Raw genomic sequence first — 72,089 nt, forward strand, 5'->3', positions numbered from 1 at the left:
ATTTGAGTCCCTGGCGGCGTAGTGTGTTACTGATGGTAGGCTTTGTTACTTTGGTCCCAGCTCTCTGCAGGTCATTCACTAGGTCCCCCCGTGTGGTTCTGGGATTTTTGCTCACCGTTCTTGTGATCATTTTGACCCCACGGGTTGAGATCTTGCGTGGAGCCCCAGATCGAGGGAGATTATCAGTGGTCTTGTTTGTCTTCCATTTCCTAATAATTGCTCCCACAGTTGATTTCTTCAAACCAAGCTGCTTACCTATTGCAGATTGTCTTCCCAGCCTGGTGCAGGTCTACAATTTTGTTTCTGGTGTCCTTTGACAGCTCTTTGGTCTTGGCCATAGTGGAGTTTGGAGTGCGACTGTTTGAGGTTGTGGACAGGTGTCTTTTATACTGATAACAAGTTCAAACAGGTGCCATTAATACAGGTAATGAGTGGAGGACAGAGGAGCCTCTTAAAGAAGTTACAGGTCTGTGAGAGCCAGAAATCTTGCTTGTTTGTAGGTGACCAAATACTTATTTTCCACCATAATTTGCAAATAAATTCATAAAAAATCCCACAATGTGATTTTCTGTTTTTCTTTCTTCTAATTTTGTCTGTCATAGTTGAAGTGTACCTATGATGAAAATTACAAGCCTCTCTCATCTTTTTAAGTGGGAGGACTTGCATAATTGGTGGCTGACTAAATACTTTTTTGCCCCACTGTACCTGCTGGATCTTTTCATCTTGGCCACCTCAGCAGATGGCCAAGGTGAAAGGTTATTAGGTTACTGTAGAAGACGTTTAACCCCAGATATCTCTGAAAGGGGGTTAGTCATCTGCTGCTGTTATTTTCACCGAGGTCAGGACGTCAGGGGGTGCAACCATGTGGGACGTACAGCCGGGAACCTACCAACCATGTCAACAAAGACGGGAAACACCGAGCATATGGGACCTCTGATGGCAAGAGGATTTGGGGACTGAGGAGCTCTGCTGTTGGCTCTGGCCTTCATTAATTTGGGATGCGTCCTAAATGGCACCCTATTCCCTATACAGTGCACTATTGACCAGAGCCCTATGTGCCCTGGTCAAAAGTAGTGCACTATCAAGGGAATAGGGTGCCATTTAGAATACACACCTGGAGGGCGTCTGCTGAAATCTGTTGGCTGAGGGAGAGGTTCATCCCCAGGTAATTAGCAGGGTCCCTGCTGGGGCCAAGCAGGATTACAGGTCATTGCCTGTATAAGAATGCTACTCATTTCATTAGATGGTGCGTCAGTGGGGGTCGCTTGCTGAAAGGAAGTGTTCATTAAGAGGATTTTGTACAGTAAATTGTAGCCTATGTTTAAAAGAATAGTAGCACAATTTAACTGTTTAATTTTCAAATGACTTGTGGCGCCTTGTCTGCATCAATGATGTTGATTTGTTTGATAAGTATTCATTTGACTTGAGCTGCTGTTATTTAGTATTAATGACAGCATTGTTATGATGAGCATGCCTCACACTCTCAACTGTGTCCTTGCTTACTGTGGGTCACCATAGTTACAGACTGAATGAAATGAAGGTTGGGTCTGGGGCCAAAAGCCACAGGTAGGATTGGGCGTATTTCCGTTAATAACTGTTGACGTGTAGTAGTCCAGTTCTCTGGGCTTGGCCTTGTCTGTCTGTTTGCATTCCAAATGGCACCCTATTCCCTATATACTACACTACTTTTGACCAGAGCACTATATTTGGAATAGGGTGCCATTTGGGATGCGTACTCTGTCTTGTAGACAGTAGGCTAGGCCATGATGAGGTAACTGTGCACCACTAGGGGCCACAGGACAGCTAATCTGAGCCGGACTGCTGGATTAGACAGATTTAGCTAGTTCTTTGGACACGATGTCTCTCTAGAGCCCCCCTGCCCCTCCTGTTCTTCTGTAGTCTCTTCATAGAAAACCAGCTTCCAATCCCAGCATTTCTGCAGGGGTCCAGACTTGTAGACCTTAGGCAACTTTATCATTCCCCAGGCTACGTTACAGTATTTGTCAAAGGCTGCTGGTAATACATTATTCACATGGTGATAGACTTTATGATTAGGTCCACCCTGTCCATTCATTATAATCTACAAGGCAAAACTGATCCTAGATCAGCACTCCAATAATATGTGCCATGGTGTGTTGTAATCCTGTATGTTTATGTTTGACTCTGTCCTTACATGTCCTTATTGGTTTCCATTAACTCATTGACCGGTGTGAATATCTCATTGTGAGGTTAGTATTACAGGTCTAATCAGAGGGTGTTGTTTTTCTTTGCCTTGCAGGACAGTGGTATCATCTTGATACCTGGACAGGAGCCCAGACCTAACGAAGACACTGGCCCATCTGCTGATCACATTATCCAATAAACCATGTTACCATTGTTGATTCACCGTTGCCGTAACGTCACCGTCATCAGCTGAGTGAGTGTCCAACTAGTCTGGCAAGAGACTAATGGCAAGACAACGAAAAGCAACAGATTATTTAATTATAGCATATATTCTGTGTATACTGTTCAAGTATAATTAGTTTGTTGGCTACCTACCTACCTCTGTTTTTAATTGTATTTCCTATTCCCGGATCTGTTGATAATATGTCGCCTGACTATAATGTGAAAACAACAAAGTTAGCCATTTGACACAGAGAGATCTCAACTGTATAAAGGTACTTGGAGAAAGCTAAGTCAATTCAAAAACAGTGATTCATTTCAATATCTGAAATCTATTGAGTTGAGATTGAATTGACCCCAAGCCCTATTATAGACAACTGAATCAGTAAAAATGACTAAAGCTGGCAACATAAGCAGCCCAGAGAGTTTTGGGGTGAGAGTGAGTAGATGGTGAGGTCATAAAGGCAGCCCTCTGAGCCTTTGTCCTTTTAAGACTCCACCTACCCTTCTAGGGCTAACTTCCAAACAAGCCTCAGTCTGTCAATCAGGCCTCACCAGAGAGAGAGACCACCTGGCTGCCTTGCCCTAGTCTCAGCCATCTCACCTCAGAAACCACCTACTCTGCTCTCTGAGAAGGCATGCAAGGCAGTTATCCACTAATGACCGGACGTGTTGCAGGTCTCGACCCGATCCTAAGCCCAGCGACATGCACATCCTTACTGACCTGTTCTCCAGATGTGCTACCTGTCCCAGACCTGATGTTTTCAACTCTCTAGAGACAGCAGGAGAGGTAGAGATACTCTGAATTGGCTATGAAAAGCTAACTGACATTTACTCCTGAGGTGCTGACCTGTTGCACCCTCGACAACCACTGTGATTATTATTGTTTGACGCTGCTGGTCATTTTCTGTTATAATCTCCACCCAGCACAGCCAGAAGAGGACTGGCCACCCCTCATAGCCTGGTTCCTCTCTAGGTTTCTTCCTAGGTTCTGGCCTTTCTAGGGAGTTTTTCCTAGCCACCGTGCTTCAACACCTGCATTGCTTGCTGTTTGGGGTTTTAGGTTGGTATCTGTACAGCACTTTGTGACATCAGCTGATGTGTCACGATCGTCATAAGGAGTGGACCAAAATGCAGCGTGGTATGTTTCCATCCTTTTTATTAGGAAGAGAAAACTCAAATAACAAAAACAATAACGAGAACAAACGAAACGTGAAGCTCAGAGTAGTGCTCACAGGCAACTATACCTAGACAAGATCCCACAAAGCACAATGGGAAAATGGCTACCTAAATATGATCCCCAATCAGAGACAACGATAAACAGCTTGTGATTGGGAACCATACTAGGCCAACATAGAAATACAATTCACCCTTAAAATCACACTTAAATCACACCCCGACCTAAACAACATAGAGAATAAAAGCTCTCTCTGGTCAGGGCGTGACAATACTCCACCCCCCAAAGGTGCGGACGCCGCAAAATCTGACTCAATTAGGGGAGGGTCCGGGTGGGCATCTACCGTTGGGGGCGTCTCCGGTGCGGGGCGAAGTACCCACTCTGTTCGTGGACACGTCATCGGAGGAACCAGACCGTGGCTCGTTGCCGGAAGAACCGGACCATGGGTCATCACCGGATGCTCCTGACCGTGGATCGTCGCCGGGGGCTCTGGGCTGTAGATCGTCGCCGAGTAACCGGACCGGGAATCGTCGCCAGAGGCTCCGGACCGTGGATCGTCGCCGGAGGCTCCGGACTGGGAACCTCACAGGAGGCTCCGGACTGAGAACCCCCGCTGGAGGCTCTGGACCGCAGACCGTCGCTGGAGGCTCTGGACCGCAGACCGTCGCTGGAGGCTCTGGAACGCAGACTGTCCCTGGAGGCTCTGGACTGTGGAGGCGCACTGGAGGCCTAATGCGTGGGACCGGTGCAGGTGGTACCGGGCTGATGACACGCACCTCTGGGCGAGTGCGGGGAAGAGGCACAGGACGTACTGGACTGTGGTGGCGCACTTGAGGCCTGATGCTTGGGACCGGTACAGGTGGCACCGGGCTGATGACACGCACCTCAGAGCGAGAGCGAGGAGCAGGCAAGGACGTACTGGGCTGTGGAGGCACACTGGAGGTCTGGAGCGTAGAGCTGGCACAACATGTCCTGGACAGATGACAACCCTCGCACAGCAAGTGCGGGGAGCTAGCACAGGATGCACTGGACTGTGAAGGCGCACTGGGTACACAGTGCGTAGAACTGGCACAGGATGTAATGGACCCTGGGGGCGCACTGTAGACCAGGAGCTCTGGGCCGGCACAACCCGTCCTGGACAGATACCCACTTTAGCGCGACAAGTGCGAGGAGCTGACACAGGACGTACTGGGCTGTGAAGGCGCACTGGAGACCTGGTGCGTATAGTCGGCATCAATTGTACCGGAACTTTAACACACTTCTCAGAACAAGTGCGAGGAACTGGCACAGGTGGCATCGGACTGCTAACATGCTCTTCAGGACGAATGCCGTGCATACTACGCCAAACCAACAGCGCTCTCTCTTCACTCTCCTCCAATTTGTCCAACAACTCCTCTAAGGTCTCTAACTCTCCCCTCTGTTCACTCTCCTCCAATTTGTCCAACAACTCCTTGACAGTCTCTGACTCACCCCTCAACTTCGCCGACCACTCTGTGTGTGTCCCCCCAAAAAATGTTTTGGGGCTGTCTTTTGGGCTTGCGTCGTGGCCGCGAACCCTGGCCTCATCGCTGTCCTACCCTCGCTGTGTCCGCCTGCTTCCATGGCAGGCTTTTGTCTCCTGCCATTATCTCCTCCCATGTCCAGGATGTCTTCTCCTCCTGCCCACACTGCTTGGTCTGTTTGTGGTGGGATCTTCTGTCACGATCGTCATAAGGAGTGGACCAAAATGCAGCGTGGTATGTTTCCATCCTTTTTATTAGGAAGAGAAAACTCAAATAACAAAAACAATAACGCGAACAAACGTAACGTGAAGCTCAGAGTAGTGCTCACATGCAATTATACCTAGACATGATCCACAAAGCACAATGGGAAAATGGCTACCTAAATATGATCCCCAATCAGAGACAACGATACAGCTGCCTCTGATTGGGAACCATACTAGGCCAACATAGAAATACAATTCACCTAGATAACCCACCCTTAAATCACACCCGGATCTAACCAACATAGAGAATAAAAGCTCTCTCTGGTCAGGGTGTGACATGATGTAAGAAGCGCTTTAAAAATACATTTGATTGATACTGGGATGAATCCAATGCTCTATTCCAAACACTTGCCCTTATTTGAAGTCCTAATTACAGATGTCAATTGTCTGCCACAACAATGTTACACATTGTGAATACAATAGACAGACGGACAATTCCGTTTGCTGTTCTGTTCTGATTTCCTCTGTCCTGAAGGGAATAAGCACCTTTCCTGTCAGAAAGGATAATTAGCATCTAGTCACCTGGGTCTACCCCCTTGAGCTGCACTGTCCTGCTACAGGTCAGACGAGCTTATTGGCAGCAATGTTCATTACTCACCACCAAATCAGCCTCCCGGGAAGATTGCATGTCTGTGTTGTGGTACAGCAGGTTCCACAAACACGGACCTCTACTGACTCACCTACAGATACAGATGTAATATATTAATTTGAGCCAGTTTACTACAGCAGGAAAATAATCCTGGAGAAACAGGACATTTTAATTATGTGGATTATAATGAATGGACATTTCTTGTAGAGTTTGATACATTTTAAAGTGGAAATTACGAGCTTTAGAAGCCTTTTTAAAACTTGAATACACTACAAGTTTGCATTCCCTGCCGTGTGGGAAAATTCTCAGCAACAAAAGAGTGATCAAATTAAGATCCTACATCTTTACTCACCTGAATTTATACTGACCTACCTATACTTACTGCTGTGTGTCATGGCATTGGGCAGAGAGGTTTCAAGATTGCCCTGAAAGACAGAGACAAAGGACACATTCACAGACTCTCTCTAGCTTAAATGAAGGCCACAATCAATTTGTGGTGATTTTGAATGCATTTCACATTTGTTGATAATGTCACCGTGAGAATCACATTTCACATTGTGAATCTCTGCAATACTGTAAATATAAAAGGAATGAGTAAGTAATGAATTAATGTATGCAGACCAAGCCAATAGAATAAGTAGGTTAAGTTGTTATTGCATGTTTTGCAGTTGTGAAAATATGCAATTATGTAAAACATAAAATGACCATCACTATCCCTATTCCCCACATTGGCCAACACAGATTATTTACAAGTTAAACAACCATGCACGGTTAGACTAAAGTCTTGCAGAGGCACCACTAAAGCTTATCAAATAGGATTAGGAAGCAGAAAGAAATCTCCTGCCAAAGTCCCATCTGCTTACCTGAGTAAGGCTGGGGAGCTGTCTTCAGCACTGTAACCACATCCCGTTACACTGGGGGGATAGCCTAGCCCACGAGGACTAACCAGAGGAATTGCCCTATTTTTACACAATGCTTTCAAGTGGATGGACAGTAAACAAAACCCTATTGTTGATGAACTGAGAAGGATTGAGAAGATTTACTCTAGACTGGGGCTGCATCTTGGATCTTGGCTCTTTGAGAAATGCCGGGGCTAACGAGGAACTGTGTTTTTTGGGTTGTGTCTGCCATCCTTCTGACAGGATGCTTTGACACGGGTAGGTACAGTAGAGGATTTAATGATGACTGTTTGACTTCTGGTCACATGTATAACTGTCTCATGTACTTTTACAGATGCTTCGCATGGGGTTGCTATGGATAGAGGTTTGGTAGTGAAACACTTGAAATCTCAAGACCCCTCTGGGATTTCAAGACAACTGGAGTCAGATGAAGGTCTGGAGGCCTTGACCCACAAGACATACAAAGGAAAGGGTGCTATTTCTAGACGAAAGCGGAATATTCTTTTTCCCAGTGGAGTGAAGCTTTGTTCTCAAGAGACTGTAGACCAAGCGATAGAAAACCATCTGAAGTACTTTCACCAGCGAGGTAAGCTTTTTCACTACTGTATCTCATGGGCCCTGGGGATTCATTATGACCTGGAGTCTATTCATCTACAATCTTTGTTGTTCAGCCAGATGAATTGAATTCCTGTGGTGCATGCACTCTTATGCAAAAGGTTTTCAAAAGGGTTCTTCGGCTGTCCCCATAGAATAACCCTTTTGGTTCCAGGTAAAACCCTTTTGTGTTCCATGTAGAACCCTCTGTGGAAACGGTTTTACGTGGAACCCAAAAGGGTTCTACCCGGAAACAAAAGGGGTCTACCTGGAACCAAGAAGGGTTCCTCAAAAGGTTCTCCTATGGGGAGAGCCGAAGAACCCTTTTAGCTTCTAGATAGCGCCTTTTTTTCTAAGAGTGTATGTGACTGAAGGCTAATCTCACTCCTTTTATCATATGGCCGTCTATGACTTATTACGGATTTAATATGCTTTTATTGAAATAACACAACCATTATATACCATCAACATGAGTACAACTTTCTGTGATGATCTTATATTTAATTGGGAATGGACAGGTGGGGAAGATAAATAGATGTTTGTCATGTAAATGCATGCTCTTTAATCACCTCCAACATGAACCATGCAGTAACCAGTACTTTTCCAGCCTCTTTATTAAAGCCCTATGGTCATCCACGTGCATGACTTCAGCTGTTGAAATACAGCCCGGTGTTACCATTCTCTATCAGTCTTTTGTTTGGAACAATGGTTCAGAACCTTGTTGGAACTCAAGGGAAATTACTAGAAGTCAATCAACGACAGTAACTAATCTATCATGATTCAAGGGCTATAGTTATGGTAGTCAGTCATGGAGGCTGAGAAACGCTCCACGTTTAAGGTCAAACGTCCAACCTCATTTTGGTACAGACTGATTGATACGGGTAAGGGCCAAATTTCAGGTGAGGCCAGGCAGAGAGCCTGGCACCAGACAGCCTTGCACCAGGGTGCCCTTCTGTCAGTTCAACCCGAACACGTGGTGCTCCACCTGGGGAAGCTTAGAGAGAAAGCCCCAGTCCTCGGTCTGAACCCTGCCTCGCTACCGAAATAGTAGTCCTCTAGACATTGATCAGATGAGCCATGCTGCCAGGAAAATATGAGAGCCCTCAGGCCTGCTCCCGCTAGCTCCTCTACCAAGGCCTTTCTGGTTGTCCTCAGCCTCCAAACCTGAAATGTAGCCTACAGACGTGGCCGCAGATTGAGAGAAAAAGAAAGGGGGTTAATGTTTTTTGCCAGCTTTTTTTGTTCCAAAGCAGAGGTACTGGTACATTGTGAAAACCACATGTCTTGAGCTGAGAAGTAATTTCAATGTCAGCAGTGGTGGTGAAATGGTGATGCTGTCTGGAACCTGGGAGTATATGTGTGTATGGATCAAAAAATGACCTCACATTTCCCTGATTGCCTTCATTTTTCATAGCTGTCCATTGGAGAGATTTTTCCTGTCAGGATCGCTGGCTAAATGTCAGCTAAATGTCAATGTTTGTTTTGGTTTCCATGTTCTTGTACTACACAGTGTTATTTAAATCTAGATTGAATATTCATATACGTAAAGCGGGTCTTCTTCTACATCCATCTGTGTCACCGAGTGTGACCTCTGTGTCACATGTCTCTGTGTCAATCAGGGTTGGGGTCAATTCCATTTCAATTCTGTCCAATCAGGAAGTACACAAAAAATTCTGGGTGTGAAAGCTAGTCTCTGACCCAGTCCTGTGTCTGTGTGCTGCCCAGTGTGTCAGGAGACGGTGTGGGAGGCGTTCAAGATCTTCTGGGACCGTCTACCTGAGAGAGATGAGTACCAGGCCTGGGTTAACTTATGTCAGGATGGAACTGTCAGCGTGATGGAGATTGGCAGCAACTTCAGCCGATCAGAGGAGCACGTCTCTCTTGTTAGGGCTGTGAGTGAGAATTTTGTAAAATTTGATACGTAAAACATTATGGATATTGATGTGTGTGTGTGTCCAAGTGTGTGTAGTTTATTGGTATGTGATTGAGGAGCTTTATTTATCAATGGATTCTGTTTTTATTTCAGAGAGTGGTGATGACTGCTGCTCCGAATAGGTGAGTTCCAAACGTTCCAATGTCTCTGTGAGATACCAGCACTTGCATTCTGTCACAAGGAAAAATACAGTGGGGAGAACAAGTATTTGATACACTGTTGATTTTGCAGGTTTTCCTACTTACAAAGCATGTAGAGGTCTGTAATTTTTTATCATAGGTACACTTCAACTGTGATAGACGGAATCTAAAAGAAAAATCCAGAAAATCACATTGTATGATTTTTAAGTAATTAATTAGCATTTTATTGCATGACATAAGTATTTGATCACCTACCAACCAGTAAGAATTCCAGCTCTCACAGACCTGTTAATTTTTCTTTAAGAAGCCCCCCTGTTCTCCACTCATTACCTGTATTAACTGTACCTGTTTTAACTCGTTACCTGTATAAAAGACACCTGTCCACACACTCAATCAAACAGACTCCAACCTCTCCACAATGGCCAAGACCAGAGAGCTGTGTAAGGACATCAGGGATAAAATTGTAGACCTGCACAAGGCTGGGATGGGCTACAGGACAATAGGCAAGCAGCTTGGTGAGAAGGCAACAACTGTTGGCGCAATTATTCGAAAATGGAAGAAGTTCACGAGGGCTCCAAGTCCACGAAGGCTCCATGCAAGATCTCACCTCGTGGGGCATCAATGATCATGAGGAAGGTGAGGGATCAGCCCAGAACTACACGGCAGGACCTGATCAATGACCTGAAGAGAGCTGACACCACAGTCTCAAAGAAAACCATTAGTAACACACTACGCCGTCATATATTAAAATCCTGCAGTGCACACAAGGTCCCCCTGCTCAAGCCAGCGCATGTCCATGCCCGTCTGAAGTTTGCATCATTCTTTGGGGATGCTTTTCTGCAAAGGGGACAGGACGACTGCACCGTATTGAGGGGAGGATGGATGGGGCCATGTATCACGAGATCTTGGCCAACAACCTCCTTCCCTCAGTAAGAGCATTGAAGATGGGTCGTGGCTGGGTCTTCCAGCATGACAACGACCCGAAACACACAGCCAGGGCAACTAAGGAGTGGCTCCGTAAGAAGCATCTCAAAGTCCTGGAGTGGCCTAGCCAGTCTCCAGACCTGAATCCAGTAGAACATCTTTGGAGGGGGCTGAAAGTCCGTATTGTCCAGCGACAGCCCTGAAACCTGAAGGATCTGTAGAAGGTCTGTATGGAGGAGTGAGCCAAAATCCCAGCTGCAGTGTGTGCAAACCTGGTCCAGAACTACAGGAAACGTATGATCTCTGTAATTGCAAACAAAGGTTTCTGTACCAAATATTAAGTTCTGCTTTTCTGATGTATCAAATACTTATGTCATGCAATAAAATACATTGCCTTGCGAAAGTATTCGGCCCCCTTGAACTTTGCGACCTTTTGCCACATTTCAGGCTTCAAACATAAAGATATAAAACTGTATTTTTTTGTGAAGAATCAACAACAAGTGGGACACAATCATGAAGTGGAACGACATTTATTGGATATTTCAAACTTTTTTAACAAATCAAAAACTGAAAAATTGGGCGTGCAAAATTATTCAGCCCCTTTACTTTCAGTGCAGCAAACTCTCTCCAGAAGTTCAGTGAGGATCTCTGAATGATCCAATGTTGACCTAAATGACTAATGATGATAAATACAATCCACCTGTGTGTAATCAAGGCTCCGTATAAATGCACCTGCACTGTGATAGTCTCAGAGGTCCGTCAAAAGCGCAGAGAGCATCATGAAGAACAAGGAACACACCAGGCAGGTCCGAGATACTGTTGTGAAAATGTTTAAAGCCGGATTTGGATACAAAAAGATTGACCAAGCTTAAAACATCCCAAGGAGCACTGTGCAAGCGATAATATTGAAATGGAAGGAGTATCAGACCACTGCAAATTTACCAAGACCTGGCCGTCCCTCTAAACTTTCAGCTCATACAAGGAGAAGACTGATCAGAGATGCAGCCAAGAGGCCCATGATCACTCTGGATGAACTGCAGAGATCTACAGCTGAGGTGGGAGACTCTGTCCATAGGACAACAATCAGTCGTATATTGCACAAATCTGGCCTTTATGGAAGAGTGGCAAGAAGAAAGCCATTTCTTAAAGATATCCATAAAAAGTGTCGTTTAAAGTTTGCCACAAGCCACCTGGGAGACACACCAAACATGTGGAAGAAGGTGCTCTGGTCAGATGAAACCAAAATTGAACTTTTTGGCAACAATGCAAAACGTTATGTTTGGCGTAAAAGCAACACAGCTCATCACCCTGACCCCACCATCCCCACTGTCAAACATGGTGGTGGCAGCATCATGGTTTGGGCCTGCTTTTCTTCAGCAGGGACAGGGAAGATGGTTAAAATTGATGGGAAGATGGATGGAGCCAAATACAGGACCATTCTTGAAGAAAACCTGATGGAGTCTGCAAAAGACCTGAGACTGGGACGGAGATTTGTCTTCCAACAAGACAATGATCCAAAACATAAAGCAAAATCTACAATGGAATGGTTCAAAAATAAACATATCCAGGTGTTAGAATGGCCAAGTCAAAGTCCAGACCTGAATCCAATCGAGAATCTGTGGAAAGAACTGAAAACTGCTGTTCACAAATGCTCTCCATCCAACCTCACTGAGCTCGAGCTGTTTTGCAAGGAGGAATGGGAAAAAATGTCAGTCTCTCGATGTGCAAAACTGATAGAGACATACCCCAAGCGACTTACAGCTGTAATCGCAGCAAAAGGTGGCGCTACAAAGTATTAACTTAAGGGGGCTGAATAATTGTGCACGCCCAATTTTTCAGTTTTTGATTTGTTAAAAAAGTTTGAAATATCCAATAAATGTCGTTCCACTTCATGATTGTGTCCCACTTGTTGTTGATTCTTCACAAAAAAATACAGTTTTATATCTTTATGTTTGAAGCCTGAAATGTGGCAAAAGGTCGAAAAGTTCAAGGGGGCCGAATACTTTCGCAAGGCACTGTACAAATGAATTACTTAAAAATCATACAATGTCATTTTCTGGATTTTTTGTGTTAGATACCGTCTCTCACAGTTGAAGTGTGCCTATGATAAAAATTACAGACCTCTGCATGCTTTGTAAGTAGGAAAACCTGCAAAATCGGCAGTGTATCAAATACTTGTTCTCCCCACTGTAAGTACATGCCTGGGTCACGTTTAGCAGGTTGCAACGTTACAGAACGTTCAGGTCACTTAGAGCAGACATTCTGTACGAACGTTGCATCCCGCTGAACGTCACACACGTTACTCAACCTCAACCCCTCATCAACCACATTGTATTTACACCACTTCCATGTTCTCCTCATCCCCGTCCCATCCACGTCAGCGAGCCCACAAGCTCAGGATACAAAGTGTGCAGGTAGGCCTGTTCCCAACACTAAAGCCTGCTGTCTTGGTGCCCACACAGCTCTATAGAAACACTGCTGTGTTGTATGCTATCCATAACAGTGATGCAGTCCCGTGTAGCTCAGTTGGTAGAGCATGGCGCTTGTAACACCAGGGTTGTGGGTTCGATTCCTATGAGGACTAGTAAAAAAAAAAGTATGAAAATGTATATAAGTCGCTCTGGATAAGAGTCTGCTAAATGATGAAAATGTAACATGTAAATGTGCCGTCACGGCAGCCTCCGTGCACCACACAGCTCTGCAGCCTGCTCAACCTTTCCCCCCTCGCTTCAACCAGATTCATACAACTACTACAAACAACTACTGTATGGAACTACTACAGGGCTACAGTGTAACAACATGTAATACCTGGTAGTTACATACAGGGCTACAGTGTAATACCTGGTAGTTACATACAGGGCTACAGTGTAATACCTGGTAGTTACATACAGGGCTACAGTGTAACAACATGTAATACCTGGTCATTACATACAGGGCTACAGTGTAACAACATGTAATACCTGGTCATTACATACAGGGCTACAGTGTAACAACATGTAATACCTGGTAGTTCCATACAGGGCTACAGTGTAATACCTGGTAGTTACATACAGGGCTACAGTGTAACAACATGTAATACCTGGTAGTTACATACAGGGCTACAGTGTAATACCTGGTAGTTCCATACAGGGCTACAGTGTAATACCTGGTAGTTACGTACAGGGCTACAGTGTAACAACATGTAATACCTGGTTTTGATTTACAAAATGTTAAAGATTTGCAAATGACATCACAATAGCATGAAAGCCATTTGAACAGGTATACCAGTTTGAAGTACCATGTAATTATTGTAATGACGCTGTACATTCCTGCGTAACTGCCATTTTATTACACAGGTATGAGGGGTACTTATTGTAAAGTGGGAGCTTTACAACCTAGAATCTTTTGTATCACATGTGGAAGTTACTGATTGATTGTCTCTCTTTCACACAGTCCAACATGTTGAAGTTACTGATTGATTGTCTCTCTTTCACACAGTCCAACATGTTGAAGTTACTGATTGATTGTCTCTCTTTCACACAGTCCAACCGCGGCAACTCCACCAGAATTGGCCACCACCCAAAAAGGTTGACCTCTTAACCTCAATTCAGTGTCTGGGCAAAATTCATCTGTCTTTTATGCCATCTGTTGATCAGTGACAGTATAGCTAGACTATTAGCCCCTGTCTGTAGTGTAGTACTGTCTTGAGGTTATTGTGGGTGCTGCATAGGACTACTGTAGCCTGATCAAGACACGCGTTGCTCCCAGAATAGGCCTTTAATCCTTCTTAATGACACACCACGTTGTCAATGGACAATGGATAGAGGGACCGCTAGACTTTCCTAAGAGATTGTCTGAACCGCTTGTCGGAGCACACTACTTTTCAATTTCAGTGCCAGACATGTTCAGTAGCAATTCATTGATGTCATGTAGAATGTTTTCTTATATAATTGTATTCTGTGTCACGTATAATACACCCTCTTTTTATTCATACTTTTATATTCTTTGTTTCTGGGTCCCTTCTTGTTTTCTTCTGTAGATAATGAAGTCATTGTCATACAGCCAGACACCTTCCCAACCTTGCGAGGAGATGTTGACATCATTCCTGTCATTACTGCAGAGCCAGTTGAGGAGGTCACAGAGATGGTCCCGCCAGAAACTACTGACTCTGTGACTGAAGATGCTGACATCGACGTCACCTCAGAGACCGACGAGACAATACAGGAGATAGGAGAGGACGCCACTACCAAAGCTGCCTTTGACGTCAACTCCGAAAAAGCAGTTGAAGTCATTGCTGAGACTAGTGATGAGGTTAATATGGCTGCTGCTGAGGAATCATCCGATGCTACCTCAGATGACACTGTGGAGATCACATCTGAATCTATTGTCACTGTCATCCACAAGCCCATTAATGAGGTAATTGGGAAAATGGATGAGGAAGTTATCTCAGATACCACACACAATACAGTGGAGGAGGCAGAAGAGGCCGCTGCAGAGGTCCCACCAGAAGCTGCCATTGAGATCCCTGCAGAGGTCCCTTCAGAAGCTGCTATCGATATGCCTGTTGGGTCCATAGACAAGGATATCCCAGAACCTGAAATAACATTTATTCCAGAAACTTCTTTGGAGGCCATTTCTGAAACCCCTTCTGAAGCGCCTTCGGAGGCTGCCACAGAAATCACTTCAGATACCATAGACAAGGAGATCACAGAGGGTGCCACAGAAATCACTTCAGATACCATAGACAAGGAGATCACAGAGGGTGCCACAGAAATCACTTCAGATACAATAGACAAGGAGACCACAGAGGGTACTACAGAAATCACTTCAGATATCATAGACAAGGAGATCACAGAGGGTGCTATAGAAATCACATCAGATACCATAGACAAGGAGATCACAGAGGGCGCTACAGAAATCACATCAGATACCATAGACAAGGAGATCACAGAGGGTGCCACAGAAATCACATCAGAAACCATAGACAAGGAGATCACAGAGGGTGCCACAGAAATCACATCAGAAACCATAGACAAGGAGATCACAGAGGGTGCCACAGAAACAACTTCAGACACCATAGATGAGAAGATTAAAGAGGCTGCCATAGAGGTCACTTCAGATACCACAGATGAGGAGATCACAGAAGCTGCGGTAGAAGAAAACGTCACTTTGGAGACCACTTCAGACATTGCTACCAAGGCAACGTCAGAAGATACTACAGATGAGGATATTCCAGAGGATGCAGCAGAATTAACTCCAGAAGTTTCTCCAGGGGACACTTCAGTGCCTGAAGCTGCCATGGAAATCCCTTCAGAGGGTTCAGATGGAGATGTTCAGGAGCTCCCCATGGAGACCACCTCAGAGGCTACAGTAAATGTTGCCCCAGAAGACACTGAAGATGAGACCCCTGAGATTTTAGAGGAAGTTATCTCAGTCGCCACAACGCATTTGATACTCGAGGCTATGGAGGAGATCACTCCAGAGAGTGTACTAGAGGATACTGTAGCCACTACTACTAATGAAGTGGTAATAGAAATTGGTCCTGAGGAAGAAGTCACTCCAGAAACTTCAGTAAAGGCCATTCCAGAGGATGTAACAGGGACCACTGAAGAAGCAACAATAAAGGCTGAAGTCACTCCTGAGGCTGAAGTAGAGATGAAGGAAGTTATGGTGGAGGTCACCTCAGAAGCCACTTTGGAGGTCACTCCTGAGGTGGAAGTAGAGGTATCTCCAGAATATGTAGTGGAGGAACCTCCAGAGGCTGAGGAGATTACAGAAGAAACTGCAGTAGAGGACAATCCCGAGGTGGAGATAGAGGTAACTCCAGAGTCTACTGAAGAAGTTCCTGAGGAAGCAGAAGAGGTCCTTTTGGAGACTGCAGTGGAAGACACTCCAGAGGCTGTAGAAGAAATCCCCCCAGATACTGTAGAGATAACTCTGGAAGCTGCTGAAGAGGACTCAACAGAAACTGTAGAAGAAATAGTTTCAGTGACTCCAGAAGAGATAACACCAGAACCTTCAGAGGAGGAAATTCCAGAACCTTCAGAGGAGGAAATTCCAGAAACTTCAGAGGAGGAAATTCCAGAACCTTCAGAGGAGGAAACTCCAGAGGCTTCAGAAGAGGTCCCATCTGAGGCAGTAGACAAGATCATTCCAGAAGCTACAGAAGAGGCTTCCAAAAAGACAATTACTGAAACTACAGAAGAGGCTTCCGAAGAGATCATTCTAGAGCCTTCAGAAGCTGCAGCGGAGATAACCACAGAGGCTGCAGGTGAGTCCACTCCAGAGGCGACACAGGAGGCTGCTGTGGAGATTACTCATGAGGTTACCACTGAAACTGGAATTTTGACGGACACAGAGGAGAACAATAATGGCGATCGTTATAAGGATGCAGAGGAGAACAATAACGGTGATCGTTATAGGGTCACAGAAGAAACAAATGATGACTTCCTAGGGATCCAAGATATCATAACAGAGGTGGAAAACACGGTAAGGAAATGACGAGGTTATTATTATTGCAATCAATGAAATACAGAATCAATAATCAAATTGTTACTTCATAAAGGATAGAAGCCTTCTTAAACACACAATAAGAGAGGTGCATCAGCTATAGATTAAAGACCCTGTCTACTGAAATGAATGAGAGTGAGGTGATATTGTAATGATGTGATCTGTTTTTGTGTCCTGTGTTTAGCTGGGCAATGAGATCGAGGACATCATGGCGAGGCCGTCCACACCCATGAAGGAGCAGGTGGTAGAACTCAGCATCCAGCTGAAGGGAGAGAACTACAACGACGCCCTGAGAGACCCCTCTAGCTTCTACTACCAACGCGTGGCCAAACATTTCACCCATAAGGTACAGTAGAGTTGGTATACTGCTGTCCCCATGCAGGCTCTTGGTAAAAACAATTGTTTGGTCCCGTCCTTTTTGACACCCGCTTTTGTTTTTGTTTCCTTCTTTTCACATACAGGATGTACACTGAGTGTACAAAACATTAGGAACACCTTCCTAATATTGAGTTGCACCTCCGTTTGCCCTCAGAACAGCCTCAATTCGCCAGGGCATGGACTCTCCAAGGTGTCGAAAGCGTTCCACAGGGATGCTGGCCCATGTTGACTCCAATACTTTCCGGTTGTGTCAAGTTGGCTGGATGTCCTTTGGGTGATGGACAATTCTAGATACACACTGGAAACTGTTGCGTTGCAGTTTTTGAAACACTCAAACCGGTGTGCCTGGCACCTGCTATCATACCCCGTTCAAAGACACTCAAATCATTTGTCTTGCGCATTCACCTTCTGAATGGCACAAATACCCACTCCATGTCTCAATTGTCTCTGGGCTTAAAAATCCTTCTTTAACCCGTCTTCTCCCCTTCATCTACACTGTCTGAAGTGGATTTAACAGGTGACATCAATATGGGATCCATCTGTCATGGAAAGCAGGTGTTCCTAATGTTTTGGACAGTGTATTTTACATGATTAACTCTTGCGTGTACAGAGTAGAAACAGAAAGTTCGGAAGAGGTTGAAAGATATCGATATATATTCTACTGTATCTATTTACTGTAAACAGCTTTCAAATGTTGTACTGGTTGTCCGGGCTTGCCAGCTATATACTGTATTCACTGAAGAACAGGAAGAAATCTGCCTGGAAAAATCAGAGGTCCACCAGTCAGTGTGACAGCTCTGGAAACATGTCCTCTGCTGGGAACCCACAGTGACGGACGGTGTATTCCCATCGCCGGATGTTGCCACCTCACATTTTGTCCTTTTCTCCGGCAGAGCCAGAGTTTGTCAGAGCAGAGGCCATTAGTTATAGACGTGTCCCAAATGGCCTCCTATTTCCCAATATAGTGCAGTGCTTTTGACCAGGGCCTGATCAGAGCCCCATGGGGCTCGGGTCAAAAGTAGTGCACTAAATAGGGAATAGGGTGCCATTTGAGATGCAGACATACAGAGAGGATGAATAAGTAAACAACAGGACAGAGCCTTACTGCTCCTGGCCAAGAGGGGAAAGAAGCGAGGTGGCACAGATCCTAGAGGACAGCTTTAGCACACAGACAGCCACTACACAGACTTGGAAAGGGGACTGACTTGATTTTTGTCTATACTGCAATAACTGATCATACTATGTGGTCCTGGACTGAGAATGATATCGCTAACTGGTGGCGTAAAGGATTCACAGTACTGGTGTAGACGCAGGCATGTCTGGCGAACAGGGTGGATCTTTTTCATTCTCCTGAGAAAAACTCCAACTTGACGTGGTAATTAACTAAGTGTGTTTTCTTTTCATCGTTCTCATCTAGATTGAAGATGCGTTTGAAAGGTTACCAGGATTCAAGAAGGTCTTTGTAGTTGAATTCAGGTAAGCGTCATTAACAGCTATAAATCCATTGATCCACTACCTATAAAGCATCATATTTAATTGAACAGGCAATATGCTATTTCAATATCAAGTTCTAATATTTCTTTGTCTTTTCCAAATGTGTCCAGGCCTCAGAAGGACCTCCAAAGGTAAGCATGTTTTCTTTCTTCTGACCCAAATAACTGTCTCACAAGGTTTACATCCAATTGGCTACAGATGTTCATGTGAATATTCTAAAATCTGCATAAAAACCACATGCTTGTTGCGGATAAAACGGTGTGCGTGATGATGTAGTGCACATGGAAATAACTTTTGCAGTTAAATTCCCATGTACTGAATAATACATCCAAGATAAATGGGTTTCCCTCACAACTCTAATGATGTTTTTTTCACCACAAATGTAGCATTATGTAGTGAATGTGCCCCCTATGACTTTGGCATATGCACGCTAGCCAACAGATAGCATATACAGCAGGCTACTTTAATCAAATCAAATCAAATGTATTTATATAGCACTTCGTTCATCAGCTGATATCTCAAAGTGCTGAACAGAAACCCAGCATAAAACCCCAAACAGCAAGCAATGCAGGTGTAGAAGCACGGTGGCTAGGAAAAACTCCCTAGAAAGGCCAAAACCTAGAAAGAAACCTAGAGAGGAACCAGGCTATGAGGGGTGGCCAGTCCTCTTTTCGCTGTGCCGGGTGAAGATTATAACAGAACATGGCCAAGATGTTCAAATGTTCATAAATGACCAGCATGGTCAAATAATAGGTCTGGGACAGGTAGCACGTCCGGTGAACAGGTCAGGATTCCATAGCCGCAGGTAGTACAGTTGAAACTGGATCAGCAGCACAGCCAGGTGGACTGGAGACAGCAAGGAGTCATCATGCCAGGTAGTCCTGTGACACTGTGGCCCCATCCGATGATACCCCCGGACAGGGCCAAATAGGAAGGACATAACCCCACCCACTTTGCCAAAGCACAGCCCCCACACCACTAGAGGGATATCTTCAACCACCAACTTACCATCCTGAGACAAGGCCGAGTATAGCCCACAAAGATCTCCGCCACGGCACAACCCAAGGGGGAGCGCCAACCCAGACAGGAAGATCACATCAGTTATTGTTATGGATAATCATTTTTATTTGTCAAATGGCAGCCAGCCAAGCATCGATCATCATGTCACCAGAATAAGACCCTCAATATTTATCAATGTATGCACATAGAGGCGTTTCCACCGCCATATCTCGCATAATTAACTCCCACCTTGTCTAGCGGATTTGTTTTGTCGACAGATTTACCGACAGATTTGCTGTTCCCATCAGGCCTGTCGTGACATTTTTTATCCAACGTGTACTTTACTTTACATAAAAAGGATGGCTGGAAACCTGGTTACTGTTAATGGATTCACATGTCAGGATTTATGGCTCCTAAATCCATGACAACGACCACTGACACGCACATTACAGTTGATGACGTCCTAGAGAGTGCTGTAATAACAGGCTAGATACCTGTGTGAAAGTGCACTGGAGCGTGATAAATCCATCTCATTGCAATGCTATCACTCCCAGTTCAACCATCATGACTGCACAGTTGAGCTAACCCAAATCCCACTGAGTCTATCTCACATGTATATCTACTAATGGGATATGCATGTGCATCTGTGTCTGGCTGAGCCAAAGAACCAAGCCTTTACCGTACCTACTGCATGGTTAGATGTTTTCTGCTTACTTGCCACAGTCTTCAGATCAGTTGTTCCACACTATGTTTACCAGCATTACAAGCATACTTCCAATGCCTGTCAATCATTATAGCTCAGTGCATCGGCACCATTGCAGACACGAAAAGCACAAAAAACGAAGCTAAAACGTGTGATTCCTTTTGGCTACATGTCACATTGGACTTCTATGTGTTTTCTGTTAGTTGGCGTCTTTATATTACACGAGTTCTGCAATGCTCCAGTTTACAGTTAATGGCCTTGCAATGGTCAATCACCCCCTAAGTGGGGTAAGCCCCATTGCTCACCCCGCTGGCCCCCTGCCAGTCATGATGATGAGATTAAAGGCAGAGATTTATGACAAGATCACTTTTCTCCTGACTGTCAACCAGTACGGAGGCTCCAGGCCAGATTCCCCCACGGGTTTAGCCCCTCACTGGTTTCCCCTACAAACTGGCATCGTGGAAAACTAAACGTTGCGAGCACAGTGAGGCCTTTAAACCACCTTCGGCTCTTCACAGTTTGTTCTGCAGGTCATATAAATCCCTGTTAGCATGCAACCTTTAAACGAAGCTGCCAGGGTATTAGAGCTGAAGGAGAATTGGGCTGTCTGGGGGGGGAAAGGGAAGATGGTCATAAACTGACCAGGATCACAGTATCTAGATTAGGATATAGCTTCTCCAAGCTGGGACCACTTTAAAGGTCCAATGCAGCCATTTTTATCTCAATATCAAATCATTTCTGGGTAACAATTAAGTATCTTACTGTCATTGTTTTCAGTTAAAATAGTCAAAAAGAAACAGAAATATCTTCTTAGCAATGAACACTTTCTCAAGCGAGAATTTCCCTCGGACTGTCTGGGAGTGGTCTGTGTTAGGAGGGGAAAACTGAAAAGTAGCTGGTATTGGCAGAGAGGTTTGAAACTCTCTTTCTAATTGTTGTATTAAATAACTGACCGCATGGTGATGAAAAGGTATAAGCTCCATACCACCAAAACAGACAGAAATTTCAGGCTGTCTTTTTAAACAGCTCTTTTACTTAAAGGGGATTATCATAGTTTTCACAATTTCACAGTAAAGTTCCAACCTCATTGTGTGGAAATATCTATAAAACACAGGAAAATCACGTTTTTGACTGCACTGTGCCTAAACTAGGACCTCTTTAAGCTAGGACCTCTGTAATAATTAAGCTAGGACCTCTTTAAGCTAGGACCTCTGTAATAATTAAGCTAGGACCTCTTTAGGCTAGGACCTCTGTAATAATTAAGCTAGGACCTCTGTCTCTCTCTGTTCCTCAATGTATCTCTCTGTTCCTCAATCAATATGTCTCTCTGTCCCTCAATCAATATGTCTCTCTGTTCCTCAATGTGTCTCTCTGTTCCTCAATGTGTCTCTCTCTGTTCCTCAATGTATCTCTCTGTTCCTCAATGTGTCTCTCTGTTCCTCAATATGTCTCTCTGTTCCTTAATGTGTCTCTCTGTTCCTCAATGTGTCTCTCTGTTCCTCAATGTGTCTCTCTGTTACTCAATGTGTCTCTCTCTGTTCCTCAATATGTCTCTCTGTTCCTCAATATGTCTCTCTGTTCCTCAATGTCTCTCTCTCTCTGTTCCTCAATATGTCTCTGTTCCTCAATGTGTCTCTCTGTTCCTCAATGTGTCTCTCTGTTCCTCAATGTGTCTCTCTGTTCCTCAATGTGTCTCTCTGTTCCTCAATGTGTCTCTCTGTTACTCAATGTGTCTCTCTCTGTTCCTCAATGTGTGTCTCTGTTCCTCAATATGTCTCTCTGTTCCTCAGTATGTCTCTCTGTTACTCAATGTGTCTCTCTCTGTTCCTCAATGTGTGTCTCTGTTCCTCAATATGTCTCTCTGTTCCTCAATTTGTCTCTCTCTGTTCCTCAATGTGTCTCTCTGTTACTCGATTTGTCTCTCTGTCCCTCAATGTGTCTCTCTGTTCCTCAATGTGTCTCTCTGTTCCTCAATATGTCTCTCTCTCTCTATCAAATGAATATTGCTCCTCTAGGGGTATCTTGTCTGTGGTAGTCCACTACGCAGTGACTCTGGAAGTGGACGGGGCAGGCATCAGTAACGAGACCATGGACTACATCGACCTCCAGTCCAACGTGGTGGAGAAGTCTTACCGTGACGCCGTTGAACGCCCCACTGTGGTCTACACCATAACAGACTTCCGAAACTACATCACTGAAGCCCTGCACAAGGAGAACTTCATGAGCAACACCACTCTGGATGTAGACCCTGACTCACTGCAGCTAGAGCGAGGTACACTGCCTTGCGAAAGTATTTGGCCGCCTTGAACTTTGCGACCTTTTGCCACATTTCAGGCTTCAAACATAAAGATATAAAACTGTATTTTTTTTGTGAAGAATCAACAACAAGTGGGACACAATCATGAAGTGGAACGACATTTATTGGATATTTCAAACTTTTTTAACAAATCAAAAACTGAAAAATTGGGCGTGCAAAATTATTCAGCCCCTTTACTTTCAGTGCAGCAAACTCTCTCCAGAGGTTCAGTGAGGATCTCTGAATGATCCAATGTTGACCTAAATGACTAATGATGATAAATACAATCCACCTGTGTGTAATCAAGTCTCCGTATAAATGCACCTGCACTGTGATAGTCTCAGAGGTCCGTTAAAAGCGCAGAGAGCATCATGAAGAACAAGGAACACACCAGGCAGGTCCGAGATACTGTTGTGAAGAAGTTTAATGCCGGATTTGGATACAAAAAAAAATCCCAAGCTTTAAACATCCCAAGGAGCACTGCGCAAGCGATAATATTGAAATGGAAGGAGTATCAGACCACTGCAAATCTACCAAGATCTGGACGTCCCTCTAAACTTTCAGCTCATACAAGGAGAAGACTGATCAGAGATGCAGCCAAGAGGCCCATGATCACTCTGGATGAACTGCAGAGATCTACAGCTGAGGTGGGAGACTCTGTCCATAGGACAACAATCAGTCGTATATTGCACAAATCTGGCCTTTATGGAAGAGTGGCAAGAAGAAAGCCATTTCTTAAAGATATCCATAAAAAGTGTCGTTTAAAGTTTGCCACAAGCCACCTGGGAGACACACCACACATGTGGAAGAAGGTGCTCTGGTCAGATGAAACCAAAATTGAACTTTTTGGCAACAATGCAAAACGTTATGTTTGGCGTAAAAGCAACACAGCTCATCACCCTGAACACACCATCCCCACTGTCAAACATGGTGGTGGCAGCATCATGGTTTGGGCCTGCTTTTCTTCAGTAGGTACAGGGAAGATGGTTAAAATTGATGGGAAGATGGATGGAGCCAAATACAGGACCATTCTGGAAGAAAACCTGATGGAGTCTGCAAAAGACCTGAGACTGGGACGGAGATTTGTCTTCCAACAAGACAATGATCCAAAACATAAAGCAAAATCTACAATGGAATGGTTCAAAAATAAACATATCCAGGTGTTAGAATGGCCAAGTCAAAGTCCAGACCTGAATCCAATCGAGAATCTGTGGAAAGAACTGAAAACTGCTGTTCACAAATGCTCTCCATCCAACCTCACTGAGCTCAAGCTGTTTTGCAAGGAGGAATGGGAAAAAATTTCAGTCTCTCGATGTGCAAAACTGATAGAGACATACCCCAAGCGACTTACAGCTGTAATCGCAGCAAAAGGTGGCGCTACAAAGTATTAACTTAAGGGGGCTGAATAATTTTGCACGCCCAATTTTTCAGTTTTTGATTTGTTAAAAAAGTTTGAAATATCCAATAAATGTCGTTCCACTTCATGATTGTGTTCCACTTGTTGTTGATTCTTCACAAAAAAATACAGTTTTATATCTTTATGTTTGAAGCCTGAAATGTGGCAAAAGGTCGCAAAGTTCAAGGGGGCCGAATACTTTCGCAAGGCACTGTAGGTCTACAGACCGGCTAAACTGTACAACAGGTGGTCATGAACTCTGGTCCTAGAGAGCTACATTATGAGAAAGCTTTTATTCCAGCCCAGAACTAACACACCTAACCAGACTAATAATAGTATTGAGGATTAGTTGATCTAGTACAATTAAGTGTGTTAGTGCTGAAACAAAAGCTTTCTCAGAGATCAGTCCTCCAGGAACAGGGTTGGCGACCACTGCTAAATAAGGGTTTAGACCTGGGATTTGTGTGAAAAGGTAAAAGTGTTCTCCAGTTTATTTGTGTACGACTGTTTTATTTTCCAGTTGATAACTTGTTTCTGGGAGGGAGACCCACCACCAAACCAGAAGAGTCCAATGACATGATGGTGAGTGAGTGTCAGTTCACTGCTCCACATTGTCCTGAGGAACATTGTGTATTGCATCCTTTTAACAATATAGTCAACTGAATATGTAGTTGATGACATTGCTAGTTCAATGTGTGTTGTTGTGTAGGCTACACTAAAATGATTGCAATGAAAGTCATTTGTTGCTAAAGTTGCTTTGGAAAATGGAATTCATACCCAGCTGTCTCAGTTCAGTAAAAGTCTGTAAAAATAGTCAAGTCCATTTTCCACAAAACTATTCTCAAGACGCAAGTCAGCATGCCATATTAAGCAAACAGTTGTGTTCAATCACTAAGAAATATAGAAAGAAATCTGGTTTGAGTGGAAATATGACATGAATTTATTACGCCGAATGATTCGCTTTTCTCATAGACGGCACTGTAATTAGAAAGACACATTTGACTGGGAACAAACTTAATAATCTCAGAATTTACTCCCGCAATTTTTTCCTATTTTTTCTCATCCCTTTATTAAGCTGATTTAGAATCTTGTTTTGGCTGAATGGCGTTGTCCAATTTGTCTTGACTACCATGTGTTCTCTCTCATTCTCTCAGGTAATGGCAAGCTTCCTAGGGTCTAACACAGGCACAAGGCAGTTACTGGTAGTTAAAGATAAGCACATCTGAAGTCCATTCGTTATTAAATGGGTCCACTTTGACCAAACAGAACTTTATTGTTGTCCTTAGGGCATAACACAACTTTTTGTTTATCCTGTGGTGAAAGACAATGACGCTCAGCTCATTTGTGTGAACACAACCTGGTTTGACGGTCTCTCTGAGTCACATGGCTGTTTGCAGGAAGCCCATTTTCATTGTGGAAGATGAAGTGTGTGTGTGTGTGTGTGTGTGTGTTTCTCTGTCCCTTGAGCAGGACATACTAATACAGAACATATGTTGAGGTTAAAAGGCCCGTGTTGTTGCATTCATTCATATAGGGCATCCGTTGCTGGGATGTATATGTGAATTTCACTCAGATTTAGTTTATCGTGAGGTATTTTGTGTTTCTGAATATTTACTTTGTGAAGCACACATATCAAGGGCTACATCTGTATCTGTTACAACTCAACCCTGTGAGAGGGAAACACTGCTACAACACAACCTTGTGAGAGGGAAACACTCTGCTACAACTCAACCTTGTGAGGGGGAAACACTGCTACAACTCAACCTTGTGAGGGGGAAACACTGCTACAACTCAACCTTGTGAGAGGGAAACACTCTGCTACAACTCAACCTTGTGAGAGGGAAACACTCTGCTACAACTCAACCTTGTGAGAGAGAAACACTCTGCTACAACTCAACCTTGTGAGGGGGAAACACTCTGCTACAACTCAACCTTGTGAGAGAGAAACACTGCTACAACTCAACCTTGTGAGAGAGAAACACTCTGCTACAACTCAACCTTGTGAGAGAGAAACACTCTGCTACAACTCAACCTTGTGAGAGAGAAACACACTGCTACAACTCAACCTTGTGAGAGAGAAACACTCTGCTACAACTCAACCTTGTGAGAGAGAAACACTCTGCTACAACTCAACCTTGTGAGAGAGAAACACTCTGCTACAACTCAACCTTGTGAGAGAGAAACACTCTGCTACAACTCAACCTTGTGAGGGAGAAACACTCTGCTACAACTCAACATTGTGAGGGGGAAACACTCTGCTACAACTCAACCTTGTGAGGGGGAAACACTCTGCTACAACTCAACCTTGTGAGAGAGAAACACTCTGCTACAACTCAACCTTGTGAGAGAGAAACACTGCTACAACTCAACCTTGTGAGAGAGAAACACTGCTACAACTCAACCTTGTGAGGGGGAAACACTGCTACAACTCAACCTTGTGAGAGAGAAACACTCTGCTACAACTCAACCTTGTGAGAGAGAAACACTGCTACAACTCAACCTTGTGAGGGGGAAACACTGCTACAACTCAACCTTGTGAGAGAGAAACACTCTGCTACAACTCAACCTTGTGAGGGGGAAACACTGCTACAACTCAACCTTGTGAGAGAGAAACACTCTGCTACAACTCAACCTTGTGAGAGAGAAACACTCTGCTACAACTCAACCTTGTGAGAGAGAAACACTCTGTTACAACTCAACCTTGTGAGGGGGAAACACTGCTACAACTCAACCTTGTGAGAGGGAAACACTCTGCTACAACTCAACCTTGTGAGAGGGAAACACTCTGCTACAACACAACCTTGTGAGAGAGAAACACTCTGCTACAACTCAACCTTGTAAGAGAGAAACACTCTGCTACAACTCAACCTTGTGAGAGAGAAACACTCTGCTACAACTCAACCTTGTGAGAGAGAAACACTCTGCTACAACTCAACCTTGTGAGAGGGAAACACTCTGCTACAACTCAACCTTGTGAGAGGGAAACACTCTGCTACAACACAACCTTGTGAGAGAGAAACACTCTGCTACAACTCAACCTTGTGAGAGAGAAACACTGCTACAACTCAACCTTGTGAGAGAGAAACACTCTGCTACAACTCAACCTTGTGAGAGAGAAACACTGCTACAACTCAACCTTGTGAGAGAGAAACACTCTGCTACAACTCAACCTTGTGAGAGAGAAACACTCTGCTACAACTCAACCTTGTGAGAGAGAAACACTCTGCTACAACTCAACCTTGTGAGAGAGAAACACTGCTACAACTCAACCTTGTGAGAGAGAAACACTGCTACAACTCAACCTTGTGAGAGAGAAACACTGCTACAACTCAACCTTGTGAGGGGGAAACACTGCTACAACTCAACCTTGTGAGAGAGAAACACTCTGCTACAACTCAACCTTGTGAGAGAGAAACACTCTGTTACAACTCAACCTTGTGAGGGGTAAACACTGCTACAACTCAACCTTGTGAGAGAGAAACACTCTGCTGCAACTCAACCTTGTGAGAGAGAAACACTCTGCTACAACTCAACCTTGTGAGAGAGAAACACTCTGCTACAACTCAACCTTGTGAGAGAGAAACACTCTGCTACAACTCAACCTTGTGAGAGAGAAACACTGCTACAACTCAACCTTGTGAGAGAGAAACACTCTGCTACAACTCAACCTTGTGAGAGATAAACACTGCTACAACTCAACCTTGTGAGGGGGAAACACTGCTACAACTCAACCTTGTGAGAGAGAAACACTCTGCTACAACTCAACCTTGTGAGAGGGAAACACTCTGCTACAGCTCAACCTTGTGAGAGGGAAACACTCTGCTACAACTCAACCCTGTGAGAGAGAAACACTCTGCTACAACTCAACCTTGTGAGAGGGAAACACTGTTACAACTCAACCTTGTGAGAGAGAAACACTCTGCTACAACTCAACCTTGTGAGAGAGAAACACTGCTACAACTCAACCTTGTGAAAGAGAAACACTCTGCTACAACTCAACCTTGTGAGAGAGAAACACTCTGCTACAACTCAACCTTGTGAGAGGGAAACACTCTGCTACAACTCAACCTTGTGAGGGGGAAACACTCTGCTACAACTCAACCTTGTGAGAGAGAAACACTCTGCTACAACTCAACCTTGTGAGAGAGAAACACTCTGCTACAACTCAACCTTGTGAGGGGGAAACACTCTGCTACAACTCAACCTTGTGAGGGGGAAACACTCTGCTACAACACAACCTTGTGAGAGAGAAACACTCTGCTACAACACAACCTTGTGAGAGGGAAACACTCTGCTACAACTCAACCTTGTGAGAGAGAAACACTGCTACAACTCAACCTTGTGAGGGGGAAACACTCTGTTACAACTCAACCTTGTGAGAGAGAAACACTGCTACAACTCAACCTTGTGAGGGGGAAACACTCTGTTACAACTCAACCTTGTGAGGGGGAAACACTCTGCTACAACTCAACCTTGTGAGAGGGAAACACTCTGCTACAACTCAACCTTGTGAGAGGGAAACACTCTGCTACAACACAACCTTGTGAGAGAGAAACACTCTGCTACAACTCAACCTTGTGAGAGAGAAACACTGCTACAACTCAACCTTGTGAGAGAGAAACACTCTGCTACAACTCAACCTTGTGAGAGAGAAACACTCTGCTACAACTCAACCTTGTGAGAGAGAAACACTCTGCTACAACTCAACCTTGTAAGAGAGAAACACTCTGCTACAACTCAACCTTGTGAGAGAGAAACACTCTGCTACAACTCAACCTTGTGAGAGAGAAACACTCTGCTACAACTCAACCTTGTGAGAGGGAAACACTCTGCTACAACTCAACCTTGTGAGAGGGAAACACTCTGCTACAACACAACCTTGTGAGAGAGAAACACTCTGCTACAACTCAACCTTGTGAGAGAGAAACACTGCTACAACTCAACCTTGTGAGAGAGAAACACTCTGCTACAACTCAACCTTGTGAGAGAGAAACACTGCTACAACTCAACCTTGTGAGAGAGAAACACTCTGCTACAACTCAACCTTGTGAGAGAGAAACACTCTGCTACAACTCAACCTTGTGAGAGAGAAACACTCTGCTACAACTCAACCTTGTGAGAGGGAAACACTCTGCTACAACTCAACCTTGTGAGGGGGAAACACTCTGCTACAACTCAACCTTGTGAGAGAGAAACACTCTGCTACAACTCAACCTTGTGAGAGAGAAACACTCTGCTACAACTCAACCTTGTGAGGGGGAAACACTCTGCTACAACTCAACCTTGTGAGGGGGAAACACTCTGCTACAACACAACCTTGTGAGAGAGAAACACTCTGCTACAACACAACCTTGTGAGAGGGAAACACTCTGCTACAACTCAACCTTGTGAGAGAGAAACACTGCTACAACTCAACCTTGTGAGGGGGAAACACTCTGTTACAACTCAACCTTGTGAGAGAGAAACACTGCTACAACTCAACCTTGTGAGGGGGAAACACTCTGTTACAACTCAACCTTGTGAGGGGGAAACACTCTGCTACAACTCAACCTTGTGAGAGGGAAACACTCTGCTACAACTCAACCTTGTGAGAGGGAAACACTCTGCTACAACACAACCTTGTGAGAGAGAAACACTCTGCTACAACTCAACCTTGTGAGAGAGAAACACTGCTACAACTCAACCTTGTGAGAGAGAAACACTCTGCTACAACTCAACCTTGTGAGAGAGAAACACTCTGCTACAACTCAACCTTGTGAGAGAGAAACACTCTGCTACAACTCAACCTTGTAAGAGAGAAACACTCTGCTACAACTCAACCTTGTGAGAGAGAAACACTCTGCTACAACTCAACCTTGTGAGAGAGAAACACTCTGCTACAACTCAACCTTGTGAGAGGGAAACACTCTGCTACAACTCAACCTTGTGAGAGGGAAACACTCTGCTACAACACAACCTTGTGAGAGAGAAACACTCTGCTACAACTCAACCTTGTGAGAGAGAAACACTGCTACAACTCAACCTTGTGAGAGAGAAACACTCTGCTACAACTCAACCTTGTGAGAGAGAAACACTGCTACAACTCAACCTTGTGAGAGAGAAACACTCTGCTACAACTCAACCTTGTGAGAGAGAAACACTCTGCTACAACTCAACCTTGTGAGAGAGAAACACTCTGCTACAACTCAACCTTGTGAGAGAGAAACACTGCTACAACTCAACCTTGTGAGAGAGAAACACTGCTACAACTCAACCTTGTGAGAGAGAAACACTGCTACAACTCAACCTTGTGAGGGGGAAACACTGCTACAACTCAACCTTGTGAGAGAGAAACACTCTGCTACAACTCAACCTTGTGAGAGAGAAACACTCTGTTACAACTCAACCTTGTGAGGGGTAAACACTGCTACAACTCAACCTTGTGAGAGAGAAACACTCTGCTGCAACTCAACCTTGTGAGAGAGAAACACTCTGCTACAACTCAACCTTGTGAGAGAGAAACACTCTGCTACAACTCAACCTTGTGAGAGAGAAACACTCTGCTACAACTCAACCTTGTGAGAGAGAAACACTGCTACAACTCAACCTTGTGAGAGAGAAACACTCTGCTACAACTCAACCTTGTGAGAGAGAAACACTGCTACAACTCAACCTTGTGAGGGGGAAACACTGCTACAACTCAACCTTGTGAGAGAGAAACACTCTGCTACAACTCAACCTTGTGAGAGGGAAACACTCTGCTACAACTCAACCTTGTGAGAGGGAAACACTCTGCTACAACTCAACCCTGTGAGAGAGAAACACTCTGCTACAACTCAACCTTGTGAGAGGGAAACACTGTTACAACTCAACCTTGTGAGAGAGAAACACTCTGCTACAACTCAACCTTGTGAGAGAGAAACACTGCTACAACTCAACCTTGTGAAAGAGAAACACTCTGCTACAACTCAACCTTGTGAGAGAGAAACACTCTGCTACAACTCAACCTTGTGAGAGGGAAACACTCTGCTACAACTCAACCTTGTGAGGGGGAAACACTCTGCTACAACTCAACCTTGTGAGAGAGAAACACTCTGCTACAACTCAACCTTGTGAGAGAGAAACACTCTGCTACAACTCAACCTTGTGAGGGGGAAACACTCTGCTACAACTCAACCTTGTGAGGGGGAAACACTCTGCTACAACACAACCTTGTGAGAGAGAAACACTCTGCTACAACACAACCTTGTGAGAGGGAAACACTCTGCTACAACTCAACCTTGTGAGAGAGAAACACTGCTACAACTCAACCTTGTGAGGGGGAAACACTCTGTTACAACTCAACCTTGTGAGAGAGAAACACTGCTACAACTCAACCTTGTGAGGGGGAAACACTCTGTTTCAACTCAACCTTGTGAGGGGGAAACACTCTGTTACAACTCAACCTTGTGAGGGGGAAACACTCTGTTACAACTCAACCTTGTGAGAGAGAAAAACACAACTAATCTGCAGCTGCAGCTAGGGAGGCACAGAGGGCCGGCTTTTGTGTCCAAATGTATCTTCTGCGTGCCAGTGCAATTTCTTTCCACTGAAGTTAGTCTGGATAGAAGGATGAATTTCCACTGTAATTCATTGAAGATGTTGAGGATTGTTTTTTTCCCTCCACTTTGACTTCTATAAGGGCTGTTGAATGTATACGTGATCATATCTGTCATCCTATGCATGTGCTTTTTGATCTGTGCATGGGGAAATGTAGGTATTTTTGCATTTATGTATGCATGGGTGGTGTAGGTTTATGTAAGTCTATGTAGTTGTAAGTCTATGTACTTCTGTAGTTGCTTGTGTCCATCCTTGGGGCATGGCCAGCCCAGGTGTATCGTCTGGGCAATTCCCGTATAGATAGAGGATTTAGGATTATCTTTCCTCTAGCCAGCCTAATCTAGGTATATTGTTGGCATTTTCTATGTCTGCCAACCTCCCCTTTGGGCTACAGGTAGACAACAATACACACGGACGTTCATTTAAGTGTGAGTTACTAGACGTACATTTCTCTAACGTTAGTAGAATGTAAGAATAATGTCAGTGCACTTTTATCGACCTTTGTCTTTTCTTCCTGGTGTGTCAGGACAATGTTCTGGCTGCTGAGAAACCACCAGATGCTCCTGGCCAAGACTTGGATGTCAGCGACATCTTCCTGAAGAAGGATGATTTCCTGTTTCCTGTGGACCCTTTGAAAGGCTCCGGGAGCGTTGTGGCCAGTGAAAATGATGTGTTTGTTCTGGATGCAACCACCTTGCCACCCAGCACCACGGCTGTCCCTGCAGAGAGTGAGCACTCCTGTTTCTACTTCCTAAATCACGAGACCACATTCACATCACCTTGTATACTGTCAACCACACAGTAACACACAACACAAAAAAACACATTCAAATCTGATTTAATAGAGTTTTGAAACCATTTATCCATTGTTAATATCATGGATTGTCCTCTATTCTGTTTTCACTCTGTTTCCCTTCACTGAAGAGAAGGGAGATTCCGTGTTCCAGTAACAAAGCATGTGTTTTCCTGTTTTTCTAGATAATGGAAATATTGAAGAAGAGGGATTTCTTCTCAGCAACACTCAGCAAGACTCTGATACTCCCGGTGGGGATGGTGTGGTCGGTGCTGGAGGCTCCTCTACCTCCTCCCCTTCACAACCACAGACCACAGAGGCCCCGGTCCCGGCACCTCCCAGAGTAAACCCAGATTTGGATGTTGGCTCTGGCTCCGGCTTCTCTGGGGATGACCAAGGGGCTGACGTCCTCCCATGGTTTCCCGTGACAACTGAGGAGACAGACTACATAGAGGAGGAGGAGGAGGATTCTGTGGTGGGGGAGGTGCATTTTCCAGATCCAGAAGAGGAACCAAAGGAGGAAGAGAAGAAGGATGAGGAGAAGGGGGAAGAGATCACCGAATCTGTCCTGACTGAATCTCCAGAGGATATGGGTCCTTTTGAGTCCCATCCAGAATCTGCCCCAGTTGAAGAAGAGCCACAATGGCCTTTCTTGGACAGGCTGCCTGTGACCCAAGACATTAGTACCCGACCTGACTACACGACCACCGCTGAAGTCCCTGTGTTCTGGACCGCAGAGACCCTGACAGTGGAGCTCTCCATACAGACGCTGGAGGCCTCTGGGATTTATGCCGATTATTACCCAAGCGAACCATTCACCATCATAGCACCAGTCACTGATTATCCCTATCCTCAGTTTTACACCACTGAGGCCCTGGTGTTGGAAGGGCCAGCAGCTGAGACCCATGGTTCTATTGAGTCACCTACCTTCATAGACATGGAGCTGTTCACAGTCAAGGAGTCCATCTTCGATATGATCACCTCTGAACCACCAGAGATCGAAGCCTTCACCGACAGACCTTTACTCTTGGTGCCCGATCCTGAAGATGAAGATGGAGAGGAGGAGATCTTGGAGGAACAGGGGGCGGAGGTCGCAGGGCCATTGGCCACACTACTCCCAGGCCTTGACATCTCAGAGGAGGACCTTGCTGAAGATCAAATCTTTGTTGTGGCTGCAGGTACAGCAGCCCCGGAAGTCATAGAGTCTCATAGCATCTTATCCCCCGAGAAGGAATCTCCCTTCTCTCGTATATCTGACTCTGTACCAGAAGAGGAGGAAGCCACACACCATCCAGCCACCACAGAAATAGCACCACATGGTGACATTGAAATCTCTGAGACACCTGAAATTGCCCCAATAATCCTACCTCCATTCTTCCAGCCCACATTCAGACCCACAGAAAACCTGCCTGAGGCAGCAGAAGAGTCAGATGTTAGCATTGAAGAAGGAGATGTTAGCATGGCGCTAGCACCCCCTTCCCCAGCTCACGACACATACGAACTAGAAGTCGGCACTTCAATCCAAGCGGTTGGAGACTACGCACCAGACTCACCCATGTCGGAAATTGACCTCACCTTCAACGTGTATGACGGAACGAGTCACATGGACGGGGACAGCAGCGGGTACTCCAGCATCGCCCACGGATCAGACGTGGGCAGCATCGCCATGGCGAAAAGCCCTGGCAAGGATCTGATGGTGTTCTTCAGCCTGAGGGTGACCAACATGATGTTCTCTGAGGATCTCTTCAACAAGAGTTCCACAGAGTACAAAGCCCTGGAACAGAGGTTCCTCGAACTGGTAAAGGATATATGGGATTATCTGCAAAAACATTGGGGTATGGGGGCCATAAATGAATGTTCAGTATGCGTAGAGACGCCCTTCTCAAGTTCATTTTACCTTTTTCATTGCTGTGAATGTTGTAATATGTTGCATATAATGGATTCTGTAGTAGAACTTTCAAATTAACTGTTTCCATGGTTATTGGATTTGTCACAAGTCATACAGTACCTGTGGAATACAGTATATCTTGGTGTTTTGGGAAGCATAAAGTAACAATGTCTCTTTCTCGTCTGTAGCTCATCCCTTACCTGCAGTCTAACCTCAGCAACTTCCAGAACCTGGAGATCCTGAATTTCCGTAACGGCAGCATCGTGGTGAACAGCAGGATGAAGTTTGGGAAGCCCGTCTCTCTGGGGGTCACCAATACTGTGTACCTTATCCTAGAGGACTTTGCTAACTCAGCCTTCCAAACCATGAACCTCGCCATAGACAAATACTCACTGGATGTGGAATCAGGTAAACCTCAGCTGCAAACAAGTGATACTTGAGTCTTGAGTGATGTTATTCTGCAGTGAGAGTAGGAAATGTATGAAATCATGTCAACAAGTACTCATTGTTGTGAAGCATTTCCTGACAGTAATGTCCGTTTGGTGGATGATCTTCTGTAGCTGAGGTTTCATTATTGGATCTTGAAAGATGTGAAAGTCGACAACAGAAGCAATGGCATGCTGACCTAACCCAAACTTCTCACATTAACACATCAGCAGGAGATTGCTGTATTGAGTCATTGAAGTGAGATGACTCTCTAGTTATGAATCAAGTTGTTTTCTCAACACTTTGTAACTCAAAGAGCCCATGAAAATAACATAACGATCTCAATGTGTCAATGGCTTTGATACTGTGGCCCCGGGATGGTGATCTCATGTGGTTGACACTTCTGTTTGGGCTAGGGTTGCAAAATTCCGGGAACTTTCAATAAATTCCCTGGATTTACCAAAATCCCGGTTGGAGGATTCCAGGAATCAGGAGGGACTAAGCAGGAAATCCAGAATCCTCCAACAGGGTCTTCTGGAAAACCTGGGAATATTTCAACCCTCGTCTGGGCAGATGTACAATGTGATCAGCAACAGTACTGTACAGTATGTGTCATAATGAGGATGAGTCACCATGGTGTTATTCTATAAGGCCGGCTGGGTCGTTACATTATAATCTGTGTTGTAATCTGTCTGAGCCAATCATAATCATCTACTGTAACACTGATGCTTAATCATGTCACATCATGTAAGGTCTCCACAGGGCATCGGATTAGAAAAAGACAAAGGTATATGTTAAGGGTTAAGGTTAGAGGTAGAGAGTTAAGGTTGGAGTCAGAGTTAGAATACTTCGCTCTTTTCTAGAATGTTCCGAAAGTGACAACTAAAGTCCTCTGGGCACGTCATCATCAGCCAATTTACGACTAAAGTCTGAAACATTCTAACATATATTTTCTGTGGTGTATTTATGTGTTATTTTAGAATTAGTGACCACCATCACCAGGACAGTCAAACCCCCATCCCTGAGTCACCAGGTTCTCAGATGGTAGAACTGAGGTCACACAAAACACATTTCTTTATGTTTTCTTTGTCGTTGCCAGGCAACCAGGCAAACCCCTGCAAGTTCCAAGCGTGTAATGAGTATTCGATGTGCACGGTGAACCGCTGGTCCGGGGAGGCGGAGTGTGTGTGTGACGCGGGTTACTTCAGCGTGGACGGACTGCCGTGCCAGAGTATCTGTGACCTGCAGGAGGACTTCTGTCTCAACGATGGGAAGTGTGATGTCATCCCTGGCAAGGGAGCCATCTGCAGGTGGGTGGGAGTTTAGTTAAGGACACTGACATGATGAATTCACTATATAGTTGTGTATGTGTATGTGTGTGTTTGAGATGCATGTGGTTCTAATGCTGTTCTGTGTGGTTCTAGATGTCGTGTTGGAGAGAATTGGTGGTACCGCGGGGAACACTGTGAGGAGTATGTGTCAGAACCTCTGGTGGTGGGCATCGCCATAGCGTCGGTGGCTGGCTTCCTATTGGTGGCCTCAGGGGCAATCTTCTTCCTGGCCAGGACTCTGAGGGACGGTTATGACAAAGAGGATTCAGAGGATCCCCTACGGTAAGCAGCAGACTCATAAACCCAGAGGGAGAAGGAGTAAATCAGATTATTTACCTGTCACGTGTAATGGTTATTTAAGATATCACTGCAATGTTGCTTGTAGAGTAATGTCATCTGATAATATTTTGGCTTATCTTGCATAATAACTGCAGTACCAGTCAAAAGTTTGGACACACCTACTTAGTGTTTTTCTTTATTTTTATTATTTTCTACATTGAAGAAGAGTAGTGAAGATATCAACACTATGAAATAACACGTATGGAATCATGTAGTAACCAAAAAAGTGTTAAACAAATCAAAATATATTTTATATTTGAGATTCTTCAAATAGCCACCCTTTGACTTGATGACAGCTTTGCACACTCTTGGCATTCTCTCAACCAGCTTCACCTAGAATGCTTTTCCAACAGTCTTGAAGGAGTTCACCACATGTGCTGTGCACTTGTTGGCTGCTTTTCCTTCACTCTGCGGTCCAACTCATCCCAAACCATCTCAATTGGGTTGAGGTTGGGTGATTGTGGAGGCCAGGTCATCTGATGCTGCACTCCATCACTCTCCTTCTGGTCAAATAGCCTTTACACAGCCTGTCGATGTGTTGGGTCATTGTCCTGTTGAAAAACAAATGATAGACCCACTAAGCGCAAACCAAATGGGATGGCGTATCACTGCAGAATGCTGTGGTAGCCGGTTAAGTCTGCCTTGAATTCTAAATAAATCACTGACAGTGTCACCAGCAAAGCACCCCCACACCATCACACCTCCTCCTCCATGCTTCACGGTGGGAACCACACATGCGGAGATCATCCGTTCACCTACTCTGCGTCTCACGAAGACACGGCGGTTGGAACCAAAAATCTAAAATTTGGACTCATCAGACCTAAGGACAGGTTTCCACCGGTCTAATGTTCATTGCTCGTGTCTCTTCTTATTATTGGTGTCTTTAGTAGTGGTTTCTTTGCAGCAATTCGACCATGAAGGCCTTATTCAGATAGTCTCCTCTGAACAGTTGACGTTGAACGTTGAACAGTTGACGTTGTGTCTGTTACTTGAAATCTGTGAAGCATTTATTTGGGCTGTAATTTCTGAGGCTGGTAACTCTAATGAACTTATCCTCTGCAGCAGAGGTAACTCTGGGTCTTCCTTTCCTGTGGCGGTCATCATGAGAACCAGTTTCATCATAGCGCTTGATGGTTTTTGCGACTGCACTTTAAGAAACTTTCAAAGTTCTTGAAATGTTGCATTTTGACTGACCTTCATGTCTTATAGTAATGATGGACTGTTGTTTATCATTGCTTATTTGAGCTGTTCTTGCCATAATATGGACTTGGACTTTTACCAAATAGGGCTGTCCTCTGTATACTAACCCTACCTTGTCACAATACAACTGATTGTCTCAAACGCATGAAGAAGGAAAGAAATTCCACAAATTAACTTTTAAGAAGGCACACCTGTTAATTGAAATGCATTCCAGGTGACTATGTCATGAAGCTGGTTGAGAGAATCCTAAGAGTGTGAAAAGCTATCATCAATTCAAAGGGTGGCTACTTTGAAGAACCTCAAATATAAAATATATTTTGTTTTATTTAAAACGTTTTTTTGGTTACTACATATTCCCATATGTTTTTTTTCATAGTTTTGATGTCTTCACTATTTTTCTACAATGTTGAAAATAGTACAAATAAAGAAAAACCCTTGAATGAGTAGGTGTGTCCAAGCTTTAGTACTGTATGTAGTAGGACAGTTAAGAAGGTTAAGAAATACTATACTGGTGTGTAGACAGACAATAAATGTAGATGGTTGTCCTAAAATGTTTTGGTTAAGTGAAGCTTTGTGCATTGTTAACGGGGTGCTTGACCGAGAATCTGTCCGAGAGAAAGAACTATGAGAGCGTGATTAGCGTCTCAGACTTCCTTGGCAGCCATGTTGTTTTTGATTAACCAATCAGGACATGTTTATTGAGAAGTATCAAAACAGTGCTGATTGTATTTAGAAGCCCAGAGTTGCAGGATCAACAGTATATGTGTGTGTGTGTGTGTGCGTGCATGTGTGCATGCATCCATGTGTAGGCGTGTGTGAATGTGTGTGTGATTGTTTTATGAATCAGTGTGTGCCTCGGCAGCTGCCCTGAGTTTAGCCTGCCTGCTTCTAGTGACACAAGGCCTGGCCTCGACAGATAGACCTTGGGCCAATGCCCATGTTAGCACCATGGGCCCTTCTAACAGCCCCGCCCTGCAGTCTCTCACTGTTACCAATAAACTGTCCACAGACTGCTAGATTGGACTCCTGACCAGTTCAGTGTGTTTCTCATATGAGTGTTTAGCTCATGGAACATGGCGTACTGTATAATGTAAAGACTGTATCTGATGTAGCTGCAGTCCACAACACTTCCTGTTCAAAGGTTGGAATGTATAGTTAACAAAACATTTCCAAAGGGGAAATTACATTTGTTTGTGCCGAAGGTTTTTTATTTAATACAGCGTAGCTTGTCAGATGTTGTTTATTACAGATATGGAGCAGCAGCTGGAGTGAGCCACAGGCAGCGGGGAACTCACAATGAAACTTCATCTGTGGTAGGAATGTGAGAGAGGGAGAGAGAAATCAAGAGAAATAAAGAGAGAGAGAAATAAAGAGAGAAAGGGAGAGAGAGAGAGGGAGAGAAAAATATATAGAGAGAGAAATAAAGAGAGAGAGAAATAAAGAGAGAGGGAGAGAAATAGAGAGAGAGTGGGAGAGAGAGAGAAATAAAGAGCGAGGGAGAGAAATAGCTAGAGAGTGGGAGAGAGAGAGAAACAAAGACAGAGGGAGAGATAAAGAGAGAGCGAGAAATAAAGTAGAGAGAGAGAGGTAGAGAGAGAGAAATAAAGACAGAGGGTTGAGAGAAAGAGAGAGGGAAAGAGAGAGGGAAAGAGAGGGAGAGTGGGAGAGAGAGAAATAAAGACAGAGGGAGAGATAAAGAGAAAGAGCGAGAAATAAAGTAGAGAGAGAGAGGTAGAGAGAGAGAAATAAAGACAGAGGGTTGAGAGAAAGAGAGAGGGAAAGAGAGGGAAATAAAGAGGGAGAGAGAGAGAGAAATAAAGAGAGAGGGAAAGAGAGAGAGAAAGAGAGAGGGAAAGAGAGAGGGAGAGAGAAATAAAGAGAGAGAGAGAAATAAAGAGAGAGAGAAAGAGAGAGAGAAATCAAGAGAGAGAGAGAGATAAATAGAGAGAGAGAGAAATAAATAGAGAGAGAGAGAGAGAAATAGAGAAATAAAGAGATAGAGGGAAATAAAGAGAGAGATAAATCAAGAGAGAGAGAAATAAAGAGAGAGAAATAAAGAGAGAGAAAGAGAGAGAAATAGAAAGATAGAGAGAAATAAAGAGAGAGGGAGAGAGACATATAGAGAAATAAAGAGAGAGAGGGAAATAAAGAGAGAGAGAAATCAAGAGAGAGAAATAAAGAGAGAGAGAGAAATAAAGAGAGAGAGAGAAATAAAGAGCGAGAGAGAGAGAGAGAGAGAAATAAAGGGAGAGGGAGAGAGAAATAGAGAGAGGGAGAGAGAAATAAAGAGAGAGAGAAATAAAGAGACAGAGAAATAAAGAGAGAGAGAGAAATAAAGAGAGAGAGAGAGAAATAAAGAGAGAAGGAGAGAAATAAAGAGAGAGAGAGAGAAATAAAGAGAGAGAGAGAGAAATAGAGAGAGGGAGAGAGAAAAAGAGAGAGAAATAGAGAGAGGGAGAGAGAAATAAAGAGAGAGAGAAATAGAGAGAGAGAGAAATAAAGAGAGAGGGAGAGAGAAATAAAGACAGAGGGAGAGAGAAATAAAGAGAGAGGGCGAGAGAAATAAAGAGAGAGGGAGAGAGAAATAAAGAGAGATATAAATAAAGAGAGAGAGAAATAAAGAGAGAGGGAGACAGAAAGAAAGAAAGAGCGCGAGGGAGAGAAAGAGAGAGTCCGAGACAGAGGGTGAATGAGTGAGTGAGAGAGCGAGAGAGAGAGAGAGCAATGTCATTAGGTACAGGCCAGTACAACAGAATAACATCATGTGTCTGTGTGTTGCATGCCAACGTAGGTTGATATCAGGTTGACATCCTGTTTAGAGTGGACCGGACACAATGTCACTTTCCACCCACTGGCATAGGTCATCACGTATCATGCCAACCCCATACGGCTGTGGGTGTGTTTGTGTTTGTATGTGTGACTCACTTGGCCGCACCGCACGTACAGGCTGAAATGTTATTGTTCATCATTATTACCGGTAAGTAGACAGAACACATCATTCTCAGTGGTGTGACATCAGCCACCTTTCTATTGCACCAGAGAAAATGTATTTTATTTCACCTTTATTTAACCAGGTAGGCCAGTTGAGAACAAGTTCTCATTTACAACTGAGACCTGGCCAAGATAAAGCAGTGTGACAAAAACAACAATGCAGAGTTAAACATGGGATAAACAAACGTGCAGTCAATAACACAATAGAAAAATCTGTATACAGTGTGTGCAAATGTAGTAAGGTTATAAGGCAATAAATAGGCCAATAGTGGCGAAGTACAGTGCCTTGCGAAAGTATTCGGCCCCCTTGAACTTTGCGACCTTTTGCCACATTTCAGGCTTCAAACATAAAGATATAAAACTGTATTTTTTTGTGAAGAATCAACAACAAGTGGGACACAATCATGAAGTGGAATGACATTTATTGGATGTTTCAAACTTTTTTAACAAATCAAAAACTGAAAAATTGGGCGTGCAAAATGATTCAGCCCCCTTATGTTAATACTTTGTAGCGCCACCTTTTGCTGCGATTACAGCTGTAAGTCGCTTGGGGTATGTCTCTATCAGTTTTGCACATCGAGAGACTGAATTTTTTTTCCTATTCCTCCTTGCAAAACAGCTCGAGCTCAGTGAGGTTGGATGGAGAGCATTTGTGAACAGCAGTTTTCAGTTCTTTCCACAGATTCTCGATTGGATTCAGGTCTGGACTTTGACTTGGCCATTCTAACACCTGGATATGTTTATTTTTGAACCATTCCATTGTAGATTTTGCTTTATGTTTTGGATCATTGTCTTGTTGGAAGACAAATCTCCGTCCCAGTCTCAGGTCTTTTGCAGACTCCATCAGGTTTTCTTCAAGAATGGTCCTGTATTTGGCTCCATCCATCTTCCCATCAATTTTAACCATCTTCCCTGTCCCTGCTGAAGAAAAGCAGGCCCAAACCATGATGCTGCCACCACCATGTTTGACAGTGGGTATGGTGTGTTCAGGGTGATGAGCTGTGTTGCTTTTACGCCAAACATAACGTTTTGCATTGTTGCCAAAAAGTTCAATTTTGGTTTCATCTGACCAGAGCACCTTCTTCCACATGTTTGGTGTGTCTCCCAGGTGGCTTGTGGCAAACTTTCACTGACACTTTTTATGGATATCTTTAAGAAATGGCTTTCTTCTTGCCACTCTTCCATAAAGGCCAGATTTGTGCAATATATGACTGATTGTTGTCCTATGGACAGAGTCTCCCACCTCAGCTGTAGATCTCTGCAGTTCATCCAGAGTGATCATGGGCCTCTTGGCTGCATCTCTGATCAGTTTTCTCCTTGTATGAGCTGAAAGTTTAGAGGGACAGCCAGGTCCTGGTAGATTTGCAGTGGTCTGATACTCCTTCCATTTCAATATTATTGCTTGCACAGTGCTCCTTGGGATGTTTAAAGCCTGGGAAATCTTTTTGTATCCAAATCCGGCTTTAAACTTCTTCACAACTGTATCTTGGACCTGCCTGGTGTGTTCCTTGTTCTTCATGATGCTCTCTGCGCTTTTAACAGACCTCTGAGACTATCACAGTGCAGGTGCATTAATACGGAGACTTGATTACACACAGGTGGATTGTATTTATCATCATTAGTCATTTAGGTCAACATTGGATCATTCAGAGATCCTCACTGAACTTCTGGAGAGAGTTTGCTGCACTGAAAGTAAAGGGGCTGAATAATTTTGCACGCCCAATTTTTCAGATTTTGATTTGTTAAAAAAGTTTGAAATATCCAATAAATGTCGTTCCACTTCATGATTGTGTCCCACTTGTTGTTGATTCTTCACAAAACAGTTTTATATCTTTATGTTTGAAGCCTGAAATGTGGCAAAAGGTCGCAAAGTTCAAGGGGGCCGAATACTTTCGCAAGGCATTGTAATTACAATTTAGCATTTTACACTGGAGTGATAAATGTGCAGATGAGGATGTGCAAGTAGAAATACTAATGTGCAAAAGAGCAGATAAAGACAAAATGGGGATGAGGTAGGTAGTTGGGCTATGTACAGCTGCAGCGATCGTTAAGCTGCTCTGACAGCCGATACTTGAAGTTAGTGAGGGAGATATAAGTCTCCAACTTCAGTGATTTTTGCAATTCGTTCCAGTCATTGGCAGCAGAGAACTGGAAGGAAAGGCGGCCAAAAGAGATGTTGGCTTTGGGGATGACCAGTGAAATATACCTGCTGGAGCGCATGCTTCTATGGTGACCAGTGAGCTTTACCTAGCGGAGCTTTACCTAGCAAAGACTTATAGCAAAGACTTATAGATGATCTGGAGCCAGTGGGTTTGGCGACAAATATGTAGCGAGGACCAGTCAACGAGAGCATACAGGTCACAATGATGGGTAGATATGGGGCTTTGGTGACAAAACGGATGGCACTGTGATAGACTGCATCCAATTTGCTTAGTAGAGTGTTGGAGGCCGGATAGTCAGTTTTACGAGGGTACTGATATATACAGAGAAAAGAGTCAGCCTGAGAATTGAACCCTGTGCTACCACCATAGAGACTGCCAGAGGTCCAGACGACAGGCCCTCCGATTTGATACACTGAACTCTATCTGAGAAGTAGTTAGTGAACCAGGTCGAGGCAATCATTAGAGAAACAAGGCTGTTGAGTCTGCATATCGCGGGGACTATTCAAAGCTAGTGCAGTGCGCCACATGATGTTCTTGTGCTGATCAAGGGCAGTCAAGTCTGGAGTGAACCAAGGGCTATATCTGTTCTTAGTTCTTCATTTCTTGAAAGGGGCCTTCTTAATAACGATGCCCCTCTCCTACCTGTTTCACAGAGATCGGGACAGTGTGCCATCCTTAGAGAGAGCCACCAAGTTCAACCCCATGTATGAGAGTGATGTGGCCACGGCAGAGTACTACAGACGGTACGAAGACGATGTGCCGCACCACAGTACGGGCAGCGCAGACCCCTCTGTGGACTTCTGCAGTGACGAGATACTCCAAATCTACGACAACTCCGAGCTCACCAGAGAGGTATGTAGAGGCTGTCTGAGTGGTTGACTGCTGGGAGGACTGTAAGAGAGTGACAGACAGTTTGCAACAGACTGACTCTTTGGGGGATTTCTAGGGAGATCATTCCAGATCATTCCAGGGATCTTAACGTTGTTAAAGATGTTTTTCAAGTAAATGTTACCAGAAAGCTTTATCAACAATCAAGTTTAGGTCTAAATAAGGCACCGTAACACGTGTGTATGAGATTCTATTTTCACCCTGAGTCTTTAGCCTCAGTGCTTATGGTGGAAGAGTAGTGCTCGTCCAGACACCAGCATTGGGCAGGCAGTACGGAAACCAACACAAATCCATCGGCCTTACATCAACCCCTAATGTTACATAACCGTCTCTCTCTCTCTCTTACCTCTCTCTCTCTCTCTCTCTCTCTCTCTCTCTCTCTCTCTCTCTCTCTCTCTCTCTCTCACACACACACCTCTCTCCCCTCTCTCTCTTTCACTCTCTCTCTTACCTCTCTCTCTTCTCTCTCTCACACATCTCTCTCCTCTCTCTCTTTCACTCTCTCTTTCCCCCCACATTATTCTCTCTCTTTTCCCCCACATTATTCTCTCTCTCTACCACCACATCTCGCTCTCACCCTCTTTCTTTCTTTCTTTCTCTCTCATTGTCTCTCTCTCTCACAGCAAATTCAGGACCGCCTAAGGATAATTGAGTTGTGTGCCAAAGACCGTCAGTTTGCAGACTTTGTACGGCAGCATCAAGTGTGAGTTAATGATGCTGTATTCTTACTGTCTGTCTGTGTGCATTCATACTGTCTGTCTGTCTGTCTGTCTGTCTGTCGAAGTGTGTACAGCCAGACTACAGTAGGCGGCCCACCTGATACACTAAACCTCCTGCTAGCTGGAGATGATGTACTTTCAGTGTAGTGCTGAGCGGTTAGTGCTGAGCGGTGAGCCAGGGTTCAGACTGTCAAATCTCTCCTTACCTTGGGGCTGGGAGGACAAGACAGGACACACGTCCTCTGTATGGTCATGGTCACCCCAGACCTTGGAAAGGGAACAGAGCAGACTAGAACGCAGCAGACTACAGGAGGCCTTTCTGTCTGGCCTGGCCTGTCTGTTTGCCAGTGGTGTGACTGGAGCCGGATACACACTTCACACAGTATGAGAACCTCTATACAGGAAACGTCTCCAGTCCAGACTACCTGTTCCAAAACCATTAGTGGAGCTATTTAGACATTCAGTTGTAGAGTTTCTGTTTCACTGGCCTTGTGTCAGCTCACTTATGGTCTGCATCCCATATGGCACACTATCCCTACAAAGTGCAATATTTTTGACCAGAGCCCTATGGACCCCAGTCTATAGTGGTGCACTTTATAAGGAATAGGGTGCTATTTGAGATGCAGACCATGGTCTGTCTCTTTCTATGGAATGTTCTAGAGTATGGAAGGTTCTAGAGTATGTAAGGTTCTAGAGTATGGATGTTCTAGAGTATTGACGATTCTAGAGTATGGATGTTCTAGAGTATGGATGTTCTAGAGTATGGACGGTTCTAGAGTATGGACGGTTCTAGAGTAGTATGGACGGTTCTAGAGTATAGACGGTTCTAGAGTATGGACGGTTCTAGAGTATGGACGGTTCTAGAGTATGGACAGTTCTAGAGTGCTCAGTAAGTCAGACAGAGACACAAGCAGCTGGGGCCGTGGGGGCGTCATTCACCTGTTCCAGGTATTAAGTTCCAGACAAAAACACCACTGCAGGATGGCCAAATACTCAAGTCAAATCACATTTTATTTGTCACATACACATGTTTAGCAGATGTTATTGCGGGTGTAGCGAAATGCTTGTGTTTCTAGCTTCCAACAGTGCAGTAGTATCTAACAATTAACAACAATACACACAAATCTAAAAGTAAAAGAATGGAATTAAAGGAATATATAAATATTAGGATGAGCAATGTCGGAGTGGCATAGATTAAAATACAGTAGAATAGAATACAGCATATGAGATGAGTTAAGCAAAGATATGTAAACATTATTAAGTGACTAGTGTTCCATTATTAAAGTGGCCAGTAATTTCTATGTCTAAGTCTATATATATATGGAGCAGCAGCCCCTAAGGTGCGGGGTTACGTAACCAGGTGGAAGCCGCCTAGTGATGGCTATTTAACAGTCTGATGTGCTTGAGATAGAAACTGTTTTTCAGTCTCTCGGTCCCAGCTTTGATACTGGTTAAGTTCCTTCCCAGCTGTAAACAGTGGAAAAGGAGAAGAGTTGGGCCAGTCAGAACCGGGATAGCTAGGACGGTCAGTTCAGGTACACTTCTGATCTAGAGATACTACGGCCAGTCTGCTGTACAAAGAGGATAGACAGAGTCTTTGTGAAAGGCAGATGGAAGGAAACCCAGTAAGGATAATAGTCTTTGGGCCTGTGTAGAGCCAGTCAGAGGAGGCAAACAGACCAAGAGAAGGGAGGGGGTTGGAGACATAGGCCACATCCAACATCCCTCTTCGAGGCAGAAAAATAACATTTTAAAGTTGACAGGCATCCCCAGGGTTTAAGTGTTGTGTACTGTAGTGTGGTTTGTGTGCAATTTTGAGCCACTTCGGTCACTGTCAAAAGCCTGAATCTAATCTACTCCTGTTGTGTGTGTGCTGACAGAGCGCTGGACAGAAGAGCGAGCTCTGAAACATAGGAATGCTGGAGAGCCAGCTGATCACTGTGAACCTCAAGGTACTTTATTTTTGATTCCTGACATGTCTAGAATGGTCATAGAATAGGCCTAACCTTAGCTTGTCTTAAATATACTTTTGTACTATATTGTCATTGATTTCGATAGGCACTGTGTAGATGTTGTCTGTAGATGGTAGTAAGCCACAGTGTGCTGTCGTAGCTGGGTTTAATAGCTACAAACTATCTACATTTAAACTGTAAACCTCACTTCTGATAGATTACAAACTATCTACATTTAAACTGTAAAACTCCCTTCTGATAAATTACAAACTATCTACATTTAAACTGTAAAACACCCTTCTGATAGATTACAAACTATCTACATTTAAACTGTAAAACACCCTTCTGATAGATTACAAACTATCTACATTTAAACTGTAAAACTCCCTTCTGATAGATTACAAACTATCTACATTTAAACTGTAAAACTCCCTTCTGATAGATTACAAACTATCTACATTTAAACTGTAAAACTCCCTTCTGATAGATTACAAAACTATCTACATTTAAACTGTAAAACTCCCTTCTGATAGATTACAAACTATCTACATTTAAACTGTAAAACTCCCTTCTCTCTTTCCTTTCAGAAACATGCCTTTGTCTTTGACTTGAGAAAGAGGAAAGTGTCTGCTGTTGCCATGGTGCTTCTGATGGACTCTGCAGGATGACCAGATGAAGAGGATGGATATTTAAAGAACATCTTCTCTATGAGGCGTGATGTGTTGTGCTGTTGCAACGTGTCACTGACTCTGTTTCTATGACCTGATCTTTTTCTAAAGGGGGAGTGCACTGTAAATACTTTGATTTTTGTTGTTTCCATTTTTTTCTTTGGTTATCACAGCCATCACCTTATCCTATGAGCTAGCCTCCTGCTCAGCTAGCCATCAAACATCTAGATACAGTTACTGTCAAAAGGGTTTGCTGCATTGCACCTCTTACTTGCACAAATCTGTGAACAAACAACAAACAGACTTCAATTGTTTTGTCCTTAGTTAGTTTGGACATGTGGGTCCCTTCCTACTCTGTTCTCCCTAATCATGGTCTTCTTCAGTGCCTTCACTTGGTTTCAGTTAGCATTGTGGGGTGCTGTGTCCTGAAACGTAAAGCGGCTGCTGGCAGGACCCTTGAAGTTCACTGGATGTCACTGGAAGGCTACTGTCCTGCATGGAAACTAACTACTGGTTTAATCCATTTTGTTTCCACATAATTTCAACCCCCAAATTCAATGTGATGAAGTTGAACTGTTTGGAGTAGAAAAGAGAAATCAACGTAAGAGAATTTCAGATTTTTTTCTCATAACTTTGAACCTAAATCCAATGACTTGGTGACATTTTTTTGTTGATTCCACATTGAATTCACGTTAGTTGACAACTCAACCAAATGTAAATCAAAACTATATGTAGAACTGACATCTGTGCCCAGTGGGTACTGACTGGATGGCACAGGCTAACGCTATATAGCCTCCACTGAAATGATCTAATATCCTGGTTGCTGTAATTACTTGAACATGATTTTGGCAAAAAGTTGTAGATAATCAATTGTGTAGACATAAATTCATTGTGTATTTAACTGTTGGAATGAATATAGATTGATATACTGGAATTGTGATTGTTAGTTACCCCTTTTGGCCATAGCCAATAGCCCATGAAGACATGTTTCTCTGAGTTTTCTCATTTCTCAAATCTGACATCTGCTGCTTTGGGTTAGTCCACGTATCCATGACGATCCCAAGCAACCATGACGATCCCAAGCCTTTGTATATATCAGGAGTCGACTGTAGTCATCCACATGTTTTGAACCCATTGAAAAAGGGGTTAAATGTGTACGTTGTCTCTGTTGATGTGTTTTCTATGTTTTCTCATAGTTCAGAGATTAACGAGACAATGGGGTTATGATCTGTGTTGTGTATGTTAGACTTACTGAATGAAAGCCAACAGGCACTTTTTGTAATAAAATGTCAATATTTTTTACAATATTATAATGCATATGTCATTTTATCAAGCAAATCTATATTTATCAAGCCTTGATATCATTGTACACTGAGTATACCAAACATTAGGAACACCTTCCTCATATTGACTTGCTGTACAGTATTGGTTTGTTCTGGGATGAAAGTAAAGTGGCCAATGTCAATAACATTCCTTTGCTTTTGCTCTGTATATTTGAGGTGCAAACATTCTTGGCACACAGATCGCTCCATGCTGAATGAAGTTGACATTTAGGTAATCTTTGAGATTGGCAGTCTGCCTGCGTTGGACACAGCCAGTAGCTCACTTAAATACAGAGTGACAAGTAACCTTACCACACAGCTAAGGTCACACTTAAGAAAGATATTTGCTCAGTGTAGAGGCTTACAATGATTTAAAGTAACAATGACTTACAGTAATTAAAGTCCAACGTTGTTGGTGTTCTTGGACAAAACATGTCCACTGCCTTGCATGGAACACCCATATCCCCTCTGAGATCTTTCAGTGGTTTTACTCCACCCCCTGGAAACAAGGATAACCCTCTGATTTCTTCTTCCCTGTACAACTCCACTATTGGGTGTGAACTTCTTGTCTAGATAATTTATGGAACCATCAAACAAGTGAACCCATGTGTGGACAGGAAAATTATGGCATAATCAATGGACTCCCCAATGACATAGAAAATGACTTCCACTGGATGATGTTGTCGTGTCTTTGGCTATGCCGGATTAAGTGATATGACATGCTATTCTATAAAATAATTTATCCGTAATTAATATTACCTGATTGAGCTAATCATGTAAATGTAATTAACTAGAGAGTCGGGGCACCACAAAATAATATTTATAGAGCTGTTATCTTCTGAATAAACTCTTAAAGACCTAGTAATATTTTACATCAATAGCAGTCAATATTAATCTTAATCTTAATCTTAATTCAGTCTCATCTGAAAGTTGTACATTCTAGTTATCTTCATGAACCCTGGCAAGTTGAATCAGCAATACAAAATTGGGTTTAATTATTTATTTACTAAATACCTAACTAATCACACAGAATTAGACATACACATAATTAAATCATAACTTGATTACAAATTACGTCATAAAGGAAAACGTCCCTAGCGGGCGGAACAGATATGACAGCTTGTTACACAAAAGAAAAGGGTCTGGGTTTGAATGAACGAGCAGGAAGACTGAGAAACAAAGGAAGAAGCTGTGCTATTGTAAATACAGTATCGTATGCATTCTAAATTACCGCCCATTTGGAAAAGGAAAATGCAATAAATATTTACTCTGAGCTGTGCTTCAGTAGGTTGGTGGTAGATGGAAGGCCTTGTTGCCAAACCGAGTCCTTTGTCCTTTGAAGAATGTCTCTGGTGGTCAATTGGATACTTTGTGCTACCTACTTCCGGCGCCGACAGAGATGGCCGACAGAGATGGCCGCCTCGCTTCGCGTTATTTCTTACATTGGTACCCCAGGTAATCTTAGGTTTCATTACATACAGTCGGGAAGAACTACTGAACATAAGAGCAACGTCGACTCACCATCAGTACGACCAGGAATATGACTTTCCCGAAGCGGACCCTGTATTCTGCCTTCCACCCAGGACAACGGAATGGATCCCAGCCTGCTACCCAAAACAACGGTGTCGTAAAAGAGGCAAACAAATCGGTCTTCTGGTCATTCTCTAGACAACAAGGTTGATGAAATCCGAGCAAGGGTAGCATTCCAGAGTGACATGAGAGACTGTAACGTTCTTTGCTTCACGGAAACATGGCTCACTCGAGAGACACTAACGGAATCGGTGCAGCCAGCTGGTTTCTTCACGCAGAAACAAACATCTTTCTGGTAAGAAGAGGGGCGGGGGCATATGCCTTATGATTAACGAGACGTGGTGTGATCACAACAACATACAGGAACACAAGTCCTCCTGTTCACCTGACTTAGAATTCCTCACACAATCAAATGTCGACCGCATTATCTACCAAGGGAATTCTCTTCGATTATAATCACAGCCGTATGTATTCCCCCCCAAGCAGGCACATCGATGGCCCTGAACTAACTTTATTTGACTCTTTGCAAACTGGAAACCACATATCCTGAGGCTGCATTCATTGTAGCTGGAGATTTTAACAAGGCTAATCTGAAAACAAGACTCCCTAAATTGTATCAGCATATCGATTGCGCAACCAGGGCTGGTAAAACCTTGGATCATTGCTATTCTAACTTTTGCGACGCATATAAGGCTCTCCAACGCCCTCCTTTCGGAAAAGCTGACCACGACTCCATTTTGTTGCTCCCTGCCTACAGACAGAAACTAAAAGAAGAAGCTCCTGCGCTCAGGTCTGTTCAACGCTGGTCCGACCAATCTGATTCCACGCTTCAAGACTGCTTCGGTCACGTGGACTGGGATGTGTTCCGCATTGCTTCCAACAACAACATTAAGGAATACGCTGATTCAGTGAGCGAGTTAATTAGAAAGTGCATTGACTACGTCGTTCCCATAGCGATGATTAAAACATTCCTAAACCAGAAACCGTGGATTGATGGCAGCATTCGCGTGAAACTGAAAGCGCGAACCACTGCTTTTAACCAGGGAAAGGTGACCGGAAACATGACCGAATACAAACAGTGTAGCTATTCCCTCCGCAAGGCAATCAAACAAGCTAAGTGTCAGTATAGAGACAAAGTAGAGTCACAATTCAATGGCCCAGACACAAGAGGTATGTGGCAGGGTCTACAGTCAATCACGGATTACAAAAAGAAAACCAGCCCCGTCAAGGACCAGGATGTCTTGCTCCCAGGCAGACTAAATAAATGTTTTGCCCGCTTTGAGGACAATACAGTGCCACTGACACGGCCCGCAACCAAAACATGCAGACTCTCCTTCACTGCAGCCGACCTGAGTAAAACATTTAAACATGTTAACCCTCGCAAGGCTGCTTAACCAAACGGCATCCCCAGCCGCATCCTCAGAGCATGCGCAGACCAGCTGGCTGGTGTGTTTACGGACATATTCAATCAATCCTTATCCCAGTCTGCTGTTCCCACATGCTTCAAGAGAGCCACCATTGTCCCTGTTCCCAAGAAAGCTAAGGTAACTGAGCTAAACAACTACCGACCCGTAACACTCACTTCCGTCATCATGAAGTGCATTGAGAGGCTAGTCAAGGACCATATCACCTCCACCCTACCTGACACCCTAGACCCACTCCAATTTGCTTACCGCCCAAATAGGTCCACAGACGATGCAATCTCAACCACACTGCACACTGCCCTAACCCATTTGGACAAGAGGAATACTTATGTGAGAATGCTGTTCATCGACTACAGCTCAGCATTTAACATCATAGTACCCTCCAAACTCATTATCAAGCTCGAGACCCTGGGTCTCGACCCCGCCCTGTGTAACTGCGTACTGGACTTCCTTCCACCTGGGCCGCCCCCAGGTGGTGAGGGTAGGTAACAACATCTCCACCCCGCTGATCCTCAACACTGGGGCCCCACAAGGGTGCGTTCTGAGCCCTCTCCTGTACTCCCTGTTCACCCACGACTGCGTGGCCATGCACGCCTCCAACTCAATCATGAAGTTTGCGGATGATACTACAGTGTAGGCTTGATTACCAACAACGACTAGACAGCCTACATGGAGAAGGTGAGGGCCCTCGGAGTGTGGTGTCAAAATAACCTAACAACAAAACAAAGGAGATGATTGTGGACTTCAGGAAACAGCAGAGGGAGAACCCCCTTATCCACATCGATGGGACAGTAGTGGGGAGGGTAGTAAGTTTTAAGTTCCTCTGCGTACACATCACGGACAAACTGAATTGGTCCACCCACACAGACAGCGTCTTGAAGAAGGCGCAGGAGCGCCTCTTCAACCTCAGGAGGCAGAAGAAATTCGGCTTGTCACCAAAAGCACTCACAAACTTCTACAGATGCACAATTGAGAGCGTCCTGTCGGGCTGTATCACCGCCTGGCACGGCAACTGCTCCGCCCACAACCGTAAGGCTCTCCAGATGGTAGTGAGGTCTGCACCGGGGGCAAACTACCTGCCCTCCAGGACACCTACACCACCCGATGTCACAAGAAGGCCATAAAGATCATCAAGGACAACAACCACCCGAGCCACTGCCTGTTCACCCCGCTATCATCCAGAAGTTGAGGTCAGTACAGGTGCATCAAAGCTGGGACCGAGAGACTGAAAAACAGCTTCTATCTCAAGGCCATCAGACTGTTAAACAGCCACCACTAACATTGAGTTTCTGCTGCCAACGCACTGACTCAACTCCAGCCACTTTAATAATGGGAATTGATGGAAATTGATGGAAAATATATCACTAGCCACTTTAAACATTGCTACTTAATATAATGTTTACATACCCTACATTACTCATCTCATATGTATATGTATATACTGTACTCTATATCATCTACTGCATCTTTATGTAATACATGTATCACTAGCCACTTTAAAATATGCCACTTTGTTTACATACCCTACATTACTCATCTCATATGTATATACTGTACATGTATATACTGTACTCGATACCATCTACTGCATCTTGCCTATGCCGTTCTGTACCATCACTCATTTATATATCTTTATGTACATATTCTTTATCCCTTTACACTGTGTGTATAAGGTAGTAGTTTTGGAATTGTTCGGTTAGATTACACGTTGGTTATTACTGCATAGTCGGAACTAGAAGCACAAGCATTTCGCTACACTCGCATTAACATCTGCTAACCATGTGTATGTGACAAATACATTTGATTTGATTTGTAGTAACGTCGTTGTGTGATAGACGGGATACTCTGTCTGTTCTTTCCTAAGCATCATTTGCAGCTGCTGTTGCTAACTCAACGGCTAGGAGGTATCAAGTTCAAACCATTCACAACCAACCAAAGCTCACGCTGATGTTGGCTTCGTTCTGTAGTTATTATCTTAACCATACTGACATCGGACCGTCGTCCTCACATCCTCGGAACAGGAGGTTATATTGTCGTCAAGGCTTTATATAGTGGAGCGAAAAGGGTGTGTCTGAAAAGTTTTATAACCCATGACTCTTCACATGGGTGGGCCACTGATTGAGCAGAGCCCTAACCTTATGAAAACCCAAATTCTCACATTTTAGAAGCTAAAATCACATTTCATCCCATCACGAATAATTTCATGTTCAAACATTTAAATTGAACAACAATTCCATGTGAATCCGATAACTCTGATGTGTAGACTTTCCACTGTAGAGTTTATGTAATCTTATCATTGATGAGAATGTCTCAGATGACAACCGAACTGACATCATATTCATTAAGTACCACTGCATATGTTGAATTGGTCGGATTACCAGAATATAGTTCATTTCCCCCCACCTTCTGATGTTCCCAGAATCTCTATGTTAACCAAGGGGTTTTCAAATGTAACATCAGTAGGGTAGAGAGAGGAAAAAGGGGGGAGAGGTATTTATGACTGTCATAAACCTACCCCCAGGCCAAAGTCATGACAATATGCTCGCTATGCCATTCTACTTCCAAAACCACAATGGCTTTAATAACAGCTCTCCCCCATGCATAGTCTCTAAGTATCCATAGCACCGATAGAAAACAGTGCTATCAAGTCTTACTAAGGGGTCCCAGTTGGGACACAGTCGAGTCACTGAACTACATGCACGTCAGTTGTGTTACCATGCAAAGAGGAGATTTATCTACCAGCTGTGCATTTGCTTGGGATTCAGCTCTAATGGAAAGGTCATCGGGTGTAGCTCAAATCTGATCATGTAGTACTTCTCCAATGATGTGAATGCCATGACGCCAATAGATAAGTGAATCATCCCTTTGATGGGCCAGATCACTTCCTGTTTTCTATGCAGAAATCATTCCACCATTTCCTGGTTGCTAAAGTTCTAATAGTTTGCCTAATTTCAGTTTGTGACAAAACAAGCAAGTATAGTGTAGAGAATCATTGTACCATCTAAACCGCTGTTGAACTATATTTTCCACAAACAAAAATATTGTTTTTTCACCTGTTTGAAGGTGGTGTGCAAAACCGAAAGTAAAAGATGCAAAACCCAAACTTAAGAATAGGAAGCATAGAAATAGCACACACAGAACAGATCTACCACTTCTCAGACTTTCTTTCAATTAGAATGACGCATCTACAACTCATTTATATGTGAATTTGGATGTGTCACCCACAAACCTACTTATTGCAGCTTTAAGTGTCTCACTCCCTTGAAAAATCGCCATACCTTTAATTTACAGCAATATCCCGATGACCTTGGCCACGTAAAAAGTGTTCCCTTGTCACCATTCCTTTTGACCCAATTCCCTTTTTGCTTGTCCTACCCAAAGTGATTTTGAGTGGTGTAACATCCTTACTTGCTTTGACGGTGCTGAAGTTTAAGAGTGGATCGGTGTTAGAAGCACCGCTCAGAGCCTCTACCCATGGCTAATCACATCCTGGCTCTAGGCCTGCCCAACACCATCATCAAAGTACACCATGTCCATAAAAGTTGTACACACGCACAGACACACAACGTAAAGATAAGTCCTTGCAGTGAATTTCAAAAAAGCACACTCAGAGAGGAACGTTTATTATTTATTTATTCAGGAAAACATAAAGCACACTCAGAGAGGAATGTTTATCATGGATAACATAAAGCACACTCAGAGAGGAATGTTTATCATGGATAACATAAAGCACACTTAGAGAGGGATGTTTATCATGGATAACATAAAGCACACTTAGAGAGGAATGTTTATCATGGATAACATAAAGCACACTCAGAGAGGAATGTTTATCATGGATAACATAAAGCACACTTAGAGAGGAATGTTTATCATGGATAACATAAAGCACACTCAGAGAGGAATGTTTATCATGGATAACATAAAGCACACTCAGAGAGGAATGTTTATCATGGATAACATAAAGCACACTTAGAGAGGAATGTTTATCATGGATAACATAAAGCACACTTAGAGAGGAATGTTTATCATGGATAACATAAAGCACACTTAGAGAGGAATGTTTATCATGGATAACATAAAGCACACTCAGAGAGGAATGTTTATCATGGATAACATAAAGCACACTCAGAGAGGAATGTTTATCATGGATAACATAAAGCACACTTAGAGAGGGATGTTTATCATGGATAACATAAAGCACACTCAGAGAGGAATGTTTATCATGGATAACATAAAGCACACTTAGAGAGGAATGTTTATCATGGATAACATAAAGCACACTTAGAGAGGAATGTTTATCATGGATAACATAAAGCACACTCAGAGAGGAATGTTTATCATGGATAACATAAAGCACACTTAGAGAGGAATGTTTATCATGGATAACATAAAGCACACTTAGAGAGGAATGTTTATCATGGATAACATAAAGCACACTTAGAGAGGAATGTTTATCATGGATAACATAAAGCACACTCAGAGAGGAATGTTTATCATGGATAACATAAAGCACACTCAGAGAGGAATGTTTATCATGGATAACATAAAGCACACTCAGAGAGGAATGTTTATCATGGATAACATAAAGCACACTTAGAGAGGAATGTTTATCATGGATAACATAAAGCACACTCAGAGAGGAATGTTTATCATGGATAACATAAAGCACACTCAGAGAGGAATGTTTATCATGGATAACATAAAGCACACTTAGAGAGGAATGTTTATCATGGATAACATAAAGCACACTTAGAGAGGAATGTTTATCATGGATAACATAAAGCACACTTAGAGAGGGATGTTTATCATGGATAACATAAAGCACACTTAGAGAGGGATGTTTATCATGGATAACATAAAGCACACTTAGAGAGGGATGTTTATCATGGATAACATAAAGCACACTCAGAGAGGAATGTTTATCATGGCTAACATAAAGCACACTTAGAGAGGAATGTTTATCATGGCTAACATAAAGCACACTTAGAGAGGAATGTTTATCATGGATAACATAAAGCACACTTAGAGAGGAATGTTTATCATGGATAACATAAAGCACACTTAGAGAGGAATGTTTATAATGGATAACATAAAGCACACTTAGAGAGGAATGTTTATCATGGATAACATAAAGCACACTTAGAGAGGAATGTTTATCATGGATAACATAAAGCACACTCAGAGAGGGATGTTTATCATGGATAACATTAAGCACACCTAGAGAGGAATGTTTATAATGGATAACATAAAGCACACTCAGAGAGGAATGTTTATCATGGATAACATAAAGCACACTCAGAGAGGAATGTTTATCATGGATAACATAAAGCACACTTAGAGAGGAATGTTTATCATGGATAACATAAAGCACACTTAGAGAGGGACGCTTATTATTCATTTATTTTGGATAACATAAAGCACACTTAGAGAGGGACGCTTATTATTCATTTATTTTGGATAACATAAAGCACACTTAGAGAGGGACGTTTATTATTAATTTATTCAGGATAACATAAAGCACACTTAGAGAGGAACGTTTATTATTTATGTATTCCGGATAATGTTTGAAGTAAAGATACAAATGTGCTCTGTGAGCATTCCCCTTTCAAGGATTTGGCCACGAGTGAAGAGGTGCTGAAGGAGATGGTTCACTCTTACACCACTGCACAGTGTCCTCTGAAGAACATCCTTCTCTTCCTCCTCCTCCTGAATCTCCTGTGGGCAGATTCTCCCCTAAAATGGTCAAATAAACTACATATCTCACAATGGATGTTACTGACCTTTGACAACTGACCCATGTCGTGGAATATTCTAATCAAGTGAGAGAGACTGTCATTTCTTCAAACAATCATCTTTATTCAATATCCATTAATTATTGCAATAATGACTGAAAATGCAACTGAAAATGAAAAAACAGATCTTACATAGGACCTAAAAATGGATGTTAGTCAGACTGGTTCCAACCTTCCTATAAGCCACCTTGGTCCATCTCCTGGTATCTGCACGGTGTGTTGTCTTACTTCCAACCCGGCTTAGTTTCCCAGATGCCAGGATGATGAGACAATGAGATGTTGTTCTAAACTCTTCCAGGCTATCTCTATCTCGGGTCACACACACACCACATCTTGTCTATGGAATGCCAACTTTAGGTTTTTATCACCAAGTTATTGTCAGCTCAAGCTATCTCTAGCAACACCCATTTTTTCTTGACCATATGCCCAGACTCTGCAGGAAGCTTGAGTAGAAACCATCTCTTTACAGAAACACAGAGTTAAACAGAACAGAAATGTCTTCCTATTTGTTAAGTATTAATAGTTAACTATTAATATCAAACAAACCAGGTAAATACGCAATGTTTCTATCACACCCATGCTACTTCTTAATCACAAAGATTTGAAAACAAATCTGACCCTGGATGTAGGGTCATACACTACATGACCAAAAGTATGTGGACACCAGCCCCCTTTTGCTGCAATAACAGCCTCCACTCTTCTGGGAAGGCTTTCCATTTGAAGTTGGAACATTGCTGCAGGGACTTCAGCCACAAGAGCATTAGTGAGTTCGAGCACTGATATTTGGCGATTAGGCCTCCTGGCATCCGCCAAACACAGATTCGTCTGTCGAACAGCCAGATGGTGAAGCGCGATTCATCACTCCAGAGAACGCATTTCCACTGCTCCAACGTCGGTGAGCTTTACACTACTCCAGCCGACACTTGGCATTGCGCATGGTGACCTTAGGCTTGTGTGCGGTTGCTCAGCCTTGGAAACCCATTTCATGAAGCTCCCGATGAACAGTTCTTGCACTGCCGTTGCTTCCAGAGTCAGTTTGGAAATCGAGGACAGACCATTTTCAGCACTCGGTGGTCCCGTTCTGTGAGCTTGTGTGGCCTACCACTTTGTGGCTGAGCCGTTGTTGCTCCTAGATGTTTCCACTTCACAATAACAGCACTTACAGTCGAACGGGGCAGCTCTAGCAGGGTAGAAATTTGACGGACTGACTTGTTGGAAAGGTGGTATCCTATGACGGTGCCAAGTTGAAAGTCACTGAGCTCTTCAGTAAGGCCATTCTACTGAAAATCAGTGGCGTGAAATACTTAAGTAGAAATACTTTGAAGTTCTACTAAAGTTCTTTTTTGGGGTATTTGTACTTTACTATTTATATTTTTGACAACTTTTACTTCACTACATTCCTAAAGAAAATAATGTACTTTTTACTACATACATTTTCCTTGACACCCAAAAGTACTCATTACATTTTAAATACTTAGCAGGACAGGAAAATGGTCCAATTCACACACTTACAAGAGAATACGTGGTCATCCCTACTGCCGATGATCTGGCGGACTCACTGAACACAAACGCATATTTTGTAAATTCTGTCTGAGTGTTGGAGTGTGCCCCTGGCTTTCCATAAATGTTCAAACCAGGAAAATGCTGCTTTGTTTAATATAAGGAACATGAAATTATTTATACTTTTACTCTTGATACTTAAGAATATTTGATCAATTACATTTACTTTTGATACTTATGTATATTTAGAACCAAATACTTTTAGACTTTTACTCAAGTAGTATTTTACTGGGTAACTTTCACTTTTACTTGAGTAACTTTCTATTAAGGTATCTATACTTTTACTGAAGTATGACAATTGCGTACATTTTCCACCATTGCTGACAATGTTCGTCTATGGAGATCGCATAGCTGTTGCTCGATTTTATACACCTGTCAGCACTGGGTGTGGTTGAAATAACCGAATCCACTAATTTGAAGGGCTGTCCACATACTTTTGTATATATATATATATATATATATATATATATATATATATATAGTGTACCTGTACTAATTCTGGTAGTGTTGATCTCTCTTCCCCTCTCTACCACTAGATGGCTCTTTACCAGTTATACTGAAGAACTGAAGCATGGTGTACAGTAGGCCAGGTATGGTTGGACATTACAGTAGGCTGGGTGTTAAGAAGTCTCCTCCACAGGAGTACCTGTAGTAGTGTGTCATGATCAGAGAGCACAAACACAGAGACATATAAATCAGGTTCAGGTTCCAGTCTGCATGGGGATTGGATACAGTACAGAATCAACTCTATGACAGGTGATGATTGGCCTACAGGCCCATTGCTATCAGAGCCCTCTTAATCCACCAATCAGAAGCCAGTAAATTCAACAATCCCCATGTTTTATACGATCACTTCCTGCCTACATGGTCTGGGTCTGAACTGTTCAGTGCTCGCTGTCTCCTGCATGGTGTTTCCATGGTAAGGAATGAATGAAGTGCATCTTAAAGTGCTTAGGGGGTTGGCAGTCCCTCTCTGCAGACAGGCAGGTCCCAGCACCCCCTCTTTCATAACATGCATTCCTTCATTGGCTTTTTCCTTGTCTGATATTTAGCAGTGAAAATAAGTATTCTCTGAGAATCAGGCTGCATGTGTCTGGGCTACTGCTATCCTTCTCACTGCACGTGTACCGTGAACAATCAGGGTATGAGCACGATTATTGACTAAACTGACTGTGTATTGGGCAGTGAATGACATTGAGAATATACAGGTAACTGCCAAAATAATGAAAACACTTGAGTAAATGAGGGATACAATGTATATTGAAATCAGATGCTTCCACCCAGGTGTGGTTCCTGAGTTAATTAAGCAATCCCATAATGCTTAGGGTCATGTATAAAAATACTATGCAGGCCATTGTTTTGGCTACCATGGCTATGCTCCCATAGGATGACAATGCTACCATCCACAGGGCACGAGTGGTCACTGAATGGTTTGATGTAAACCATATGCCATGGCCGTCTCAGCCCCCAGATCTTAACCCAATTGAACACTTACGAAAGATTCTTGAGTAGCGCCTGAGACAAAGTTTTCCACCACCATCAACAAAACACCAAATGATGGAATTTCTCATGGAAGAATGACATCACATCCCTCCAATAGAATTCCAGACACTTGTAGAATCTATGCCAAGGTGCTTTGAAGCTGTTCTGGCTTGTTGTGACCCAACGCCCTATTAAGACACTTTATGTTGGAGTTTCCTTTATTTTGGCAGTTACTTGTGTGTGTGTGTATGTATGAATGAATTAAGTACATGTGTGTTCTATTGCATGCATATGCACGTGTGTGTGTTTTATGTGTGTGTATACTGCACATTGTGTGTGTATGTACACACAGAGACCATGGTTTCCGTTGGCACGGTGCCTGGCCTGTCACTCATCTTGGGGTATCTCTCAACACGTTGGCTGTGCCGGCAACGAGGACAGAAGAAAGGCTGAAACAACAGCTTCCTTCCTTCTGCCATAATCCCAGTGCTGAGAGAGCAACTGTTGTCACCACCACACACTCCAATGAACGTCAAACAAAACCATGTTCTGAACAATTTCACCCTGTCCCATCTTGAGAGAATACACTGCTTAGAGGAAGAATACTGGGGGTGTCATTTGGTTGGTCGGTAATGACAAGAACTGATTGTCTTTGCATAACATTAGGGGAACTGTACTGTACAGATCATTTTGTAACTGTTGGATCCTGATCAGAAGCCTTAAGATGTTTCTGATGTGGTGTGGTCTTCGTAGTGACGTGGAGCTTCCCTATATTCTGCCAGTTTGGCTCTAGAACAGAGATAATTCAAGGGACTACAGGGACTTTCATAGCCTGTTTTTATCAAACCGAAGAGAGCCAACTGAATGAGGTCCACCAGGGAATCATAAAACTCAACGACATACAAACTCATGTCAACATTAGGATCCAATGTCATCATTACATTATCATTGTATTGTTTTATGAGGGTATGAACACAACATTAAAAAAACAGACTTTGTTTAGGATGGAAAATGTTACTTCAGTATCTACTATATTTTTTACAAACTCTGAGATAATTTGAAACGAATGTCTCTTGTTGAGGCACCCCGCTGGCTACAGTAAAGTGACTGCAGATATGGTGCAACCTTTTGAAGTTAGTTTCATTGGGAAACCACATGGAGACTGTGCAGTGATCTGGGTTTCAGAAAGAGTGGTATTGTTGGTGGCAGACGTCCAGGCAGGGAGCTCCAGCAGCAGAGAGAGAGAGAGAGAGAGAGAGTGTGTTGATGAAAGCTTTGCCATGTTTAAGCGCTGCAGCCTTGCGCCTACTTTGAAACCCCGAGTTTACACGGTCAAACTGTTCATTCAGTCCGGACAATGTTTTTACGGACTTTTGAATTAGTGGAATGTCAACTCAAAATATTACGATTTTATTGATTTGATATGCAGAGTGGCTGTAAAGGTACTGATAGAGATTTTGTCTGCGCGTTCCATTGAGTAATATCCACCTTGCTACAGATGGCTTTGGATCTATCACACAATTAGAGAGAGAGAGAAGGTATAGCTTATTTTTGATACAAATCGAGGGTGATGGCTGGAATTTCCCTCCGAAGGGCACATCTGAAAGTCAGCAGGGGAGCATGGGAAAACTGCAAAACAATACAGAACGGAGAGAGAGCGAGTGAGAGAGAGAGAACGAGAGAGACAGACGCTGAATTATTGTCAAACTGAAGAGAATAAGTGATGATTCTGAGATCAGCAACTACAGTAAGCGAGGGAGATAAGAGACTGCCAAGGAAAAAGCTGTTGTTTTTTAGGGAACCGTAGATGTATGCTGAAGTAGCTTATCGAAACAAAATATCAAGCTGCATGTGAGGTGGCCTTAAATGGCCACGTATTCTTGTAATCTCCACTCCGCACAGCCAGAAGAGGACTGGCCACCCCTCAGAACCTGGTTCCTCTCTAGGTTTCTACCTAGGTTCCTCCCTTTCTAGGGAGTTTTTCCTAGCAACTGTGCTTCCACATCTGCATTGCTTGCTGTTTGGGGTTTTAGGCTGTGTTTCTGTACAGCACTTTGTGACATCTGCTGATGTAAAAAAGTATTTATAAATACATGTGATTGATTGATTGAGGTGAGGACAGAGATTCTTAAAACAGTGAACATTTGCAACAATAAATCACTCATGATGACGTCTTTTTCCCTTCTACCTTTTCCAAGGCCCTGTTGTTATTGGAGACAAGGGTGGTGGACCAATCAGGGCTATGGGAGGATTTACCACCTTTTATTTTAAGGAACATCTCAACTCTTCTGCCAATAGGGAGGCTGCTGCTCCCGTCTTTATCTGGTCACATGACGTGAGTTATAATTTGGTAACGTTTTGGTTTGAGTTAGCTTGGTGTGAGTTTTTTTCCCCTTTGCTAGTGAATATTCCACTAGCCTCACTCTCGGGACAGTGTGTCAGAGTTTGACATTTCAAACCCCTTCCTAAGGCAACAGGTTTTTTCTCCTTCTCTCTCTCCTGAATTGGATCAAAGAAAAGCCTCATTCTTCAGATCAGATTCAGAACAGGCCGGGCTGAGATAAGACTTCTAATAGAAACCACATTGAGTTCAGGAGGAGAACACATGACACTGGGCTCTCTCTCTCTTTCTCTCTCTCTCTCTCTCTCTTAAAGAGTGACAGGTGACGCTCTGCCCATTGGCAGAGTCACACTTGTAGTACCACACTAGCCAGTTAAGGTAACAAAACAGCCACTATTACTGCCTCTCAGTGTAAATGTTTATTTCCATAATGATTACATTTCCATACACGGATGGAAAGTTTGTTTAAACCTTTTTAACGAACCCTCGCTGGGTTGTGTCAAATGTGTGAAAAAATGATCCCGGTTGTCCAAGGAATGCAGAGCGGGCTATTTTGGTTTTCCAGCACCAGTCTCTGATTGTTTTGGGGGAAAAGTCAGAGTCTGAAACTGCATGATTTTAATCAAGTTAGTAGTTTTTTTCCTAACCAACATTACGGACACATAGAAAAGTGTTGTTTGACAGAGGTAATAGTTTATTGATACAGTGTAGTGGACGTAAATGATCCCCTTTCGATTCCTTGACACACTCACCACTTCCTTGTTGGCCATGTCCTCTCAGCCTTTCTGTACATTTTTGCACTCGTCTAAGGTCAATGAATATGAATGAATTCTCTAAAGCACTTGGAAGTGTAATGATGCGCCTGCAGGAATATTGTTCAGAGCCTGATTAAACAAATGGACTGCAGCTGAACTAAAAATAAAATGAATTGGTGTACACAAAGACATTTTGTCTGGCTAAGTTTGAAGTGGGTGACACACATTCTCACAAAAACATTAGAAAGGTAGGTACTGGTGGACCATAATGCATTGGGCCTGTATGAATGTGTCCCCTAATGCATTTCCAAATGGTTTTAGCCACTGAGGATAACCCAGAGAAAAGGCAAAAGCTCAAAGATCTCATCATTATGCTAGTGTCAACATTACCCATGTCGTTGTGACTCCTACGTTGTAATATGCACAGAATTAAAAACACCTACTGTATCTCTATGGTAACAGAAACGGTGGAACCGTATTCTCTTGAATCCCTGATGATGTTTATCCTGTCTTTGGGGAAGTCCAGAAGACAATGGATAGGCCACGTTATGCAATTCAACATTTAGCCTTTAGGTTATTTCATGCACCATTAACTACTTTATTATGACCTATTAGTATGACATAATCCTTCTCTGATATATGACCTTGGAGACCTGGAAGAGTTTAATTTCATGTCCAGGCTTGGAAAATGTCTGCTAAATGCTTATAATATCAGCTTTAGGGTCATTCATTCAATGGATTGTTTAGGCAGAAGGAAATCTACACCATCCACTCACATGTCTTAACCACAGAGCTTTAAGGATCTTCAGCTTAAAGACCAAAATCATGGAGGGAAATGTCTTATGTAGAACTGTTTTGTTGTTGTTGCCAACTGTGACTTAGATATTTACTGGGGCAGAAAGCCTATACTTTCTGCTTGGTGTAGATTACTGTAAGTCTATGGGGCTACGGTTTTCAGCAACGATGTCATTATGTTGTGTGTTCTCAGAGAGACTGCTTCTCGTACTCTGTTTTTGTTATGTGGTTGTGTTGGTCCTTGTGTCTCTCAGGTGTCAGTCAACCCTCTCTGATGAGTCCGTTAGGAAAAAAGTACTTGTCCAAAGCCTCTTTTTCTTTTCCCTTAGTGAACTCAACCCTGGGTCGGTCGGTCGGTCGGTCGGTCGGTCCGTCCGTCGGTCCGTCCGTCCGTCCGTCGGTGAGTGGTCCCATTGCTCTCCACGTGAGGACAGAGTGGATGGTTTAGGGCCCGGAGTGCTCCTCGCAATGCTCTATGGAAAACAGAAACACCCTGGGATAGGGTTGCGGGCAGCTGCTGCAGAACAAACAGCTCAGGAAGAAGAGAGAGAGAGAGAGAGAGCCCGAACTCTAACTCCTGGGTTTGACATTGAATCAGTCAGAAGCTTCTGTGCGTTCTCTCTGTGTGCTTAGTTCCTCTCTTTATGGATGGCTATTAGGATTGATTGATGTTGAACCTGACCTGTGGGATTTCTATGCACCTGTTTCTAGGACTTCTTGCAGAGGAAGTTAGTGAAACTTTCACTTAGGCGGGCTTTGGGTGCCAGTTTTTGACTAATGTCGTCAGTTATTGATGGCATTGTTCTAAGAACTCCTTTGTAAAAATGTGGTTGTGGTGTTTTCTGCGACTTTGGTGACCTTGAGACACAGTATGACAACTCTAGAAACTCTCTAGCAGCTAACATTTCATAAAATAAACTGTTTCCTGTGCCGACACAGTTTATGGAATTCATTTGTGGACCTGAAACATATTTTCTGTAAATATTACACAAATCTTGCCTGTTATGGTTGTTTTTCTTGGCAGCGACTCCATCTGATACTGAGAGAGAGAGAGAGCGAGAGAGAGAGAGAGAGAGAGAGAGAGCGAGAGAGCGGGAGAGAGAGAGAGAGAGAGAGAGAGAGAGAGAGAGAGAGAGAGAGAGAGAGAGAGAGAGAGAGAGAGAGAGATTTGGTAAACACATGATTAGATAAGACACTAACAATACCACAAATGACAAACCTGATACACGCGGTTCATCTCATTTGCCAGCGCGGTGCGTAGTCTGCCACAAATATCATTATCTAGTCTCTTGATTACGTAACCCAAAATAATTGTGGCAAATTATATTCCATCTTAATGTTCTCCAAGACATTGTTTTTGGAACCGCAGAATGAAAACATCGTCTTCATCATTTTTATGCTGCATGATCGGAGACAAGATTGTCAGGTGTTTCCTTGGTTTCCATAACTCGGAATGCTCAGCTCTTATTTTGGGAAGCTTCACCATGGAAACGAAGGACACGTTATCCACAGCCCTATGAAGAGAAACTGTTGGTTACATAATGTTGGATTAAGACAAGACTTTAATTCAGTATAAACCGTATGGGATGCTATAGAATCAGTACTTTTCCAGGACTTTCTCTCTGTGCCCAACTGACATTCTTGCTTTTTGGGCTCCACACTATCCTCTCTGGGGAAAGGAAGAGGTGAATCGGTGTGCAACCTAATGTCTCTGGATGGTTAATGTTAACAACGGTGGGCCCACATGCTTTTCATCTGACTCCACTACACTACGGGCCATATTCAATCAAATAGGACTGGGGAGTTTCCGGCTTTGCAGGGTAACTCGTAAAATATGGTTCTTCATGCACAGAATGGAACGTTGTTTTGTCAAGCATAGATACATAAAAGCAAACATACATTATTGAATCACAAGAACAATCATGTATTTGAGATACATATTCTAGAATCAAGGTTTTATGAACTATAACTGGAAAATGTGCACACTGCATACAGAGTCCTACACAACCTGATCCCAGATCTGCCCCAGGTAGATTTCCCATCTAGGGCTCTTTAAAGAGCCCAACCTGAGCACCTCAATGCCTCTCAAAGCCCCATGGCACTGATCTGAGGACAGATCAGCTCCAAAATATTTTATACAAATTTACTCCACACGATAAAACCCCCTGTATTTTGTGAGGTATTGGGTTGAGGATTGAGGTACACCATTGCATAACAGCCTTTGAACCCCAGAGTTCTGGTGCTGGGCCCGGGGAAGCCAAGGCAGAACTGCTGACTGTAATGGCTCCTACAGGCCTGACTCACTCTCCACTGGAAGGAGGAGCGACCTGGCCCCTGGAGTTTCTGACGACCATAAAACCTGCCTGCGCTGGCGGCACATCGGCCCTGTCAGGAAACGAAGAAGAGGAGGAAAGAAAGAGAGGAAGAAAAAGGCAAATGAATGAGGATGCTGAGGAGGATAGGAGGCACTACTTCTGCTCAGTACATAAATGGCAGCCATCTGTTTGTGTGCCAGTATCAAACACATGTCTGTTTGTGAGTTTGACTGAACACCCTCCTGAGACATTCAGCCTGGGCCGGAGTTCTCAGATCTCTTACAAACATGAGACGAGCAAATGTTGTCTGTACAACCACATGGGTTCTCTGAATACGGTTTGTCTGAACATGGGTCCTTGTTGATGAACCGTGACGAAACACAGCAAAATATGGATGAAGCCACTGGCGAGAACATGAGGGAATACACTGAAGTTGTGTTCAGAACACAGTTGTGCTCTTGATAAGCTATAAATGACCACCTGCAGCCATTTGGTTTCCTCCCGATGCACCTCTTCAGAGTAGCACTCATTCGCCTCATAACCAGACCGTTATGAACACTTTAACTATCCAACGAGAGAAAATAAAATAAAATGTAAAGTCAACAGTGGGTAATACCACAGGAAAACCAAAAGTACATGACAACAGCGGATTCAGCAGTGGTTGAAATATGACTTATGAGAAGAGAGGAAGGGTCTATGAAATCTAACTCTGTGAAATGCCACTTTTCTGTTCAACATCACTCCCTGGTTAGCTTTTTATTGTGACCTGTTTTCGTTGGCCTTTGCTCCAGTAATATAGTCTTCTGTGGCTAACTGTATTATTGAGGGGAATAGTAATGCTTTCCCAGTTTACTTTAAAAGTCACTCAATATGAAACAGTGGTATCAGAGGCCTCTGTGGACTTTCTATGAGGTAGTGCTGGATGTCTACATCATAGGCCCTTGAATGGCCCTTGAATGGTTCCATACATCTACATGTATTGTCAGCGCATTCAGTCATTCATTGGTGACTCGTCTAAATGGAAAAACAACCAATCCGATGGGCAGTGTTACGTTCCCCAGATTATGTGTTGTAGTTTGTGTATTTGCATGTGTTTATGGTACGCACGCCTCTATAAGAGGGAACGCAACAGGCAGGAAAGCAGAATGACTGACTATGTTCCATAATCAAAGAGGGGTCACTGTTCATGGAAGCAAGGGGTTCTTCATTTTCTGTAGAGACTCATTCTCAGGACTTGAGAGAATTTTTGTGGGACTTTTAGCGGTCTATTCAATCCAGCTGAAGGTCAGTCAGAATGAAATGTGTGTGAGTAAATCTCCCTCTGAGACACCAGCACCTACTGTTCTATCTGGCTGCTGGTGGCACGTTTCATCTACCTCAACCACCACTATTCCTTGTCACTCATTCAACACTACTTCAGTAAAGTAAAGCACTTCATATTTGCCTAAGCAACTCCCAATTAGTTTATGTTGGAATATAGAGTATGGGACTGTGCTATCATCAAACTGTGTCTTGGAGTTCTTTCACTTCATACGTTTGTCCAAGGCTAAGGGTTTGAGACTATAAAGTTATGTTGTGCATAGTACTGTGAGCCTGATGATGAGGTGGAGAGTGTTTCAGTGTCCTCATAGGAGATTAGTGAGATGTTTTACAGGTGGTTGGCATGGTCAGATAAGTATTATATGACACATATTAAACGATGAGAAGGAGATAACCTCCATTTGAATTCTAAGGGCCGGTTTCCCAGACACAGAATAAGCTTAGTCCTGGATTAAGAATGTTTTGAATGGAGAATCTCCATGGAGAATGTTTTTTAGTTCTGGACGAAGTTTAATCTGGGCTGGGATACCGGCCATAAATGTACTTCTCCCAGTTTGTGAATTAGTTCCGGAATAAACAAAGTTAGACATACAGTAGAAGACCTACTTTATGTTGATGTTCCAGATCTTAATCTGAAGGTTTTAGTAGGACATTGGTTGGTTAGAATCACAGCAGGTTGGTGGCACTTTAACTGGGGAGGACGAGCTCGTGGTAATGACTGGAGCGGAATTAGTGGAATGGTATCAAATACATCAAACACAGTTTCCATGTGTTCCTTTCTGGCCATTACTATGAGCCGTCCTCCCCTCAGCAGCATCCTGTGGTTAGGATAGTAGCAATAGTCAATCCTGTGTCACAAGGATATGTGCATGTGTAAAACAATTTTGGGGATTTGATGAGATGCATGATGTCATCATGAATCTGGTATGAGTTGTTCCTGTATTTAACACATCCAGCCATGGCACTTACAACACATGGAGAACAATCCCTCAGCCCACACAAAGACACATTTTTTGTTGTGTTTTTTTGTTGTTGAATTTTACCCCCTTTTTTCTCCCCAATTTCGTGGTATCCAATTGTTAGTAGCTACTATCTTGTCTCATCGCTACAATTCCCGTACGGGCTCGGGAGAGACGAAGGTTGAAAGTCATGCGTCCTCCGATACACAACCCAACCAAGCCGCACTGCTTCTTAACACCCGGAAGCCAGCCGCACCAATGTGTCGGAGGAAACACCGTCCACCTGGCAACCTTGGTTAGCGTGCACTGCGCCCGACCCGCCACAGGAGTCGCTGGTGCGCGATGAGACAAGGATATCCCTACCGGCCAATCCCTCCCTAACCCCGACGACGCTACGCCAATTGTGCGTCACCCCACGGACCTCCCGGTCGCGGCCGGTTACGACAGAGCCTGGGCGCGAACCCAGAGTTTCTGGTGGCACAGCCCTTAACACTGCGCCACCCGGGAGGCCTACACAAAGACACTTTGAGGAAAGGAACAAATGATTGATGTTGACAATTAAATGCTTGTCTATGTCCAACAACATGTTTCTGTGTGAGTTGACACAGATGAACCTTAAACCCCAATCAAAGGTACAAGAAAGCTCCATTTCTGATTTAGTTTTGCTGTGTGATTCGGCCTGGACGCTTAATAAGACTTGGTACAATGGCCACTCTCCACACATAGGACAAACAAATAGACCTCTACTGAGCTTGTGTGAGAAATCAGAAATCTCTTTTACCGAAACAGGTGTTACCCTGAAAGTCCTCTTACAGTGACTGGAAAATATCTTGACTTGGCAAAAATCATTTAATGTGGAACACAGCCGTCCTAAGTAAGAACAAGTGCCCCTTAGATCGTTGCTCCCCTCCTCCAGCCCCAATTAAACGACCGTACTTTGTCAGGATCCTGTCAACAGTGGTTAAGAGAGCCATGGCTTTGGTTGCGTAACCATATCCTCTCAGTCCTGGCTCGCAGGTGGAAATGAAAGACCCAAGGAATCATTCCTGCACTAGGCTACACAATGTCCTGACTCCATCTATAAAAAGGTATTACTTTAATGTATCAGTAATTATGGAGATGTCGAGAATATAGTCTGCATAGAAAGCAAATGGGCCTGCTTCAAAATAGTGTTTTAAAAAGGTATACTTTCAACAGGCGGAAACTTAATAAAAGAAGAGAGCATATTGTGCTGTACATATAGCGTGCTTATTTCCCATATTCATACTTTCAGATTGTTAAAAATAGATTTTACAAGTTGTAATATAAAGGGTAATTTTACTGTCAGATCCAATTAATTAAAAACTGCTCCAGGAAGAGCACGTGTGAAATATGGCCTTGCATTCTTTAGTGCAAAGCCTTCTGGGAAATGAGCTAACAAGTCAAGCTCCCAATTGGATTACACAAAAATGCACAGAAGGACTTGTGAAACAACACAAACTTGGTTGCTAATCTCCCATAATTATTTCCAGTTCTCTTTGGCTGATGATACTGATTACCTACTGGAAACAATTATTGATGACACAGGCAAATATCTGTTGTGATCTTTGTCTCCACGGTGACGGGTAATGCATTCTGAATGCGAAATATGCACATTCACAACAATATTACTGAGTTGTAGTATGGATACTTAGCATTTTGTCCCAAGTCCACGTGGTTTGCCACTGTAATCCTTCACTGGAAGCCATGCATTATATATACCCAGATACTGACTTTAACAAACGTTAATTATGAAGTGGAAACCGACGTCTTCACATCCAGATGAAGTTAGGCTTGGTTTGAGACGGACTACATGTTCTTTGGTTTTAAAAACAAACACAATCCTGTGAAAAATGAAATGTTATTGGTAATCATGTTTTCTTTCCCTTGTTTCATATAAACGCTTTAATTCTCCTGATTGATTTATTTGCCGTGAGCTTTGATAGTTCTGATTGGCCCATTGCCCCCTGCTCTGCCCTCCGCAGCTCAGAGCGTTGTCTGATTATTTTTCCTGTTCAGGTTTATTTGAGTTAAATCACCTACAACTGAAGCCCGGAGGATGGTCCTAACACCAGAGAACAACCTCAGATAAATCAGACTTCTGGGAAAACAAACGGATCAATCTGGAAGTCCTCCAGAAACCACTTGGAGATGACCATCTGTCTTGTAGTTGCTTTTTTTCTGTGTCTCAGATGAGGTTGTACATTGAGACTAACAGATGTAGAAGTCATTTCGTATCAGTTGTTTGGATTATTCTAACAGGCATATTTTTTTCACAATATCTTAACTTATATTTTTGTTGTTGATTTCCTTATTGGGCACTTCTGATATCGTTCTTCGTGTCATCAGAATGCCTCTGGTAAGAGTATCTATCTGGATAACAAGGCGGTCCATGCCAGTTTCGACAGCTGTGTCCACCCATTACGCCAGGAACATCAGGGATAAACCAGACTTACAAAAGCTCATTTATTTTCAATTGAGTGTTTCCATGTTTATTTAATACTGAAAAACCCATCACGTTAGACCAGGTTGTGGCTTACCTCACTGAGTTGTGCCCACTAGCAGTCTTTGTCCTAGCTCTGGAAACATGGCACCTATTTGTCTAAATTGGGTATGCTTTTGACAAATGTGTCTCTCTCTGGTATCACTGGCATGCCTACATGACACGTATAATCGGAAGGAATTTTTATGTACTGACAAGAATCGACAGCCAATAATCCATTGTTCCTATTGAAACAAACGACACACAGACAGACGTATTACAACAGCCAACTTCAATGCTGTGTTCCATTGATGCTTTATTATCCAAGAACCAATCCTGATATGTACATTTGATTCATTTAGCAGACACTCTTAACCAGAGCGACATACAGAGGTGAGTGCAAACATTTTCATATTTTGTTTGTACTGGTCCCCCATGGGAATCAAACCCATAAACCTGGCGTTGCAAGTGCCATGCTCTACCATCTAAACCACACGGGACCATAGCCTGTTAGTCATCTGAAGTATTCCGAAACATTACACATGAGGACATTTGCCACAGGGTCTTTGTTATGAAGCTTATCTGAATTAATATGCTCACAGCTCAACAGGCTTTTATTTTGTGCCAAAAGTATAAAATAATAACTTTTTGTCTGATGCTAACATGTTTGAAGCAGAGTGACACATTGACTTTGTATTTGATGAACTTTAGCTTAATACTTAACAGTATTAGACAGGAGTGGTCACTAAAGTACAAATATCTTCCAGTTAATTTAGCATTTACTGTCCATGTCTTTTAGATTTTGCTGAGCCGGAGATTCTCAGAATGTGTTATTATTCAAATGTTGGAATATCAGTTCTTAGAAAGAAATCTTGAGTATGAATAAAATCATTACATAAAA

At 43.3% G+C, this 72,089-nt stretch overlaps 2 protein-coding genes across 2 annotated transcripts; both read left to right on the top strand.

Annotated features, from left to right (window-relative positions):
• The first annotated feature begins 7,151 nt into the window (after positions 1-7,151).
• LOC110528725 (interphotoreceptor matrix proteoglycan 2-like) lies at positions 7,152-9,536 on the top strand. The gene is made up of 3 exons (XM_021610859.2): positions 7,152-7,398; positions 9,132-9,298; positions 9,433-9,536. The coding sequence occupies exons 1-3, from the start codon at positions 7,167-7,169 to the stop codon at positions 9,463-9,465; spliced, it is 432 nt and encodes a 143-aa protein (XP_021466534.2). The 5' UTR covers positions 7,152-7,166; the 3' UTR covers positions 9,466-9,536.
• A 4,404-nt stretch (positions 9,537-13,940) lies between these two features.
• On the top strand, positions 13,941-48,544 carry LOC110527195 (interphotoreceptor matrix proteoglycan 2). Its single transcript, XM_036982499.1, has 16 exons — positions 13,941-13,969; positions 14,422-16,871; positions 17,077-17,238; positions 18,688-18,746; positions 18,875-18,895; positions 22,482-22,738; positions 24,679-24,740; positions 32,263-32,464; positions 32,715-34,327; positions 34,606-34,825; positions 35,943-36,153; positions 36,268-36,456; positions 43,520-43,718; positions 44,378-44,457; positions 46,354-46,425; positions 47,013-48,544. The coding sequence occupies exons 2-15, from the start codon at positions 14,526-14,528 to the stop codon at positions 46,385-46,387; spliced, it is 5,655 nt and encodes a 1,884-aa protein (XP_036838394.1). The 5' UTR covers positions 13,941-13,969; positions 14,422-14,525; the 3' UTR covers positions 46,388-46,425; positions 47,013-48,544.
• The last annotated feature ends 23,545 nt before the right edge of the window (positions 48,545-72,089 follow it).

Source organism: Oncorhynchus mykiss, chromosome 7 (assembly GCF_013265735.2).
Source record: "Oncorhynchus mykiss isolate Arlee chromosome 7, USDA_OmykA_1.1, whole genome shotgun sequence".
NCBI classification, from domain to species: domain Eukaryota; kingdom Metazoa; phylum Chordata; class Actinopteri; order Salmoniformes; family Salmonidae; genus Oncorhynchus; species Oncorhynchus mykiss.

Excerpts from the sequence above, each read along its gene's own strand:
- LOC110528725 (XM_021610859.2), top strand. The coding sequence starts at position 7,167 with ATGGATAGAGGTTTGGTAGTGAAACACTTGAAATCTCAAGACCCCTCT. Across the intron at positions 7,399-9,131 it reads GAAGTACTTTCACCAGCGAG|TGTGTCAGGAGACGGTGTGG; the intron begins GTAAGCTTTTTC and ends TGTGCTGCCCAG. Across the intron at positions 9,299-9,432 it reads ACGTCTCTCTTGTTAGGGCT|AGAGTGGTGATGACTGCTGC; the intron begins GTGAGTGAGAAT and ends TTTTTATTTCAG.
- LOC110527195 (XM_036982499.1), top strand. The coding sequence starts at position 14,526 with ATGGTCCCGCCAGAAACTACTGACTCTGTGACTGAAGATGCTGACATC. Across the intron at positions 34,826-35,942 it reads CTCACTGGATGTGGAATCAG|GCAACCAGGCAAACCCCTGC; the intron begins GTAAACCTCAGC and ends TGTCGTTGCCAG. Across the intron at positions 43,719-44,377 it reads ACTCCGAGCTCACCAGAGAG|CAAATTCAGGACCGCCTAAG; the intron begins GTATGTAGAGGC and ends TCTCTCTCACAG.